This window comes from Lathyrus oleraceus, chromosome 5, assembly GCF_024323335.1.
Source record: "Lathyrus oleraceus cultivar Zhongwan6 chromosome 5, CAAS_Psat_ZW6_1.0, whole genome shotgun sequence".
Lineage (NCBI taxonomy): Eukaryota > Viridiplantae > Streptophyta > Magnoliopsida > Fabales > Fabaceae > Lathyrus > Lathyrus oleraceus.
Window position 1 is genome coordinate 482,191,308 of NC_066583.1, and position 72,089 is coordinate 482,263,396.

General features: G+C 37.1%; 4 protein-coding genes across 7 annotated transcripts; all 4 read right to left on the reverse strand.

Annotated features, from left to right (window-relative positions):
- Window positions 1–7,013: 7,013 nt before the first annotated feature.
- LOC127081455 (uncharacterized) lies at window positions 7,014–10,312 on the reverse strand. Its single transcript, XM_051021706.1, has 7 exons — window positions 9,624–10,312; window positions 9,348–9,474; window positions 8,967–9,245; window positions 8,826–8,860; window positions 8,647–8,709; window positions 8,503–8,554; window positions 7,014–7,505 (listed from the first exon to the last, which is right to left on the reverse strand). Exons 1-7 carry the CDS (start codon window positions 10,310–10,312, stop codon window positions 7,014–7,016), a joined length of 1,737 nt encoding a protein of 578 aa, XP_050877663.1.
- Window positions 10,313–12,160: 1,848 nt separating this feature from the next.
- Window positions 12,161–14,461, reverse strand: LOC127081457 (uncharacterized). Its single transcript, XM_051021708.1, has one exon. It carries the CDS (start codon window positions 14,459–14,461, stop codon window positions 12,161–12,163), a length of 2,301 nt encoding a protein of 766 aa, XP_050877665.1.
- Window positions 14,462–32,449: 17,988 nt separating this feature from the next.
- On the reverse strand, window positions 32,450–43,267 carry LOC127085582 (poly(ADP-ribose) glycohydrolase 1). 4 transcript variants are annotated; one of them, XM_051026088.1, is made up of 12 exons: window positions 43,118–43,267; window positions 38,747–39,017; window positions 38,404–38,601; window positions 35,775–35,878; window positions 35,042–35,246; window positions 34,834–34,938; window positions 34,191–34,309; window positions 33,829–33,972; window positions 33,517–33,592; window positions 33,201–33,398; window positions 32,890–32,952; window positions 32,450–32,760 (listed from the first exon to the last, which is right to left on the reverse strand). In XM_051026088.1, exons 2-12 carry the CDS (start codon window positions 38,981–38,983, stop codon window positions 32,605–32,607), a joined length of 1,605 nt encoding a protein of 534 aa, XP_050882045.1. In that variant the 5' UTR covers window positions 38,984–39,017; window positions 43,118–43,267; the 3' UTR covers window positions 32,450–32,604. The 4 variants fall into 4 exon arrangements, with proteins under 4 accessions (XP_050882045.1, XP_050882046.1, XP_050882048.1 ...); XM_051026089.1 differs by having other exon boundaries at window positions 38,747–39,021; window positions 43,118–43,262; XM_051026091.1 differs by having other exon boundaries at window positions 38,747–39,102; window positions 43,118–43,257.
- Window positions 39,371–43,266, reverse strand: LOC127085581 (pentatricopeptide repeat-containing protein At3g24000, mitochondrial). The gene is made up of 2 exons (XM_051026087.1): window positions 43,118–43,266; window positions 39,371–42,622 (listed from the first exon to the last, which is right to left on the reverse strand). The coding sequence occupies exon 2, from the start codon at window positions 42,418–42,420 to the stop codon at window positions 39,457–39,459; it is 2,964 nt and encodes a 987-aa protein (XP_050882044.1). The 5' UTR covers window positions 42,421–42,622; window positions 43,118–43,266; the 3' UTR covers window positions 39,371–39,456.
- Window positions 43,268–72,089: the final 28,822 nt, after the last annotated feature.

Genomic DNA, 72,089 nt, shown 5'->3' on the forward strand with positions numbered 1-72,089 from the left:
GGTCGTAGTAGATCGTTATGGTGGAGACCTCTTCTTTTCCTTTACCATCCTTCTTCTCCATAATAATATCCCCATTGTCCATCAAACCCTGGACAGTCTTTCTCAATACTGAGCACCCATTGACAGAATTAATGCACTCAGCACATTCATGGCCACAGCCCGGATAGACCCCATTTTTCAACAACAGCCCCTTGACCTCAGCCAAAGGCGTCCTCAACTGATCCACCGTAGACAGCCCCACTCGATTTTCCACCGAAATAGCATTCACCCCCCTCTGACCATGCGTGGGCATGGGATTAGCATTAACATTAGGAGATGGTGCGAAGTTGATTGCCTTTGAATCCACTAAGTCTTAAACTGTGTGCTTAAAAGCTTTACAGTTCTCAATATTATGCCCAGGCGCACCTGAGTGGAATTCACATTTCGCATTTTCGTCATAACTGGCCGGCCTTTGATCAGGTCTCAAAGGTGCCAGGGTTCTGGTTTGCACAAGCCCCAAATCCTGTAACTTCTTAAACAGAAAGGAATAGGTCACCGGAGGTCGGTCAAATTGTCTGTCCACTGCTCTACCCCTGACCTGATATCCAGCCCTCTGCGGCCTCTGCTGAAAGGGTTGTCTCTGTTGCTGTTGCTGTTGTTGTGATGCAGGTTGAGGCTCAGCAGGAATAGTTACCGCAGCATTGTGCTGGAAGTAACGGTCCCTACTGGGTCCTCGTTGTGAGTACACAGCACTAGTATCACCCTCTTTCTTTCTCTGCCCCCCATTACCGAATGGTTTCTTAGACCCTGAAGAAGACGCAGAAGCAGTACCCTGGATTTTTCCGAGCTTCAGCCAGCTCTCTATCCTCTCCCCTGCTACCACAATATCAGAAAAGTTGGTGACAGGACATCCAACCATTCTCTCAGCAAACGGCCCCTGCAGGGTCCCCATGAACAGGTCCGACATCTCACAATCAACCAGTGGAGGTTGCACTCTTGCAGCTAATTCCCTCCACCGCTGAGCATACTCCTTAAATCCTTCATTGTTCTTTTGAGACATACCCTGCAGCTGGGTACGGCTCGGAGCCATGTCAGCGTTGAACTGATATTGCTTGAAGAACGCATCCCCAAGATCCTGCCAGTTTTTAATGTCAGAAGATTTGAGCTTAGTATACCATTCCAGGGAACCTCCGGACAGGCTGTCCTGGAAAAAGTACATCCACAGTTTCTGATCCATTGTATATGCAGAAATTTTGCGGACGAAGGCCTGAAGATGCGTCTCCGGGCAAGAACTCCCATTATATCTGTCGAATGTGGGCGCCTTAAACTTCTGTGGGATCACAATCCCTTCAACCAGCCCCATATTGGACATATTGACCACCCCGGGAGTGGCATAACTCTCAAGCACTTTGATCTTCTCAGCCAACAACTGGATCTCCTTATTCTGAGGCGGAGCACTGTAGGGAACAAACGGCTCGTTCTGCATCGAAAACTGATCGGCCTCCCTGTCTTCCTCCCTGTCCTCATCGAAGCCATAGAACGGAGGCACAAAATTGTCCTTCTGATTCTGCCCCGGTTGGCCACCAGCACCAGCATTATTAACAACCCCAATGGTCGTCCTTTTTCCGCCGTCTCTGGAACATCCGCCCTGGTTGGAGACACCATCCAGGTTAACGCCGCTGTTTGCGGCTGAAGCCCGCTCGAGCTTCTCAACTTTATCTGCCAGAGCTTTCTGACCAACTGCAAAGCCCTACATGATGTTGATCAGTTCGCTCATCTTGTCCTTTAGCTCGAGTATATCTGCGTTGGGGAGCTCCATGAGTCTGGGAGTATTGCGTCTGGTATAATATCTGTGAGGGCGTGTTGAGTGCAAAGGTACCGTTCTTCGAGCACGAGCAATGATTCCTGAAACAATCAAGCACGTTAGCAACAGATACCTGCAAAATAAAACACAGGTTATTATGATCAATGCATGAATGCAGTGTCTATCCATATGAAGGACACTTTGTCTCTTGATCCTGGCATCATTGAGACAAATAATAATCCGGCATCCATATTCTAACATTCAACATTGGATTTCATCGCGCAGATCGGAGATATGTGATTTAGCATGATACCCCCAACCATGTGTGTGCTTGTGTGAGTGCATACGGTAAAGCAAATAAAGCTTGAAGATCAACAATTGACTGAAAGTAACCATCACATAACCAAAAGTGCACAAACAGTGCCATAGTCATACATCAAATCGGACATAGTCAAATACAATCCCCCAGAATAGGAAAGAAATACAAGCAAGCGAATTCCGTCAACAGGCCTGACGGTAATCCACACAAATGAAAGATCTAGCTAGATGAGGGTCCCACAGATGGCCCTATCTCGTCTTCCATCCTCGCGAACTCTGCGGCGAACCTGAGCTCGGTGTTCTCCTGCTGTAATCTCCCAACTTCTTTCTGATGAATCTTCATCTGCCTGAAGTAGTGATCTCTCTCAGCCCTGTAATGATCCCTCTCCGCGATGATCTTCAGCTTCTCTGATTCCTTGACCTGCAGCTTTGCCTCCCATTCAGCAATGAGGACTCGGACTCGGTCATCCCTCTGATCTTTCACCAAGATTTGCCTTCTCTTCTCATCTTCAATGACCTTTGAAGCTCTAGCCAATCTCTCTTTGGTGATGTCATGCTCCCTGTTGGAGGATGCTAAGGCCTGACTAATCTTCCCATAGTAGGCAGTATCCATCTCAAAGCGCTTCGCTTCCAAGGCATGTCGCTTGTCTTGATCTTCCATCTTCACTTTGATCTCCTGGTTAGCTGTCTGAAACCGAGCAACACTCCTCTCCAATTCAGCTTTCTCTGCAAGTAACCGCTCTCTGGCCCTCTTCGTCTCGAGGAATTCTTCCATACTGACAGAAGAACTTGGTCCCTCGATCCTAGGACACACGGGATCACCCCCAGGAAATGGTAAATGTGTAACCTCAATCCTCTTCCGCAACCAGTCATCAAATAGAGGAAAATACCGGCAGTTGACTTTGCCAAATGGAACCTTACCCTTCCTCTGAATGTTGCGCCATGCCCCAGACACCTGTATCAGCTTGGCCTGATTACCCTCCACAGGAAAATAAAAGGACTCCTGAGTCTCACACTCAAGAGGAGGAACCTCCATAGCGAACCCCATCTGTCTCCTAAGAAGCGTCGGGTTGTAATTAATGCAACCCTGGACTCCTATAAGAGGTACATTGGGAAAAGCCCCACAACTGTATATAAAATCTCGTCCAGCCAAACCATGATGAGTCCAAGCTATGTCATCAGCCCTCAACCCCATCAACCTGAAGGACCACTTGACAGTGGGATCAATATGAGCAAAAGCACCTCGAGTAGGCAAATACCCCATAAACCACTTGAAGAGCAACTGAGCACAGCACCTGATCAACCCCCCATGCAGCTTCTCGTTCCGATTATGAACAGAGTAATAAACATCTCCGATCAAAGTAGGAATAGGGTTTCTCTGCATGAATACCCTGATAGCATTATGGTCCACAAAGTTCTTCTGGTTAGGGAACAAAATAACTCCATAGATGCTCACGGCAATCAAGGCACAAACCGTCTTCCAGTCACCCACAGCAGCATGTTCTTTGGTTTTAGCTTCCAAGAAACTCAGATGAAATCCAGGTAATTTTCCTTTCTCTTTCAAACCTTCCTTGACCATTTCCGGACTCAAATAAAGAGCACGGGAAATCCCAAGGACGTCAGGCTCTCCCCTAATAGCGCAAAAAGGAATCTGATCTCGAATCGTGATACCCAGAATGCTAGCATAGTCCTCCATCAGAGGCCCCAACAAATAATCTGGAAACACGAAGCATCTCAGGCCCGGGTCATAAAACTGGAGAAGAGTATGAATGGCACTTCTGTCACTATCACTGAGTCTGAAAACCATCTTCAGGATACTACCGTATGCCTCTCTGAACATCCCCACATGGTCGGGTGTAATCAATGCTATCATATCTCTCAACTCGTCAATCTCAGGGTTGAAGAAACTGTAAGCAACATCACGCTTCAAACCGGGTCTCATATCTGAGCAGAAAGTCTCTCAACCAGGATCTCGATCAAAAGTGTCCCTGCATATGGGTAAACATGTGTTAGATGTAGATAAATGCATTATGTAATGATGCTGATGAATGAATGCAATGCATTGCCATCCTCCAAGCCATCTGATCATCTGTTGCTCTGAACCACAGCTCGGACCACTGAACTGATCACAACCATCTGAGGGAATATGTAACCACCAATCTGACCCACGGGTTCCGAAATAAACGGAAGACAGATACATCATCATCATCATCATCATCAGAGATTCACTGAACAGACACCCATAACCATCTGAATCGGCCCGGGGAATCCTGAAATAAACGGATCCCCACTGATAACATCGGCCCAGGGAATCCTGAAATAAACGGATCCCCACTGATAAATATCACGGACAGCACTCCGGCGTCACCGCAATAAATGACCATAAATCCGACTTATAAATAGGACTCTGATCAACTGAACCATTAGTCACCATCTGAGTCACCATCTGAACATGCATCTGAAAGAAACACCCTCCCCTCACAGGTAAATTCTAATCAGGTCATCCTAAGGCGGATAATAGTCTCGACAATCGGGCAAAGATACTCAATGGGTTTGCCCTTTCGGGTGTGCCATTGTAGCTCTCCTGAGATCGTCTAAACCAAAGATCCGGGAAATGATCGGTCACCAGAGTCAACAGCTCAAATGAAGTAACTCAACCAAAGTGGAATATTCCACAATGGAAAGCACTATCAGATGAACCTCGTCCGGCTTGTGGCATGTCACGTTGCAACAATATGCTGATTTAGCAATTGAGGAACGTGAGACCACACTAATCCTAGGTGTATACTCGGGCCTGGGTTTTAGCCCCACTCAGAACACCCACCCCAAACAGAGGAACCACCTGCACAGAGGACGGCAACAACATGATAGTATGATGCATGCAAATATTTATGCAAATATATACACTGGTTAGAATAATAAATGCAATAAATAACAAAACAAGCAACCTAAACTATCCTAAAACGCTAGGAAGGACTCGCTTAGGGAAGATGGACCAGCACAGGTCAACATCGTCAGAAGTCCCCAGCAGAGTCGCCAGCTGTCGCATCCGCGAAAAAACAACCGGCGGGCTGAAATAAAAACACAACACAGAGCCGCCACTGCGCGTTATTTATCCCAAGATAGGGAAAGGAAACGCTCAGAGAAACCTGGAAAGGAAATGGTCTTGCGACCAAAGAGAAAGGGTAAGGGAGTCGGTTACGCGAGGGGAAGGTATTAGCACCCCTCACGTCCGTCGTACTCGACGGGATCCACGTTCTAAAATAAAGAAAAAGGTTGCTAAACATCACACACACACACATGGAACGCAGGTGGGGTTAAGATAAGGGAGCTCGATAGGACGTCGCATCCTATGCCTACATATCTCGTCTGGAACGAGAATCAGAGCCATTGTAGTTCGGCTTACGCACGCCAAACAACACAAAACGCACAAACAGATGGCAAACATGGAGCCCGACAACCACTCGATGGAATTACGTCAGCATCCGAACCAAAACACGCACAAAACGGCAAACGTGGAGCCCGACCGCCAATCACTGGGCTTACGTCGGCATCCGAATTAAAACACACAATCAGATAACAGGTAAACACACACAAAAAAGAAAAAAAGTGCCCGGAGTGGTCTCGCACGACCACCTGCCTACATACCTCGTCTGGAACGAGGATCAGGGCGATGTAGTTCCCCCTAAAGGGAAAGAAAACCTAGCCAGAAACCGAGGGAAGACACACTACCAGGGAGCTGGACTCGAGCCTAGTGTTGTCATGCATCGTTACCCTACGTTGAGGTTTCTACCTACTTGCACAACTGCAAACTAATCCTATCCAGGAAGAAAGCAAGCATACAAGCATATAATCAATTCAAGCATTTCAAGCAAACATGTCAAGCTAATATTCACATAGCACACACTATAACCAGTCAAGTGGGCTCAAACAATGGGTTTGACTGCCGAAGCAAGTCATCTGTACATGGGTATTATTCGCTCTTAACCTTGCCATTACGAGGCTAAGGTGAAGCAGATGAAAAGGTGAAGTGAGGATGAGACCTCACAGCTCTTATCCCTGACCAGGGAGAGCTTCAGACAAAGGAGCGTGGGTCCAGAATGGAGGGACCCTTCTACGCTCAAAGACTCTGACTCGATTGTGCAACAGCACAAGATCTTGGGTTTGTGTCCCAATGCATCAACACACAGCCGTGTGAGCAGAGGGACGACTCACAGAATAGTGGGGGATAGATTGCATATCCCTTGGCTTCCACCAATTGCCTCATAGAGGACTTCACCTGCTTAGGCACAATATTAAACAATCACAAACATCGCCTCTTAACACTACTAGAAAAACTGTTTTTAGCGTCGGCCATTTACAGACGCTAACGGTGAAAAAATAGACACTAATATGTGGTTAGCGTCGGTTTAGCGTCGGTGTCGGGCCTTGAATAAAAGTTGCGAAGCTACTGTGTAACGTCGGCTAAAGATACACCGACGCTACGTAGCCTCGGGGAGACGGAGGCTAAAGCGGACACTAATGGAACCGACGCTATGTTGTTTCAAAATCATGAAAAGTCAATATTATGTTTAGCGTCCGTGTCACCGACACTAAAGTTAACAAAAAAAGTCAACAGATAGCGTCCGTGTCACCGACACTAAAGTCAACATAGAAAAGTCTATACTAATATTTAGCCTTGCATACACCGACTCTAAAGTCAACAAAAAAGGACAATAACGGGTTGCAACATGACAACCTCACTCGAACAAATTTTTTCAATCCACAATATCATATTTATGGTAAAACATTTGGAAACAATTTTAAACATTCGTGAAAGTAACTACAAAAGTTCTACCCACATTAACTTTCAAAAAACATACACAAAAAGTAATCACATCCGAGATTAATTCATTCTACTAAAAGTACAAGATCAATCTTCATCTAATGATTGATCATCCAAATCGTCATCATAATGATGAGAATGTGATACAAAAGTTGAAGTGTCAAATTTCTTCATCATAAATTCCTTCCAAGCATTCATCTCCCTCTCCATCCTTTGTGCAGTCTCGGTAGCAGCTTTTGCAGCCTCGGTAGCAGCTCGCATTGCTTCGTTAGCCTCTTGTAATTGGGTCGTTGCAGCCTCGGCAATTTGTTCAGCTCTAATTCTAGCTGCTCTTTCAGCTTCTAATGACATCCCAAACATAGAGTGTTGAGGAGTTTGAGATTGTTGGGTAAAACTTTTTGATCCACGTTTTAGATTAATAGCTAAATCTGCAGCGCCATAAACCCGACCACGGTTACGGCCCCCAGCATCCTCTGTCCATAGCTGATTTACACGCTCTCCATCTAACACCTGAACAACCTCTCCATTCCCTTCTTCAGTTGGCTGAAGTTCTGCATCAAACTTCTCTTTAAAAGTCTTCTGCATAACAAAACATTATAATGCTAAGTTAGTGCTCTGTTAAGAATTTAGAGATGATATGTTGGTTAGAAGTTAGTGCTCTGTTAAGAATTTAGAGATGATATGTTGGTTATAACAGTTCATATTAGCTTCTATCCAAGTATTTCATATTAGCTTCTATCCAAGTATTTCACCATTTCATATTAGCTTCTATCCAAGTATTTCACCATTTCTATAACAGTTCAATAATCAAAATTTAACAGGTTCCATTTAACATTCAATTCGTAACCAATTTACACTTCATAGTCATAAACTAACATACTAACTTCCTAATAGTTTTTTGATGTCAATAACCAAACAAGCCAAACTAATTTCATTTATTTCCAACAATTCAAACCATGGTAGCCAAATTCTTTCCCTAATTGAAAGCCAATACTTTACTTCATTTTCTAATAACAACTGAAATAATAATTCAAACCACTCAAATGGTGAAGCATTTGGTTAATCAATTAACATTCAGTTCGGCTTCAAATTGCATTTGGTTCAGCCCAACATTGCAACTAAGGTTCAACATTAAACGAATTCACTGCAGCACCAGTCTGAAACACTTCCAAATCACATAACAATTGATTCAAAACATGAGCTAATGCAACAACATATAGTAGTATCCCATTGACTAACTGATTAAAACAAGACTAACTTCTTCACTTAACAAATTCTAACTGTTCTAAACATCAACCGAACTAACTATAGCTACCCATTAGTTTCTTGAATTTTGAACGTAAAATATAACTACCAAATATATATCTGCAGTAGGTGAAGGCCTTGAAGTAACATAATGTGTATATGGAATCGTATGATGTACTATTCATTTTCATTCAGATAAATAGTTGGATATATTAAAAGGTGTTCTAATGAGTAATCACACTTCTGTTTTTGACTTGAATCAATGATATCTATACTTGTTGCAACAAATATTTGTTAGTGTTAGGACTGCAAGTAAAACTGATATCTATACTTGTTGCAGCAAATATTTGTTAGTGTTAGGACTGTTAGTGTTAGGACTGCAACTAAAACAAATATCAAACAGCACAGCAAACTGATTGCAGGAATTTCAAACTGATAGTTAAACATAGGACTTGTGCTATTATATCTAACTTACATTAGACTATAAAAATGGATAACTAGATCCTTTTTGGAGAGTTTAATTTGAATAAGTCTGCTTCTGAAAGCATGGATGCAAATATTGATGCAGTAAAATTTACGAGAACTTACATAAGTAGATGCAGCACGACTGTCAACCCATTCACCATTTTTCCTCTTGTGTGTTTTTAAAATAACTCATCGGGACGCAGATCCCTTTGAAGTTCACGTGACTACAAAAATCAAATAATCCAATAATCAATACAGAATACGAGTAAAACTGTCAAGATATAAAGAATCTTCATAATAATAATAATTTGTTAGGATTTTATTACTTACAAGTTGAAGTGCAACATCAATATGAGCCTTACGGCCTGTGGTGTGGACTGCTCCGCCTCTTGCGGAAGCTCGATTGGTCTTGTTTTGAGAAGACACTGCCAAAAACTCGGTCTTTTTCCAATAAGTTTGAAGTTCAACCCAAGCATCATCACCAATCCATGAAGGTCGAGTCCCTTTTCTCCTCGCCTTCCCCAACATGTCGTTTAATCGTTTTCTTCCTTTTTTTTCAAATGCACTATAGACAAATGCATGATCGAAAGGATCCCACGAAACCTTCTCCTAAAAATAATTAAAATCACATAATTAATATTAATAACCAATTAGTTACTTTTTTAAATATAATTTGATCAACTTAAGTGACAAAAGTCAATAAATACTTACTCCAAACAACTTAAACCAATCAGCTTTCGTATCAGGATCGAGTGCAGACCAATGATGTATAGGTTTATAAAATTGTTTGCGTATCGCATAATTAATGGCACCAGCAACTTCTTTGGCAGGAACTAGCCTACAAAATACAATAATAAAACTACTAAATTATTAAGAATCATATGGATAGTAATATTCTCAACTTTCTTAACAGGTTATATATATTATAGACAAAATACAATAATAAAACTACTAAATTATTAAATTATGAGAATATATATGACTTACCCAGTACCAGATGGTTTTATAATAACTTTCCCATTCTCATCTATTGTTGGCACAAGAGGGGTAATAGTTTCTTGACCCACCGCCTCATCCTCATCAGCATCCACATCTTCCTCCTCTGCCAAATTTGAAGGGCTAGCCATTGTTTGAAGGTTTATACTTTGAGGGCCAGCCATTGTTTGATGGCTTAAAGTTGGAGTAGGCATAAAACTGAATTTCTCAGAGGTAGTGGCATGAACAGGTACTACAGTTGGAGCTGGTGTTGGCATCGACGATGCAGCCTGCACAGACGATGCTGCCTGAGCTGGTGTTGGCATCGACGATGCAGCCTGCACGGACGATGCTGCCTGAGCTGGTGTTGGCATCAACGATGCAGCCTGCACACACGATTTTTTAGAAGCTGATGTTGGCATTGATGATGCAACCTGCACGGACGATGCTTCCTGAGCTGGTGTTGGCATCGACGATGCAGCCTGCACAGATGATTTTTTCGAAGCTGATGTCGGCATCGACGATGCAACCTGCACGGACGGTGCTGCCTGAGCTGGTGTTGGTGCCGATGATGCATCCTGCATAGACAATGTTGTTTGAGCAGGTTTCCTAACGATATGCTTCTTGTTAATTATGCGATTTCGTTCTTCTTGAAGTTTTCCTGGTGCTAATACCTTAGCTTTTCCACCTCTTTTAGTCATCTGTTGTCATAAAAATAAAAGGATTAGTTAGTGTCACACTCTTAACAGTATCATAACATTATCAAATGCAGTTTCTGATAAAATTAAAAGTAAAAGAAAAGATGTGGCGAGTATAATATTAAATTAATTTTAGTTCAACAAATGCATAGTAAAGTCACTGCAAATTATTTCATCAATTGTGAAAGCATCACTTCTGAAAACAACAAAAAGCACACATTCTGCAAAATATCTTGGGTATGGAAACTATCATGTTGGAAAGAATGCATAAGATACATTTACACAACAGTGGATATGATAATATAAAATAATTCCTCGCAAATGTAATTTAACAGTCTATACTTGGCAGCATCAAGTTACAATGATATATCAAAATGAAAAGTTTAGTACGATATCCTACCTGCATTTGATTGAAGGAAAAGGTTGCAAAGTGGGAAACAGAAATGCAACCGAAAAAGGACAAAATAGAAAGTACTCAGAAGTCATCAGAAAATCCATTAATCAAGGAAATCTACAGTGTTCAAATATTCCATTATAGAAACCCTGTAATCAAATACAAAGGAATGTTGCTAACAAAGGATGGGTAAACAAAGAAAAAGTTCTCTACAGGGAAAAGATAAATGCACAGCGACTTAATTTATCTTCATCAATGCCCTCTATATGCTTCACTAGTAGAGCAATCAAAAATCTCTTCAAACACATCTAATTGTGACATGTCACGCAAACAAGATATTGCTTCAATTTCTACATTGGGTAGCGCCGGTAACATCCCATCAGATTGATAAGGTACTTCATCCTCTATGTTGTCAATCTCTACGCGACCCCTTGGTTTTGTGGTGATTGCCGCACACCATCCACGCATATCTCTACACATTTCTGGATATGGGACATAATACACTTGTCTTGCATTTTGCACAAGGATGAAAGGATCATAAGGACGATAACGTTTATCCATCTTAATATCCACAGTTTTATATTGTGGGTGAACCTTTGTGCCCGTATTCCTTGTTGGATCAAACCATTCACAATAAAAAACTGGAATCTTATGCTTCAGACCAAAGTAATCTAGCTCAAAGATATGTTTGATTATTCCATAAAAATCAGTATTTCCTCCTTCTGCAAGACCTTTCACGTGCACACCACAATTGCTAGTTTTTCTACCTTTGCTCCATTCTTCAGTATGAAACTTGTACCCATTGATAAAATACATGTTCCATGATATGGCCATTGATGCAGGACTGCGAGACAAGGCAATTATATCTTGGTTAGTAACTCCATTTGTCTCCTCATTTACATATTTCTTCAGCCATATGGGAAACTCTATATGTATGCGCCCAGATGAATCTTCTATATCTAGAGAGTGGTTCTCTAAGAATATGCTGAAATAAATCACACGATTCATAAGTAAATATCTATTATGATATGCATCAATAATTTGATTGAATATATTATGATGCACACTTACTCAAGATATGGTTTAACCTCATCACAATTTATCAAGACATGCATATGTGAAGACTTCCATTCCTTATCAGATAGAAAATATTTTCGTGACTTCCCACTTGGTCGACCGCCACTTTGTAGAATGGACATTGTAGGTAGAATGTCATCATTGTCTAAATGAGGTTTGTTACTAAGATTTATGGTTGGCAACAAACGGAAAGAGTTGAAATAATGAGAGCAAAAGTAATTTGTCTCGCGATGTATATAATCACTGCATATGGAACCTTCAACTCTAGCCTTATTTGTCACTGCCCTCTTTGAGACTCCCATAAATCGGCACATTCAATCATTCCACGTTTATTAATTTATGATAAACATGCAATAACTTAATAAAATCAACCACAACAATTACCTTTCGAATGGATACATCCATCGGTACTGTACTGGACCACCTAGAATTGCTTCTTTGGCAAGATGGATTGGAAGATGCTCCATTGAGTCAAAGAAACCTGGTGGAAAAATCCTTTCCAACTTGCATATGATAATTGGAATATTCTCATCCAACTTAATTAAGTCGTCCATCCTCAATGTATTGCAACAAAGATCTTTAAAGAATCGACTTAGCTCAGTTAATGGTTTCCAAACCAAATCTGGCAATGAATAGAATGCAATTGGGAGTAAACATTCCATGAAAACATGACAATCATGGCTCTTCATCCCATGCACCGTACCCTTTTCTACATTCGCACACCTACTGAGGTTTGAAGCATAGCCATCTGGCATTCTCAATTCCTTAAGCCATTTACAAACCAACTTGGCTTCAGATTTGGTTAGAGTGTAACTAGCCTTTGGTTTACCATTCTTTCCGTTTTCTAAGGGTTGGAGCTCCAAGTCCCCGCGAAAGCATAATTTAGCCAAGTCTTCTCTTGCCTTTTCATTATCCTTTGTTTTATCCTTAACATTCATGACAGTATTAAATATATTATCGAAGACGTTTTTTTCTATGTGCATCACATCGAGGTTATGCCTTAACAAATTATCCTTCCAATATGGGAGATCCCAAAAAATACTTCGCTTTTTCCAATTGTGATCCACTCCATACCCTTCGAATTCTTTCCATTTCGCCTCCCATCCAATTTCAGTAACTTTTGGAAAATTACTTATTACCGCCCATATATCTTTCCCTGTGGAAATGGGAGGTGGCTCATTGGTCACAACCCTATTTTTTAGGAAACTTCTTTTACTCCTTCTGAAGGAGTGATTAGATGGCAAGAAACGACGATGACAGTCAAACCAGGAATTCTTATGGCCACTTTTCAAGGTGAAAGCATCAGTGTGTTCCATACAATGAGGGCATGCCAATTTACCTTGTGTTCCCCATCCAGATAACATACCATAGGCTGGAAAATCATTAATTGTCCACATCAAGCAGGCTTTCATGATGAAGTTTTGTTTTGTAGATATATCATAGGTCAATATTCCATTGGACCACAATCGATGTAGATCATCAATCAATGGTTGCAAGTAGACATCTATCTTTAATTTAGGGTTTTTAGGTCCGGGTATGAGGCATGCCAAAAACAAGTATGGTTTGGTCATGCACATTTCAGGGGGGAGATTATACGGAGTAACTATTATTGGCCAACATGAGTATGGAGAAGCAGACGCTTGAATGTAAGGAGTAAAACCATCTGAACACAGACCCAACCTTACATTTCTGGGTTCCCTAGAAAAGTCAGGATATACACTATCAAAATGTTTCCATGCTTTTCCATCTGACGGGTGGCGAAGGATGTTGGAACTATTTTTGTTCATGTGATGCCATCTCATTTCACTTGCCGACTCAGTTGATGCATACAATATTTGTAATCTGGGAATGATTGGGAAGTAGAACATTCTCTTCACTGGGATATCTTTGTACTTTCCCATGCCAGTCTTGCGAGGAATGAACCTAGGAGCATTACAAAATTTGCACTCTGATAGATTGCTATCATCCTTGTAATATAACATACAACCATTCTTACAACAATCAATCTTCTCAACCTTTAGCCCTAACTTAGATACCAACTGTGTTGCTTGGTAATAGTTATCGGGCAAGCATTTTTGAACTGGACATACACTTTTAAGCATTTGTGCAACAAAATCTAAACCTTTTTGTGGTACATGCCAATTAGACCTAATTTCAAGAAGTTGAGTAGATATTGATAATATTGATTGGGTAGCTCCCTCATAAATGGGCTTGTTGAAAGATGTCAACTTGTCATAAAATCGTTTGGCATCTTCGTTGGGAAACTCATCCTCCGTATATTCCTCAACTTCTATGTTATCATTCACGTGAGAGAATACTCCATAAGGCCTAAAAGCATCATACACCATCTGATTCATTGCCTCAATTTGGTCATCATGATGCACATGCTCACTACTATTTGAATCATTCCTTGTATTAACATTGAGCTCTACTTCTCCATGTTGAGTCCAAATCCAATAGTCTGGTTGAAATCCATCTCGATACAAGTGAAGTCTAACATTAGTTGGTGTTCTTATCTTGAGACACTTGCAATTTATACACGGACACCTTATCCCTCCCTCAGATTTACAAATAGGTTGTTTCAAAGCCCTCTTTACGAAGTCTTTAACCCCGCGAACATACTCTTCTTTCAATCCGTGTCTATTGGAATATACTCTATCGTACATCCAAGTACGATCCATTTTCTATAAGGCAAACAATTAACTCGTCAACCACTGAAAATTAAAACATATATTAGACAAAAATGAATGGCTGATAAGTTCCTAATGGGTATTAGGAGAAAATCAGATAACTTCCTAATGGGTATTAGGAGAGAATAGAATACATGCATTCCAAGGGATTAGATATTACAATAATTTGTCAAGATAAAAGGTTACATATATATCTATGTGATGGCATGTATTTGAGGTTTATGTATTTATGTGTAAATATGAATGTAAAATGTTTTCGGTACAGTTCTCCTTGTTTGTTGAGGAAAGTAGAAATGCAACTAAATGAAACATCAAGAAAGGTTCTTAACCAAGAGCAGTAACAAATTCAGAAAGTTGTGTTTTCTAACATTAAATTAGAATATTCATATGACCTGTAAGCTATTTTTTATAAGAACCACCTCATATAAGCAAATTTCTCTACCTCATTCATATAAAATTAGATTATGATCAGAAATGATTAAGTAGAAAAAAAACATTTTTTAGGCAAATAGATTAATGATGTTCCCCATCTTCTACTTCATAATAACTAATATGAGAAGTAGCCACCTGTCCCTATGCCGGGAACAGATTACGATCCATTCGAGCCAGGCTGTTTCATAGAGCTCGACCAGTAAAGATGTCATGCAAGAGTAAAATAGATGCATAAAATTCCACCATGTATATCATTAGAAGGTAACTTCCTAATAATCGAAACATGTGTTTGGCTCCTACACCAATACACTTTCCCTTTCCTATACCAAAACATCATCTATGTCCATGTCAACAATATCAGAAAAACAACATTTGCCTAATTATTATGTACAGTGAGCAAATATGAATTGACCGTTTTATTTCAGGCTAGTGCAAGTGTGACAGTTACACTGATAAATTCATTTTAAAAATTGTAATAATAAGAAGAAGAAACAGTTCAGTACAAAAGCATAAATCCTATAAAATGTTTGTATTCCAAAGACAACACTAGACCTTTTCTATGAAGTCTGCATTTAAATTTTTTGTTACTAAAATTCAAACCTGTTAATCAATGGAGGCCAAACTCAAAAAGTGGTTCTCACCGACTAATTGTAAGATGTACTTATTTGGAAGATTAACTGGACTGGCCATAAGCCACAAAGTTATGAGAGAGTGAGGTTATAGTCATTTTTCAATTCTGTTTTCCTAACTAATTAACTCTCACAATTTTCACTTAACCGAAATTTAACAAACATTAACAGTCATAACAGAATTCAAAACAACCTACTAACTGATAGCAGACTTAACTCAAGTAAGAAATCTAACAGAAACTTAACTCCATCCTAACAGAAATTCAGTAATCACCAAACAGTTCGCTAATAGCAGTCCACAATAAAAGCATATCATGGTTTCATTTAAGTCATAACAACTCAACATTAACATTAACAGAAGCAAACTATTAGACTTTCAACAATAGTTCACAGCTGACATTACTAATAAGTAATAACACATTCAACTAATTAATTTCCTAACACTTAATTAGCTAAGAAGTTCATAACAGAAACTGTGCAGCAATTTTGTTTCTGTTAGAGGTTATTAGTTAGTTAGGATCTGTTATGAGAAGTTATAAAATCTGTTAGAGGTGGATTTGGTGAGTGAAATGTTTAACTCAAATTCTGTTTTGAAATTAAATTCCATTGTAAATTCAGTTAGTTTAGAAATTCAAAAGTTAGTTGAATCGAAATTGAGATTTAAGTGGAATGTAACTGAAATGAAAATTGTAAAATTTTCCCTCCTTGTTTTATGTGAATGTAGTTATGCAGGTTAATTTCAGTTAGTAAAAAAAGACTGTGAGGATGTAAATATCTCATCAAGCATGTTTATACTCTAAATTCTAAGCCGTAATGATCTAATGACTGAAAAATGGCATATCAAATAAAATGTCTAAAAGGCACTGAGCACAGGCCATAGGGCACTAAAAATGACATGACTCAACAAAATGAAAGCTAAAACCAATGCAGAGAATCAACTCCAACAAGGGATGCGTATTGTTCCTGACAAACTCAAAGATCGCAATTCTTAAACAAAATATATGACCAAAACCAAAGCATAATACATAATTTAAATAAACAATCACTTGGAATATATATGATAACAGCTTTAAATTGTTTGTAATCATACCTCTGTCCTATAGCGTGTATCAGCTGGTGGAATCTTTAGTCTTGCCTTCCAATCTTGTGAACTAACATACAAAATCAATTGAGAATAAAATTAAAAGACATTCTTTTCTTAGGGAAAAACAATCACATTAACTTTATCTGGCAGTAGAATAATTGAATTTTACAAGCTATTTTCAAACCTTTCATAAACACATGATAGAGCAAACATCAACCAATATCATATTAGATTTGCAATAGCAAGGCATTAGAAATCATTGTAAACATCATCAAATCAACTTTACATTAGAGCACTATACAGAAATTAATGCAATTCTGGTTATGTTGGACAGAGATAAAACACTCAGAACCTAGAACTTCATAAAACACTATCAAACATTCAGGTTCCCTGCTCAAATTTGAGTTTCAGCGATCATTTACAGACCATGATAATAACTTTCAAAATCATATAAAGCTCTTGATTAAATGAAAAAAAAATCTAATTTGATTCTTCACTAGATAGAAAAAGAAAATAAAACCAATTTACTACATAAGACAGGAAAATTAAGCAAACCACAGTGGAAGGAGACAGATTGCTATCAACAGTTAAGAAAAGAGTTGGCGAGCTAAAATAATCAAGCTATCAAAGTTACACAAACCATATCAACGAACAAACATTAACAGCAAATACCCTTTATAAGAGGAGAGGATTCCCTCCTACAGCAAGATATCACCGAATAGACAACCTGGGCAAACAACCACGCACACAAATGTATAAACATCGAAAAGGGTTCACGGATTAGGGATTCACCGAATATGCATTACCTTTGATGATTCAGAAACCCTTTAACGAGGGATTTTGAATTTGGGATTCTTCAATGGATTCACGGATTAGGGATTCACGAATCGGTTCACGAAATTGGGAAAAAACGGATTCACGATTTAGCATGGAATTAGGGTTTTCGTGTTGTGAAATGAAATGGAGGGAGAGTGAAAAATGACGAGGGAAAAGGAAAGAGGGAAATAAGCTGTCGCGCAATTTTTGGTCAGAAATAGAAAATTCCTTAGCGTCCGCCAAGCGGACTCTACTTAATAAATAAAATACTTAAACCTTAAATATATATACATATTATAGATAAATAAATGGAAAAATTATATGTTATAATAATAGCGTCGGCTACGCGGACTCTAAGTAAATAAATACTAATTAAAAAATAATGCTACTAGATAGAGTCGGTCACACCGACTCTAAATAAATTAATCAAACATTCTTCAAAGGTAACATAACAAGTAGTGTCGGTTTTGCCGACACTGATAAAAAAAATAACTTGTCTTAAATGATGTACGTAGATAGAGTCCGTTAGTGTAGGCTTAGCCGACACTAATAGTGTCTGTGTCGGTGGCCGACTCTAAACTAGGAGGCTAAAATGACTTATTCTAGTAGTGTAAGGAGGACTTCAGACAGTTTGCCCGGCCAAATAACAGGCCGGGTCTCCAGACTACATGAAGAATAGAAGTCCTACCTCAAGTGGTTTAAAAACCAAGCAGCAGCAAGCAAGTTCTTAAAGAACTGTAAGCGACTAAATGCACCTGAAATCAATCAAGTATCATCAGCACTCAGACAGACAACAATAAACAGCAAATGTTAATCAGTCAGACTATACAGATTAAGCAACACAGGTTAATGCACATAAGTGCAAGCTATAAGCTCAAGCTCAAGCTTCACAACCTACAAAACAAAGTCATGTTAGTTCTCAACAACGAACAATCTCAATTTAATTGACTTGAAGCATTCTCCTTAAGCATCATGCATTTCATCCTGAAAAGTCAATCCAAATGTGAGAAACTGGACCACTAGGCCAAGCCTAGGGTCCAAAAGGGAGAAAAAATTCTAAACAGCAAGTAATTCTCAACCAAAATCAAGTTAAAGCAAATAGAAAGCAAATGCCATTGATCCCATACTCATACCATTCTCCATATTCATTTCATGACCAAAACATCACAAACTAGGTTAAATGCAACATCAAAAGTCCAAACAGAATGACTTCCATCAAAAGCATACCAAAACAAATTCCAAAAATCCTCAAATAATTCACACCTAAACAGGACATATTCAAGGTATATCATGTCAATTTTCAGCTCAATTGGGCAAAAGGAACTATGTCAATGAAAATCAAGAAAAACAGACACAATTATTCAAGCCAAACCATAACATCAACACATGCATTCACTTCAAAAATTCATAAGTCAATGAAATCAATTAAGAAATGAATGGGACCAAAACAGGGATGTCCTACAATGTGTCTACAACCAGCATACCAAATTTCATGTTCATCTAAAACCATATGAGCATTTCACATTAAATTTACAAACATGTGTCACATGAACTTGCATAATTGACCAACAGAGATGAAAAATATCAATCAAATTGAAAATGCCATAGAAAAATCCAGAAAACTTCACATAGCATCTCAACATATCCATAAACATCCATGCAAAATTTCAAGTCATTCTAACAATCATAGGCCAGGCAAAAATATTCATGAAGATGACCTAGTTAGGTGTGACACAAATTGTCACACCTAAGTTCAAAAAATCATATCTCACTCCACAGGTATCCAAAAACCACAAACTTTATATGTAAATCACCAGCAACATGTCTAGAATCACCACAAAAAATCTCAAGAATTTCTTTTAAAGCATGAGTATTTCACATTGAAAATGGTAGAACATGTCAAAAATGCATACAAAAATGACCTAAGTCAAACATCCCTAAGCAAAGTCAACAATCCATCCTGCACAATTTTGGAAATTATGTCCATAAAATTCTAGAGACAAAATGGGAGCTATAGAAAAAATCCTCATATTTTTCTGACTTTCCAATATTTTTCTATGATTTTTCTAATATTTATGTGATTTATTAAATATTTATTCAATGTTTTATTAAATTAAATGGAAGCAGTGGCAGTTTGGTAATTAAGCGCGCAGGAGGCCAAAACGCGCAGCTTCACTAATTGAGCTGTCAGCGTGTGAGTGGCCAGAAACGGAGGGAAACACCAATTCGAATTGGTGTGGCGCGCGCATGGATCAAACGAAGCTTTTGCCCAGAAATCTCATCATCTTCAACAACACTTTTCCAGATTTGCCAAGAACATGAAGAACAACAAACTTCAATGAAAATTAACATGCCTATAACCGTTGGAAAGGTCTGAGTGAGTAGAGTCCAAATATCATCACGATTTTGCCTAATTGTTCCTAAATCTCACGAATCGAACGACTTAGGGTTTGGCATCCTAACTTCTAATCAAGATAACTTCCTCTATGTTCATCCATTTCTAAAACTAATTACATCATGATAATCTATGTTAAACACTCTTCACAACGCATATAATCATTAAGGCAATGGTGAATTTCGAATTCCAACCTTGATTTGAAGACAGCGATGAATTTGATGTTCTTTGTGCTTGAAAGTCCAAAACAGATGGAGAATAATCTTCAAGAAGTTGAATGCAGTGCTCAGGTTCGATTGATGTTGCTTCTAATGCGCGAAGATCCAATTCACCATTGATGCACCTTGCTTGGACAGTCACGATTTGGTGCTTCTTTCAGTCCAATTTACCAAAACAGTTTTGGAGGAAGGTGAATGAAGATCGAATCAAAAAGAATCACACAAATTGATCAAGAATTGGAAGAGTTCTTTGGATTTTGGCTTTTGTGTTCTTGAGAGGTTTTTGGTGAATTTGGAGGGAAAAGAGATTGTGATTTGTGATTTGTGAATTCTGTTAGAAGTTTGTTATGATTAGGAATATATATCTCCAATTAATCAAGCCTTAATCACCTTAATTAGCAAAATGAAATATGATTAGCAAAATGTCACTTTCAAAGGCAAGGGCAAAATGGTATTTTCCTATGGGCTCTGTGACAGCTCATTGCCAGCTCACACATGCTCTAAATATCTGTCATGAGCTGTTGCAACTTGTCCCATCTTCATTGGCCATGTAATTTTGATTTTCACCATGCTATGGCAAGCTTATGCATTTTCAAGTTCATTTCAAAAGTGAATTGTCAAACCATGAGGCCTTGACATGTTATGACCATTCCAACAATTTTCAAATTGCATTTGTGAGGTGTTGCGAAAATCCCCATTCAAAAATTCCCATTATTTCTCAAGTTGGACAATTTTGCCCCTGGATTTTTAACTGTACACTTGAAATTTGACTTTTTGCATTGACCATTTTTGATGAAATCCAATTATGCACCATGAAAGTACATGTCAAATGGAGTTTGTGCATAAAAAAGATCACTCAATTTGGACACTCCATGTGGAAGTTATGCCCCTCTGATTATGGGTCATTTTTGAAATTGAATGGACCATAACTTGCCAACCATACATGGGATTTTCAAGTTCTTGGACTTTTTGGAAAGGTGAGAACAAGATCTACAACTTTCCTGTTGAACAAATTTTCATTTGAAGCTTCCTTGGACATGTAATTTTGAGGTCAAAAACTTTCCATTTTTGGAAACTTCCATTACAAGTCACTTTCTATTTTTGGCAATTTTTGTTCTGACTTTATTTTCTCCATTCTTGAACTTTGAAATGTCAAATAACACTTGTTTCAATCATGAATGAAGTGTATCCAACTCATTTCCACCTCCCAATCTATCAGATCATGCACAGTTGACCACAGTTGACTTTTTCAACTGATAGATGAATTTGGCCATGCATAGATCAATCTGAGCTCCAATTCTCTGATGAAATGGCTCAAGGGTGAAACCCTAGCCTCAATTAGCTCCATACAATCACATGTTGATCCCCCTATACATCATAGACCCCATCTCCTGATCATGCCTTGATTGGCCCAATGCACCTGATTAGGGTTGACCAGTGGTCAAAACCCTAATCTCAAGGGATGTGCTTCAACACTTGATGAAATCAAACCATGATGATGATGATGTATCATTTCAAACAAGATGAAGACCAATATCCTTTGAGAATCATGAAACCCTAATTTGAACTTCCACATCCTCAGATGATTAATGACCAGTCCAATGAAACCCTAGCTTGCACATTGACTTCCTCATCTTCTGACCAAGACTTGAGAGAATGGCTTGCACAATGTAACCACATGATATGCAATATGCAATTCCTAAAGACCTACAAATGATATGCAATATGTTAAGCTAGTCCCAAGAGAGGAGGGCAAATTTTGAGGTGTTACAACATGTCAGTCTTTTTTTTGAAGACCCACTTGCATCCTATAGGGTTAACTCCTACGGAAGGCTCTACCAAGGTCCAAACTTGGTTTGTGTACATAGAATCCATTTTAGATTCCATGGCTTCTAGCCACTTCTTAGACTCGAGACCAGTTATGACCTCTTGGTAGGTCACAGGCTCATCTTGATCCATGAGTAATACATCACCTTGATCAGTTATGAGATATCCATATCTCTCAGGTAAGTGACGTATCCTGCATGACCTACGATGGTCTTGTTCTACTTGAGCAGGTTGCTCTTCCACAACTACTTGTGTTTCCTGCTCTAATTCCTCCATAGGTGTATCAATGCTTTGTGATTCTTTAATTTCTTCAAACTCTACTTTCCTCCCACTGATTCCTTTGGAAATAAAATCCTTTTCAAGGAAAACTCCAGTTCGAGCGGCAAATCTTTTGCCCTTAGAAGGATTGTAGAAGTAATACCCTCTTGTTTCTTTAGGATACCCCACAAATAAGCATTTGTCAGATTTGGGCTCAAGCTTAGTTGAAATTTGTCGTTTCACATAAACTTCGCAACCCCAAATCTTCATGTAAGACATATGTGATTTCTTACCACTCCATATCTCATATGGTGTCTTCTCAACCTTTTTGGATGGAACACGATTAAGTGTGTAAGTTGTTCTTAATAGTGCATGTCCCCAAAAGGAGTTTGGAAGATCGGCGTGACTCATCATGGATCGGACCATGTCTAACAAAGTTCGATTTCTTCTCTCAGATACACCGTTTCATTGAGGTGTTCCAGGAGGAGTAAGTTGGGATGGGATCCCACACTCTTTTAGATGGTCATCAAACTCTAGGCTTAAATACTCACCACCTTGATCTGATTGAAGAGTTTTAATATTCTTACGTAGTTGGTTTTGTACTTCATTCTTGAATTCCTTGAATTTTTCAAAGGACTCCGATATGTGTTTCATTAAATACACATAACCATATTTACTGAAATCATCAGTAAATGTGATGAAGTACTGAAAACCTCCTCTGGCTGGTATGTTCAGTGGTCCACATACATCAGTATGTATGAGGGCCAAAAGATCATTAGCTCTTTCACCTTTTCCTATGAATGGAGACTTTGTCATCTTTCCAATTAAACAAGATTTGCATGTCTCATATGATTCATAATCAAAAGAGTCCAAGAGTCCATCTTTATGGAGTTTGGAAATGTGTTTCTCATTTATGTCGCCTAATCAACAATGCCAAAGGTAAGTTGGATTTAACTCATTAGGTTTCATCCTTTTAGTATTAATTTTATAAATAGGCATTTCAAGATCAATGACATATAATCCATTGTTCATTTGTGCAGTAGCATAGAATATATCATTCAAATAAATTAAGCAACGATTGTTCTTTATTATAAATGAAAACCAAACTTGTCCAAACAAGAAACGGAAATAATATTCCTGCTAATTGCAGGTACATAATAACAGTTCTCTAACTGAATTATTAAACCACTAGGTAAAGTCAATACATAAGTTCCTACGGCTAAAGAAGCAACCTTTGCTCCATTGCCAACTCGTAGGTCAACTTCACCTTTTGCCAAATCTCTACTCCTTTTTAGCCCCTGCACATTGGTACAAATGTGAGAACCATATCCAGTATCTAATACCCATGATGCAGAAGTAGATAAATTAATTTCAATAACAAAAATACCTGAAGTTGAAGTCTCTACTCCATTATTCTTATCTTCCAGGTACTTTGGGCAGTTTCTCTTCCAGTGTCCGGTCTTACCGCAATGGAAGCAGGTACCTTCCTTTGTTATGCCTCCACTAGTCTTCAAAGCAGCAACAGTGGGTTTGGCTTTGGCAACTTCCTTTCCTTTCCCTTTATCACCCTGCTTGGTGGGTCTTTTGTTCTGTCTCTTTCCATTTCCGATCATCAGAATGGACTTCCCTTTTGACTTCAGATTCTGCTCAGCAGTTCTTAACATGGCTAGCAGTTCAAGAAGATATTTGTCCATATCATTCATATTGAAATTAAGGACAAATTGACTGAATCAATCTGACAATGACTGCAAGATCAAATTAGTTGCAAGTTCCTTTCCGAGGGGAAAACACAATCTCTCAAGGTTCTCCACATACCCAATCATCTTGAGCACATGGGGACCTACAGGGGCTCCCTCAGCTAACTTGCCTTGAAAAAGGGCTTTTGAAACTTCAAATCTTTCATGCCTTGCTTGCTCTTGATAGAGCATCTTCAGGTGTTCAATCATATCGAATGTTGCCATATTCTCATGTTGCTTTTGCAACTCTGAGTTCATGGTAGCTAGCATGAGGCAAGCAGTTTCATTGGCATCATCGACATGCTTCTTATAAGCATCTCTTTCTGCCTTAGGTGCAGAACTAGGAGGTTCCTCTTCAGGAACAGGTTTCTCCAAGACATACATCTTTCTATCATGTTTGAGGACAATCCTCAAATTTCGGTGCCAATCCAGAAAATGTGTCCCAAACAATTTTTCCTTGTCAAGGATTGATCGTAAAATGTTGTTAGAGGTGTTTGTTGTCATGGTAATCTACATGAAAATAATGAAAATATAAGTATCAATAACATATTTAATTAGGCCTTTAATTAAATATGCTCCCACTATTTTACTCAAAACAAATGACCTTCACCATTTGATTCGGAAAATCCCGTTGGAAGATTTTCTAATGGGTCGAGATCCACATTTCACTTTGTTTTAAGTCCGCGTAGGCGGATTACACAAAACTAGGTTATTTAGGTATGAACTCCTTCCAATTGTATCTAATACAACTCTCGAATATTTTAGTTGGATGAATAACTCCTTATTCCAATCCATCACATGGATCATTTCCAACTCTTGCTTCTAAACATATATAATCTTATTATAATTTGTTTAGTTAAGTTTGACCCATTGTTTTAGCAATTGGATATTACAATTATCCCATCGCACCTTACTAATATAGAACATGCACCTCACGTAGGCGAAACCTACATTATCCGATACTAGTCTTGATGAGTGCTAAAACTTGGAAAGCATTAACGTAATATTTAATTTGAGGGAATTTGCAATTATTATGATCTCACCGGCTTATTTATCATATAAATCGTCTCTCACATGCATCAGCATACATTCACATGCATCAACATACATAATGAAACAGTTATGGCCCCTAGCGCAATTGTTCTCCCAAGCCAATGAGAGAACCTAAGCTAACCTAATAACGATCTAAGCTTCTCCAAGCAAGATCTTCAAGGTTGTCCTCCTTTGATATTGTATTCTTCTCTTTCTTCATAACATTACATTACATAAAAGAAACTCGTTTTACATACGAGGGAGTGAGATGAGAAAAGAAGTTACATTAAGAGATTAAAAGAGAGGCACGACACGCAGGTCGTATTTTAAAATCCCAAAACAAAATCAAGGAAAACTAAGACCATAACCGATCACCACAAGACAATAATAATAAACAGATTATTATTATTAATTTAAATTCTATTAATTAATTAAAACCAAATTAAATTTCAGCGACCGATCACACTTTTGAAATTGACGTCGTTTTTCGCATCAACACTTGATACTTTAAAGCACAACTCTTGCGCAGTCACAACCCTAATCGCATAACTCTTTGACGGCACAACCTTTGTGCCGTCATTCACCTTAATGCACCAATTTCAGAGCGTCAAACACACCTCGATTTTTAATTTAGTATGATTGATCAACACGTCATTGCTTCACCATACTAATGTCGGATCAAGAAGCAAATGACCATTGATCGCTCAAAGGAAAACAACAATTAAGTGTTTGAATGAACGAAACAGAAACAGTATATCATATATACCGTATTTTGCATTAGTATTACTTATATCATATATATAACTTGATCGATCTCAATTGCGTAACCTATGGACGATCGATGTATCGTTGCTTCACCATACTAACGTCGGATTCCGAAGCATAGTCAACATCAATCATCCAAATCATACACACATGATACCAAATTTAATTACTCGTTTATTCTTTGATTCATTATGTCTTTTAATCGTATTAATACATAAAATACAGAAAATAAACAACTATCAGATGCATGGTTTCGTAAGTGGCTCTGATACCACCGAAGGAGAAGAGCGATCCAAAATGCAGTGGAATTTAAAAATTTCTCCTTTAGTGATCCTTATGAATGGGCATGATAAGTGATAGAATCGTTACCTCTTGTGGCGATTGTAACCTCTGATGCAGATCTACGGAGCGATCACGAACGTTGAACGATGGCAACGCCTCTACTCAGTCCACACGAACGGATTCCTTCAATCTCAGTGCCAGCTGCTACGAATGAAGGCTTTGAGTGTGTGTGTGTGTGTGTGTGTGTGAGAGAGAGAGAGAGAGAGAGAGACGTAATTGCAACTACACAAATGCTTCTACACAAGGATTCTATTTATAGAACCACTTGTCTGGGATGCAAGCTAAAAAGTCCACTTAAGTGTATATGGCACATATCTTATAATATGCCAAAATCACTTAAGCGCGTGGTACCTTACCATATTTCGTATTCTACTTAAGTACACCGTACCTTACGATGTTCTACGATTCACTTAAGTGCACCGTACCTTACGGTGTTCCTTAGTTACTCTATCTCTCATCAATCCGTCCTTTTGTGTGTGACCCTGTAGGTTTTCGCGGCATTGGCAATTATATTAAATCATGTATTTAACATGATAAACAGTGAGCGGTATCTGGCAACACATCACTGCTACCCAAGACACAAAAATGTCATGTGATCTGACAAATCCTTTTATGATAATACTTATGTGTATAATTACCCTTTTGCCCTTATGTTTATATTGAACACAAGGCATAGACCGTGTCATCCTTGTCCAGTTTAATATTAGGCCCATAGACATTTATCCTGTTACGCAGGATGGGCAAATTCCATCTAGGTAACTCATGTCCCTCAGTATGCTTCGTGGAGTACCCATCAACTGTCTTTATAGTCATCCAGTTACGGACAATGTTTGATCATCAATAAGGCACTCGACTCTACATCTAGGGTCCATAGTGGTTTCAGGCTGAATGGTGGTATACACCATTATCACCATGAGAATAACTTATGATACTTTGCATAATATTCTATATAGTATTCTCATAGTGGGTCAATCCAGTATAAATATTACTCTTAATATTCATACCTATGTTTAAGACTTGATAACTCCTTATCCATAATCCATGAGATGTGATCATCAGTTTATATATATAATAGTCTTAATGCTTTAATGTTATCCCACTTCACAATAAAGCTCGACTACGGATACTTTAAGAATAGTGTCCTTATGTTTAACGTGATCTCATGATTAAGTCACACTTGATACATTAAACGAACTAACTATTCTAGGGACTTTATTAAACAAACATAATAAAGAAAAGCCTTTTATTAATAATAAATAATTCGATACAAGTACCAAAAGTATTGGCCTTTAGGGCTTACACCAACAATAAATTCCTTAACTAAGAACCTAAACATTGATTAATGTTTTCTACTAACAACTACTTCGAAGAATAGTTTGTTAAATCATTTGCAAGGATCTGATGAAGTTTCAAAGATCAGAATATAAGTTGCTAGTTTCTGATGAAATGATCTTCTATCTGAGTTTGTACAACCTTCATGTTGCTTCTTGAGAATTAATATACATGTTCTGAACCTAGAACATTAGGTACTTGGCATCAAGTTGTTCTGAAAGTTCTTTTTGGAAAACTTTGGCATTGGCATCTAGCTATGAGGAAGAGCTTCCTCCATAGTAATCAGACTGAGAAATCAAGTTCTTGAGAAGAATTATCTATTATGAAAATTCTTCCTCTCAACAAGGTTCTGAAAGTTCTGCTCTTCAAAGGCAATCTAGCTCTGAGAGAATTTCAAAAGATCCAGATTTCAAGTTCTGACTAAAGACAACTAGCTCTTAAGTTTCTTTAAAATAACTCAACCAAGCTTCTGAAGTGAAGCTCATCATAATGTTGATGTTAAACAAACCAGTGCTCTGGATAACATCACTCAACTTCTGAAGATAAAACCAGATTCTGATTGAAAATTTATTTTGTTACTTCAAAAAGGTTAATCAGGAAAGTGTTCTTTCATTCTGATTTTATCTTTTAGGATTATACATCTCATGGGGAGCTTTCTGCTTCTGTAAGATGTATTCTTCTGTGATTATCCTGTACAAAACTATTCATCAAAATACATGTTTTATCATCATCAAAAACGGGGAGATTGTTAAAACAAGGTTTGATTTTGCATTTATACATTGAGTTTTGATAATAACAATGTTGTCTTTGTGTGAGAATAATTTTGGTACACTAATGTTTATTATTGTGTAGCTTTAACAGCCATTTCTGATTTGGAGTATATAACGTGCAACCTCATCAGTATCTGAATAATGAGTTACAAATCCGCTTATGTGCCAGTTATTAGAAGTCCTGAAAGATGTTCAATATTGTTGTTGCAATGATATTTCTACTTCTGTGCTGATTCACTCTTTAGAAGCTTTTGAGGAGACATTATATTGTTGTTGCAATATTCTGTCAGTTCGTGCTTCTGGACCTGACTCTGATCACCCAACTTCTGAAGAATGGCAAGCTTCTGAAGTTATGTTATGTAGCTGAAGATTCTAAAGATCTCAAGCCAGATGATTAAGGTTATCAAGGTTCTGACTAAATATTCTGAAGACTCTGAAGATTCTGAAGAAAATGAAGATCTCAAGACAGACTACTGACACTATCAAGGTTCTGATCAAAGATCCTGAAGTTTCTGAATCCAGCTCTTTGTTTCTTCATTTCATGCTTCATCAACTTTCATCAGAAGCCAATGAACTTGAAGATAAGATAAAATGGGAACATGATCAAATAGTACATAGTACAAACCAACTATCCTCTCCACTACCTGATATCATGGGCAAGGATAGTACTATACATCACACTTGTCACTAATTTTGTAGGCAAAGGATAGTATGCAGTATTACCCGTTTCACCATCTAACAGTGGACATCCGCTCTATGAGCTTTCTCCGTTTTGCACTCCAACGGTCTTCTTCTTATGTTATATAAGTGAGACTTAGAGACTTGAATAAAATGTAGGTGACACAATATTTTAACAAGTCTATTTTTTTGTGAAAAGCTATCATTTGTTTGTACACTATTTTTCTTTAAGTGTTTGTTTATCATTTGTGTAAAATTTGCTTGTATATAAGCAACTTGTAATACACAAAATATTATTCAAACTATTTGTTTGATTCCTTAAGGAGGTTATCCTTGAGAAGACAAAGAAGGTTATTCTTTGTGAGTCCTTAAGGAGACTGGGATATAGTTGGATCCTTGAGAAGACAAAGAAGGTTATTCTTTGTGATTATTGAAATATGTTGATTATAGTGGATTAAGTCATTGAATGTAAGGCAAAATCATCTTGGCAGGTGAACTGGAGTAGCTTTGGGTTTCAAGCGAACCAGGATAAAAATACTTGTGTTTTTATCTCTTTGTTACTAACTTGTTAGTGGTGTTCTTGTTTTGGGAAAAGATTTTGCTTGTAAAACTCAATTCAAACCCCAATTTCATGTGTTTTTCACGCCTTTATAACTTGCTTGGGAAGATATGGATGCATAAGAGATGGCTCACATGCCCTTCACCCAGAGTATAAGGAAATGACGTCAAACTGACGTGTGTGATAGTGACCCTCGTATGGGCAGAAGCAAACGTCTCCTGGTAACATACTGTCAATATAGATTATGAATGGTTCGACCACTCTACTCTCCCTGTACGAAACAAAAGTTGTTGCACGTGGTCAGTCCTCATTGTAGGCAGGTGCAGCTTCTCACCCGATTATGTTAGGAAAGTGAGAGATTATTCATCCCTGAAAATGGTTCAGATACAATATTAATAACAAGTGTAACAAATGAATTATGAAAATATTAATAATAAGAAATTATTGTAAGGAGCGTGAAGCTCCCTATCATCTATTTTGTCTTCCAAATACAACTCTCACACATCTTCGAGTACAGGTAGACCAAACAGGAGGCCTCCCAATTGTACTCGTGAATCGCAGTCAGGTCGCTGAAATACTTAAGGTAGTGCACATCGACATAGGTTTCACTTTTGTTCACAAATATGGACGTGTCAACCAGGAACAAGAAGTAACACCTCAGTGTGCAATATCGGTTGTACTCAACCTGCATATCATCGCCTACAACATCCAAGACCCACTGTAAATATTTTTTATAAAGTTTTTCCAAAAATATAAACCTAACATGAGCACCTCTATTGACATGTTCCTCTTGTGTGGCCTTAGATGGTTGACCATCATTTCGACCCCATCCTCTCACATGATCCTCCCATGGTCCAGTAATCTCCCCTTATGGAAAGATGCAGAAGGTATGAGACGTCATCCAAGGTGATGGTTATCTCTCATATAGGTAGGTGGAAATATGACGTCTTTGAATGCCACCTCTCAGAAAAACCCACATGCATTCCCTGGTTTATGGTCATGTAAGCCGAAGAACATAAACTGACAAGCCTATAATAGTGGATAACATCAATGAACCAAGCAACACTGGGTTGTGCCAGCTCCAAAATCATCTTGTCGTGGTTAATAGATTTCAAACAATCACGCTCCTCTAAAAAGAAAGTATAACCATCAATATGGATTTAATTAGCCTACAACATATGTATTACGAAAAAAAGAAATACAACTCTTCATATCAGACATGCCTAGCAGCATGGACTGCATAAAGATGAAGTAAGAAGGTGTCAAATGGGCCTCCTGGGTAACTCTCTAATGGGGCATCGAGATCGGCATTGGCTTCCTTTTGGGCTTTAAGAGCTTCAGGAATTCCAGGTTCTACTGCCTATGAGGCTTGGGAGAGTCGTCTACAAGAATCAGACGGGTGGGAACCTTAAGGTTGCGAAGTAGATGCACCATCAAACGAGTTATCAATAACTCGTAGTCTCGTGGTCCTCGTTGCGGCCCTCTCACGTCGTACCGACGCAGTTTGGAACACACACTCAATCCTAATCCGACCGGTGTTCTTTTAAGCTATTGCACCTGCATTAGAAACAGAGACAGAAATAAACAGTATGGAAAATTGATGAGAAGGAGAAGCTTGAATGTCACGAGAGTCTGGAAAGAATGAGAAAGAGCTCCAATGATATAAACTTAAATGAATAGATGAGAAGTAAAATCGTTGCAGAGCTCAAATGAATTTTTTCACAACTTTTTAGAAAATGAAGGGGGTGGAAGAAAGGATATGGTGCATGATATGAAAGTAAAGCGTCTGAAGATGCATTTGGACCACTCACAACTGTTTGAATAAATGGTGTTTATAGATATGCGTTTTCTGATGATTTTTTACGCATATGAAGATGCATATTCGGATTAAATCTTGACATAATAAGGGTGTCTTCAATTTGGACTGAAAAACAGCTAAAATAGTTGTGTTCGAAGATGCATCTTTGAACACTTGAGACATTATGATTTTTTCATAGTGGTGTGATCACACGGAGACATTATAATTTTTTCATAGTGGTGTGAAATAACACTTAATGGTGGGTGGTGGAAAGAGCATTGCTAGCATTTTTTGGATTCCTATTTATTTAGAATACTCTAAAAATGTGTTTGGATGAAGCATTTTAACGAGAGAAAGTAATCTTTTGAGGGAATTTAAAATGATTTGACCAATTGTTTGGATAAAAAATATGGAGAATTATTAAAATGATGTAAATTCATGAAGTATTTTATTCAAGTTAAATTTAAGGAATTTCAAATGACACCAATAAATAAAGAATTCGAAATTATTCTCTTACTCTATATAATGCAAATGTTAAATTATTTATTATTAATCTTTTAAATTTTGCTAGATGATCCTCATACTTTATGTAAACTTCAAATTCACTCCTAAAAAAAATTTAAAAATTGCAAATAAGTTTAATAATTCTCAAATTTTACAAATTAATTCCTTTAAATTTTCAACAATTACAAATTAATCCCTAATTTTTATATTTTAAATTTGGTTCAAAAATTTAAAATTTATGAAAATGACCCTAAAAATTTAACAATGAATCATATTAATACTTCATCCAAACAAAAGAATTTAAAAATGAATGAATTTCAATTGAATTATTTAAAATATTTAGAATTTTAAATTTCTTAAAAATTCTCAATTACCTCGTCCAAACACACTCATCTAATAAAAATGGCTAGTATAGTGTATGCGTATTTTAAGAAACAATTACAAAACTAACATAAATGATAATATGGTGAACTTTATTGGTGAAATTTATTGGTGAACTTTATTATAATTTATTTTAATAAAAATTGAAAGTATTTTGACTATGATTTCTGAGTTCAAGTTACAAAGAACACCTAACTTATTTGTACGACAATTTTGAATTTTAAGGAAAGGAATAGTACCAAAATAATATAAATATTATGAGTTTTAAAACAAATGTTTTAGTAATAAGGAGGTTGAAATCTTCAATTTAAAGACAAAACTCACCTTATTAGAGAAAATAATACTATGTTTTATATAGTATGATCCAGCTTCAAAGTCAAAAATTCAATCATGCAAAAGAATAATATACTAACTTCTATCTCCTAAATCAAACTATATATGGTATATACAGGTTCAAGACAATATTAACAGATTCTCAACTGTTTTTTTACTTGTAATAGCCAAACATTTTTTCAAGAGAAACAAACATTGACAAAAGTAATAGATAAACAACAGCAGAACAAAGCATATTTGGCAAATTAATCCATCCTAGAACCATGAGCATATATTGATGGCAGGAGCCATCGGAGAAAGCCGACGTTAGTTTCTCCTTTTGATCTACTTGTTGAGTACTCAGCTAGCATGTTCCATAGGTCTCCAACAGTCCATCTCTGCGACAAAATCCAGCATGTAACCTGCCACGACACAAACCAATGTCTAGTGAGAAATCAACCCCGCAAGAAAAAACCACTTTTACTTTTAATCTGAATGCAAAATTGCAAATAGATCGTACAGGTACAGCTACTTAATATATGCCAAATTACCTTGTCTAGGTTCTGCAATGCCCCCAATCTAAACGTGTAGTATGCTATGTAAGGTCTTCGAGCCTGCAAGATATGACGAGCCAAGAGAAAGTTTAAGGTTCTCCTTCGAGCATGAAAGATCAAACTGTCAAAGGTAAATTCTAGAAATACAGTTGTTTCTGTCAACAGACCTCAAAGACTCCTTTTTGAGAAATAAAGAATGCATTTACAAGTAATGACGAAAAAAAAAAAGTGGGATTTTTCGTGATGTATGTGTAAACATAAGCGTTAAATTCAAATTCATATATTGATGACTGAAAATATAAAATTACTTGAGAAGCTGCAAGCCACTGAATTATGGTCTTTACTTCAGGATCTCCTCCAAAGGCACCACATCCCCAATTCCCGGTTGCAACTCCAATATCATTGCTTTTCTCTATCATATCGTAATCATTTAGAAAAATTCTGATTTCTTGATATGAATTTTTTCCTTCATTTGTTTCCATAGATGTTGACGTTGCAGCATCAAACTGTGAGAAACGAAGAGTGTTGTAAACATATAGCTGAACAACGAATAACAGCAAATAATAACAGCAAGTAAAAACCACATTGATTCTAGAAAGTCATAGTAAAGATGAATGAACTTACGTTCTCTTGTGGTATTTTCTGATACTGTTGATATTTAGATTGCTGCAGAAAACCACAGAATGCCTTGTTGATTTCACTGCAGGAATGAACAAGCTCTTAAATTCATGCTATGTTACAACTTCTTTTCTAAAAAAATTGAATAAAAAGTAAAAACAAAAATACTATCATCAAATAATATCATGTCCTATGATCAAATATATTATGGATTGCTTTTCTTCACATTCAGAAAAAAATTGAAAAATAAAGAGATAAAATAAGTACTGAATCTGAACCCTAAAGAACAGAAGCCACATAAAAAGAAGGTTAACAAACCGGAGGAGAAATTTTTCCCTGTATTGCCTCATCCCCGGACCACATAATGCATCAATTGCAACTATCCTGGTTTTACGTCTTCCAAGGGCATCTATATCTTTGTCATCCACATAATCCCCGGAAAATCGAAACGATGATGCATATCTAAAGAAATCAAGAGATATTATCATTGTTAGGTTAGGAAGGAAGCACAAAATAACACAATGAGACATCGCATCAGAAATGTATCTCCCGATTATAGAAGAGGAAACGCACCACATCAGGCATAACAATCAGGAAACATGTTTTTCTTCCAATTTAAAAAACAGGCGCTAAAAAAATTCATTTCTAACTGAAATTTAGATCCATTGTGTAAGACTTACCCTTTATAACTCGAGAACCTTTCCACGCCAACAATATCTACAGCCTCATTATCAGCCATGGCCGGCAAGAAAACCATGCCAGCAATCAATTCTGGGCTGATCATGAAGCGAATTTCCTCCTATACGAGACAATTGTGAGCGAATTTATTAAAGATCAGTAGGCTGACGCTGAAAGCTCAAGTGAGAAAAATATATCAATTTGCAGAATCTACACAGTGACGTAAGTTGCTAATACAAACTGCATACATATGCCTTTAAAATATATTAGGAACTAAGGCTCTGTTTAGATAAACAACTTAATTAAGGACTTATAGCATAAGTGCTAATATCATATAAGTGTGTATGTATAATCTATTTCTATACAAAAGGTAAGATAAAGTCAAATTGTTTTCATATAAACTACAACCTGTTTTCATAAGCTATTATGGAGAGCTTATGGAAATAAGTTGGAAACAGCTTATGGACATGTCAGAAGCTGTTTACATGAGCTCTTCCAAACAGTCTCACAAATACTAATGTCAATACATAAATTTAAATAAGTCAACCTAAACAGAATCTATGTCCTAAAGAAGCTACATTCGCCCAACATTTAATTGTAAGAGGCTAAGGATGAAAATATAATTATAAACATCTTGCATTGCACCTGTACACAACCCCTACGAAGAGCGCCACCACCAAGATATTCATTTGCAAAATCTACTTCGATAGCTTCACTTGAATGATCTTCTATGAGTCCTGAACTGTGAACCTATAGAAATGTAAAAGTATCACCTATTACAATTTACAAATCAAGTAGATCATTAAAAGAGATTAGTTTTGTTGACAGTTGAAAATAAATCTCCTTCAAGTACCTCGAATCTACATAGAGGTGTAACAGAAGTGCTCCAAAAGTTAGAATTTGGGTAAGAAATGTGAACAGAATCATCATCCCAGGGAAGTACTTTTCGCTCAAATGAGACAACACCCTTAGGCATATCAGAGCTTATCCTTCGAAAATAATGAAGGATGCACCAAATCTTACTTTCCTGTTTTTGACTGTAATCATCATAGAGACTCCTATAACATGTGAAACAAGGCACTCAAGTCAAGGCCCGTTTGTTACGGATTATAAAAACAAAAGGGATTTCGATATTCAATAATTTAGAGGTTAATTTTTAGACATTTAAAAAAAAAACAGAATCTATTGTGTATTTTTACAAAAAATAAAAATCACTTTGTTTAAAAAAAATCAATTATTGAAAAAATGATTTTCAAAAGCTGATCAAATTTTTAGATTTTAAGGTTTTTTCTTTTCAGATTCTCTTTTTTTTTTAACTGAAACAAATGGATTTCAATTCCTAAAGTGAGTGTTTAAAAAACAAAAAAAAATGATTTTTTCACAAAACAAAACTGTAACAAATAGGTTCTCAATATGATCAATTCTTTTTATACTTCTCATTCACTGTCGTTAAGTCACTCTCAAACACAAATGTGAAAATACCATTGACAGTTTGACACCACTAGGAGAAATAAAATTATCAAAATGAAGGCTAAAACAAGCAATTGAACAGGTGAATAAAAATGAAATCGATTCAGATTTCTTACGCAAACAACTGATCAAAGTTAACTGGTTGAAGTTGTTTCTCATATCTGTCATGGACTGGGAATAGACATAAAAATGAGCATGCAAGAAGAGCAGCAATCAACTCCTGTAAAGAAAGAAAATGCAATAGTAAACTATAGCTATCATAAGCATGTAAGTCATGATCTTGTACCATACAACGGCAGCAGAAGCAGCCTCAGTCATGCAAGAGTTTTGAAGGTGGTGCTGGTGACAGTAGTAGCCAAGTTGTATTATTCTAAGTACTTAAAAAGCTGGTATATTTTATAGGCAACAAAATCACACCAAAAATCATTGTGTTTTTTTGGTTCAACGGAGGAGAGGTGACGGATTTCAACGGAGGAGAGGAGAGGCATTTTAATCGAACATGTGTTTGGTTCAAAAGAGGGGAGGAGAGGAGAGAGGAGGAATTTTAATTAAATATATGTTTGGTTCAAAGGGGAGAGGAGAGATTTTAAAACTAATTTACTTTTTTATCGTTAAAATCATACAAAACTCATGTTAATAAAAATAGTTATGCTTAACAATGGTTTTGAATATATTTTACCAAAGAGAAACGTGTTCATTCATAAGCAACACATAAACCAACACAATAGTAAAGGCTTCATATAAATTAATAAAAACAAAACAAAACCCATGAAAAGAGGAAAAAAAACATGAAAAAAATAATTCATTGTAAAACATTCGAGAGACAAAACAATAATAAAAAGAACAAAATAAAACACTTGAAAACAAAAGAAAATGTAGTAACAATAATGAAAATAATGAAGTTGCCTTCGAAAAAATAAAATAAAAACGAAACAACAAACATCAAAACGGCAACGGCAAGAGTTAACGTAAAAAAAAGTCAAAATGACATCAGATGTGAAAAAAAGGAAAATGGCAGCAACAATGGTCGTAGCATATGAGATTGACTTGAGAACAGAGTTATTAATTCCGGATAGCGGAGCGGAGCAGCCAACCCCAAAAATGGGATAGCGGGATAGCGGATAGTGGATAGCGGGATAACTTTTTGGACTAATTATATGAATAATCTACATATATATTTAATGTAGATTAAATAACTTTTTGGACTAATTATAGGAATAATCTACGTATATTAACTCCAGAATCACTATATTTTAGAAGAAAGGAAAAAAAAACAATGATATGAAAGAAAAAACAACCTGAAAACGAATAGAAAAACAATGAATAGAGAAGAACAAGATAGAGAACAAAATAGAAAAGCAGAAAATAGAAGAAACACGATGGAGAAAGGTGAAAAAACACGAATGAGAGTGGAGAAAACACGAACGACTACAATAAATTTTCCAATTTTAAACTTTTTAAGGGTTAAAAGGTTTTTTCGCACTCCAGAAAAGCCCTAAAAGCAGAATAACGCTCCGGGCCGGGAAGTGCTCCGTTCCCGCAACCCGCTATTCCAGCTTTCCCAGCCGCTATCCAAAACTGGGATGAGCTCCGCTCCTCCGTAGCAGAGGGTTGCCGCACCGGGAGAGAATCCCAGGATAGTGCTTGGAGCGGCCGCTATTAGTAACTGTGCTTGAGAAATAAATAAAATTAATGTGTACCAAAGCAAATAAGGCAAGAGCAAACTTGTAGAGAAAATTTCCTCAAGGATAAATTAGGATTTTGTACAAAAAAATTAGAGTAATTTTGTCAATGTAATAAGTTTTATTTTAACAACCCCCCTCTCCCCCTCCAAATCCCCCCAATTCGGGGGAATGAAAAATCACTCTCCGAGTGATTCTAATCGCTTCCTCTCCCTTCTCCTCTTAAAAAATTGAACCAGACACTTTTCATTTAAAATACTCTCTCCCCTCGCCTCCAAAAACTCTCAACCAACCCGACCCTTAACTTAATTTAAAGTTTCAAAACTTTCTCAAACTTTGTTTTCAAGTCAAGTTAGTCTTTTATGTTTAACTAAGGTGGTGATGTGGCATGGAAAAATATAGTAGAGGAAAGAAAGGGAATGCTGATGTGGCATGGAAAAATATAGTAGAGGAAAGAAAGGGAATGCTGATGTGGCATGGGGTGAAGAGAGCGTGGTATCCAACTAAGCGTAATCAGTTATATATGAACTGAAAAGAGATATAAAGGGTTATCTTTTGGGAGAACCATTTGTGTTAGTTATGGTTAGAGAAAATTGTTCTCTGTAGGTGCTTTGCTCTGAGGGCATTAGGATGTTCATTCTTTTGCATTTATCTTACACACTCAGAAATAATGCACTCATCTATTTCCACTATTCATCTATTTTTCTTCAATTCACTGTCTATATCTTGGGTTCGCTTCAGAAGAGAACTAAGAATGAAAGTTGGTTCAACCGTGTAAACATTTTCAAAGATAAGGGTATAATTTGACAGGGAAAAAAATATAAATGACCTGTTTGAAACTTCGAACTAAATTAAATTAAACAATCTCTAGTGTAGTTTTGTCCATTTTATATTGTTGCAGTGAAAACACAAAACAAAGTGGTTTAAGAATTTTAATGTCAATTAGCCTTGTAGGTGGAATTTGGTTTTTAAACAATCTTCAACCATTAAACGTGGGTGAATAAAAAAGAATGTATATTCAACCAAAAAGAAGAAAGCGCGTAAATTTTGGTAACAAGCAAACCTGGGTAAGGAACACTATCCCGGCTTCCTGTGAATCCAGCATGCGAAGACCAGTTCTGATAGTGGCTCCCTCTCCATCAATAACCATATCCACGTTTTTATAGTGTGCTTCCAGCAAAGAAGGCAGCCTCAAAAGCAAACCTCCCAATGCTGGAAGCACCTCCTCAAACCACTTCCTACATTCCTCTCTAGACATCAGCTGAAACAAACAATATAAGTGTTTGTTTTATTCATCAGCTATAAACAGCAAAACCCATCCATGTCCCCAAAATGCAAGGGAAATCCGATTAAAAAATAAAAATTTGAGGTTTTAAAAAGGTGAAGTTACCTGTGTGGTATTTTACCTCGTCGAAGAAGAGGGCATATCCATGTGCAGCGGAAGGGGCTAAAGGTTCGTGAGAGAGAGAAAGAGAGTTCCTGAGTTCAGTCATGAAGATGAATAAGAGCCGGCCCGAGTCAACTCGGCCGCATTCAAGCTCTCTGAGAGACTCCACCACTTGGGATGGCCAAAATAGAGAGGGAAAACGCATCACCACTGGTAAATATGGTAGAATTGATCTCCAATCCTCTCTCTTCTCCATTCTCTTAAGCTCTTTACAAAGGAGTGAGAATAAACTGCCTACAACTTACCAATATCAATATGTGCAGCAAAAAGAATATTGCAAAAATGAGATATGAATTTGTATTGCAGTTGTCATTCCTGCACAGTGAGCATAACAATATTGATATAGAAAACCCTCGATGCATTCATATTTTTTAATCAGTTCAAGTAATGTCATTTGGCTATATGGAGACAGTAAATAAAAACCATAAAAGGTTCAATATACTCATCATGCAAGTTGTAACACGGCCATATTTTCACAGAGATAGTTTTGTATTTTCAAGATTAATGCAGGAGACTGTATTCTCTGGATTTTATTGTACATTTGGGTCAATGGTGGCATGTATGATTTCGAAACAATTTAAAAAATCTAATGCAGTGTATCGAAATCAAACTCAATAACCTGCCAAATTTAACATTTTTTAACTACTAGATCCAACAAAATTCAATCCACTACCAGTAGTCTGAACAAGAACACTTGCCACCATAGAAATGATGAAACCGGTATGAATCCCTTACTGTGATTTTCCTACCAACAATTTTACTAACTAGCTTGAAAACAGAGTGGCAATCACCACAAACACGAAGATTCTTATAAATTCTAATAGTAGAGCCTTCGGGACAATTGATCAACCCAAATGCAAGGGCAACTCTCTCACTATGGTTCCAAAGATTATGCTCCTTTTGTTCTTCATCTGTATCTTGCAATGCATAGCTTGTGTCTGGCACGTAGCCTTCCTCCCTGGTCATCTTTCTGAGCTCTTCCAACTTTGCATAGATTTGTGCTGTTTGTGTATGAAACTGGTCTCCCATCCCAAAAGTTGTAACCTTGTTTTTCAACTTGATCCAACTGCAGGCAGGTTTCTTCTTTAAACTGTGTGATTCCATTTGCTTTCTCACATTCTCTACATCTCCCCATCTTTGGGTAGACGCACAGACATTTGAATATAGAACATAGGCTGAATCATCAGATGAGTCCAGCTCCAAAAGATGATCAGCAGCTTTCCTCCCCAGCTCCAAATTTCCGTGTATTTTGCAAGCAGCCAACAAGCTACGCCAAACGAGGTCATTTGGTGGGACTGGCATCTTATCAATGAAAGCTTCGGCCTCAGCAAGCCTTCCTGATCTCCCAAGAAGATCAATTATGCATACACAATGCTCTATTCCAGTAGGGACACCAAATTCAGTAGTCATCGAAGAGAAGTACGCAAGACCCTCGTCCACCAAACCCCCATGGCTGCAGGCAGACAGAAGCGAAACAAACGTGATGTGATCAGGTATCAGACCAATATCAAGCATCTCTTGAAAGGCCTTTGTAGCCTGGCGGAAAAACCCATGTCTGGCCAATGCAGATATTAAAATGTTCCAAGACCTCTGTGACCTACTTTTTGGTAGGGGAAGGATTCTAAATACATCATCTATTTCTCCACATTTTCCATACATATCCATTGTAGCATTTAAAACGTATTCATTTGACTCAAACCCGAGTTTAATAATCCAGCTGTGAAGCTGCTGACCCTCATCCAGTACTGTCAAGTTACCAATAGTAGCAAGAGCTACAGAGAAGCTAAATTGATCTAAATCAACCCCGTCATTTCTCATCCTTGCAATAAATTTTAGTGCTTCCTCACCAGGCCCATAATGAGCATTTGCAGAAAGAATGGCATTCCAAGTACTAGAATTTTTATTAGCTAATACATCAAAAATAAAGTTACTTGCATTAAGATCACCGCACTCAGCATACATTGTAATTAGGGAGCTTTGGACATACGTATTCAATTCAAATCCTGCCACAACAATGTGTGCATGGATTGGCATTCCATGTTTCAAAAGATAGTCAGGAGACAAACAAGCGCCAAGAAGATTGACAATAGTAATGTAGTTCGAAAGTAAACCTTCTCTTCTCAATAAGTTGAATGATTCGAGTGCGGCATTTGGATCTGTGTTATCGGCATGGCCACCAATCAGTGCATTCCATGTTACCACATCTCTCTCCGGCATAATTTTACACACTTTTTGTGCTTCATCCATCAGCCCAAACTTCCCATACATGGTGACCAATGTATTACCTATGATTAAATTGTGATGTAGGCCATAATGGACCACAAAGGCATGAGCAATCCTCAGTTTTTCTAAATTATAACACGCCGATAATGCAGTTGTAAAAGTTACATAGTTCGTTGTCTTTCTTGTTTTGAGCATCTCAATCAAAAGTCGTATGGCATGCGAATACTTTCCATCTTCAACATGGCTTGCCATCATGGAATTCCACGAAATTAAATCTCTCTCTGGCATTGTATGAAAAACAAACTCAGCATCCTGAGGCGATCCAGCCTGAGAATACATACTTAAAAGACTATTGCATACACAAACATTTGATTCAAGTCCAGATTTTATCATTAGACCATGAAGTCCTTTTCCCCACTTCAAATGTTGTGCAGAACCACATGCCGGTAGCAAGGCAGATAGAGTAATATAATTTGTTTTTGTGTGAGAACGACGCATCCAAAAGAAGTGTCCTAGAGATTCTTCAAAACGACCATTATGTGCACTTGCGCTAATAATTGAATTCCATGAAATAGTGTCCCGTTCCTTCATGTTATTAAACACTCGAGATGCCTCGTCTACACTATCATAATTACCAAACATGGATATAAGGGAGTTTGCTACAGAGACGCTACAAGTGTCTAATCCAGATTTGACAACATCTCCAAGGATCTGATATCCCAAGGTTGTATCCCCAAACATTCCACAAGTTCTAATAACTGTAGCCATTGTATTTTCATTACAAATTAACGTGGTTTGTCTTAAATGACGATAAATATTTAGAACTTCTGTTGTATGCCCATTATCTGCATAGCAAACCATCAAAGAAGTCCAAGAGACTATATTTGGTTCCTCAATCTCTTCAAAGAGTTTATTAGCCTCAGAAACCGAACCATGTGTGCCATAAAAGTGCAGCAAACTAGTACCAACAAATACATTAGACATGAAACCACATTTGACGACATAACCATGAATCTGAAGTGCCCCTTCAGTCATGCACCCTGACCTATCACACGCAGTCACCAAACTAGCAACTACATAACTGCTTGGCCTGGCACCATTTTCAAACATATAGCAAAAGAATTTCATAGCTTCGTGGTACCAACCGACTCGAACGAACCCCGACATCATGTTATTCCAAGAAGCATCATTCCTGTCCAACATCTTATCAAAAACATGTTGAGCATATTTTATGCTACCAAACTTGGAGTACATGTTAATCAACGTATTTGTATAGAATGTGCTGAGTTGAAAAACACCTTTCACGCAAAGTGCATGCAATGCTTTCCCAACAATTCCTTCAGTAATTTCCGAGAAGCCCTTTTGAAGAAAGCGTGAAACTGGAGGGTTAGGGTGGTCCTGGAGAGGCATATGGATACCAATACCATAGCTCAAGAATTCTTTTTCTTTTACGCATGTTCTAAGCTCGGCTTGGCAGTTCAAAAGTGGCGAATACGTAACAGGTGGGGCATGCAAAACACTAAAAGTACACAGCTTTCTACAATTCCTAGCCAGCTCTAATAATTGAAGAACACCATAACCAGCTTGTGAAGAAGAACTGCAAAAGGTCTTACTGCAAAAAAAAATCGTGACGTCCCATATTCGCAAATTAGTGTTCTTCAATCCACATTCTGATTCATCTAACATTATCAGAAAATTTACTCATTACCAAAACCAAAAAAAAATGCACACTACCAAACTCTCTAGCACCATCACCTCTGAAAAAAGGTGTGTCCGAGTCGGACTCAGACATTGACAATTGGGATTACATTCAATTTTTTCAAATTATTACCGGTGTCGACGTATCAGTGTTGGTGTCTCGTGCTTCATAGCAACCAAACAAAAGATAAACAATTTCAAATTGAAAGATAGCCCTCATTACAATTAACCCTAATAAAGGGAATTGAGAAAATAACAACTAAATATAACAATATTTGCATTCAAGACCCTAATTTTCTTCATACGTTTTACTAATCAGTCCATGTAACACAATTAAGCTATATGGAGAAACAAACAAAAAAAAACTGTAAAATGTTAACAGTATTGAAGCATGAAAGCTTAAACTCACGTGGAGGATTCTTGTGCGTTAAACGACAGCGATTCGTTCTTTCTGATGTGCGTTTTGACGCTTTCTTTCTCTGCTTCAGCCTCCACTTCAATTCACTTCCAAGTTCTTGCCCTACGGTTAGTCAAAGTTTAAGAGAGAATTCATCTCCGCTTCCTTCTTTTCTCTCGGTCGTTAGTCAAATTATTTGCTAAATGGTCCTTCAATAAATGTTAATTTAAGGATCAATTCCATTTTTACCCTAATTTAACCATTCATCCATGAAATAATGATTGCCCATTTCCATTAAAAAAAAAACTATATCAAAATAATTTTCAGATTTTAATTTCCAATTAAGTTATGTGGTGGAACAAGAAATGTTTGGTGGAGGAAGAAGTAGTATTTGTAGCGCTGGAGTTGAGTTTCTAATACGGTGGAGAGTTTCTTCAACTTCTAAATCAGTGAGAGAACGAAAAATAATGTGAGAGTGATAATGGATTTTGTACTTGTCAAAAAAGTACAGGTGTTCCTGTTTCCACATGGACAAGAAGATTCATATGTCTTAGTATGTTTATAATACGATATGTTGGTTAGGGATTGTTCACGACAGTGAGAAACCCTATGTGGTAGTGTTTTGAGGTAGTTTAGAAGATTTGTTCATGTGAGGTGAGAGGCTCTATTGATGATCGATGATGTTTGGTAGCAAACTTATAATTATAAGCAAATGTGTTAATACTAAAATGATTGTTGTGCATTATAGGGTGTGGAGAATATGTATCACTTAAGGTTTGTCATTTCTCCCCTTTATGGGAGGTGTATTTATAGAGGTCCCTATGACCTAGGGTATAAGTCACCCTTAGTGACATCAACCTCTCCCTCCTTTTCGGGAGAAATTATTGACCAACTATATATATGAGTTAGTGGAGACTCCTTCTTTCTTGACTCACACGTTAGGGTTACTTCTGGGCGGGTCTTCGGGTCATCATTCGGGCGACACAACTCCTAGGCGAGGGCACCTTGGTTTAGGGCTTCTGCAAATATAACAATACATAGTCCCTAAAACACGAGGGTTTTTCTAAGGGCAAAGTGTTTTTAAGCTCTTGGAGCGCGCCCTTCGCCCTGTATGTAATTCCTCCAGACGAGGGCGAGTCCCTCAACTGGGAGGAGTCCCTTAGCTAAAGATATCTCTATATATAAATGGTGAGTCCCTCAGTTGGAAGTGAGTCTCTCAGTTATGGCGAGTCCTTAATTGAAGGCATTTATAAAAATGGTGAGTGGTCAAAGAAAGAGCACACTTATTTTTAGGTAATATTCCAAGATATTAAAACGTTAATCAATTTTGAAAGCTTGGGTGTCTGAGTAGGAAAAAGGCATGGGTGGCATTTAATGCACCTCGTGATGACGCTTCTTGGAAAAATCAATTCTTTTCACATCACGTGTCTTTTAGGTGTGTAGACTCTCCTACTTCTCGTGGCAGTTCTCTTGTTGGGTTAACGTGTAACTGTGTGTCTTTGGGGCTTCCCTATATTACTTTTGTAAAACCATTTTAATTTCTCCTTTTTCATTTCTCTTTCTCATAGAAGCATTTTTGGGTTAGACACTTTCTCTTTTAAGTCTCTATTTTTATTGATCATGGGGAAGAAAATTAAACATGTTCATGTCCTGCATATTACGTCCCTGTATTCCACAAAGGAAGTGATTGGCAAATTTCGCCATGGCATCAGATTTTCCAGCACTGGTCAAGAGAGGGATGTGATCATGGAGTCCTATTTGAAAGATGATATGGTGAATATGGATACCTCTGGTGAGCCGTCTGCCCCCTTTTTTTATATTCATCTTCTTGTCATTTATGAGTTGAGGGTTTTGATTCCCTTTACCTATTTTGAAACATAGTTTTTGACTACTGCTAATTCTGCCTCCTCTCAAGTTACTCTGGATGTATTGGGGAATACTTAGAGTTTTTCATATAGTTTGTTGTAGTTTGGGTGTATCCCCCTTTGTTATAGTGTTTCTCCATTTCTTTAGGACGAAACTCCTTATCTCCAATGGTTGGATGATGTTGCGCCCTTTTCTTAATAGATGTCAGCTAAAACCATTCGCCAACCATTATGAGGATTGGAAGAACAGGTTTGCGCATATAAGAGGGCATGATAGTGTTTCTCCCATTATAGTGAGGGCGAATAACAAACCATTTTCCCCTCTATCCTAGTCTTCAGATCTGTGATTTACAACGAGGGTGGATCCACATATCCTTTCTCCCCTCGATCGAAAAGTGATTTCGGTTATGGAGTGCTTCCGCTCTAAAGAGTATTGAAGGTGTGAAAAACACAAGAAAATGAGATTTGAATTGGGTTTTAAAAATAAAACCCTTTTACCAACTCAAAAACTCCACACAATCAAAAGAACAATGAGAGAAAGACACAAGGATTTTTATTCTGGTTCGCTTAAAATCAAAGCTACTCCAGTCCATCCGCCAAGGTGATTTCGCCTTATACACAAGGAATTAATCCATTATAACCAAACAGATTACAGAAATCACAAAGAACAACTTTCTTTGTCTTCTAAAGGATCCGACTACAACTTAGTCTCCTTAAGAAAATCACAAAGAATAACTTTCTTTGTGTTCTCAAGGATCCGACTACAACTTAGTCTCCTTAAGGAAATCAAACAAACAAGTTTGAATACAACTTTTTGTGTTACAAGTTGCTTCTACCCAAGCAGATTTTACAGAAATGAAATACAATTACTTAAAGAAAAATATGCACAACTTTAAGAATTTTTCACGTAGAAATAGTCTTTTAAATTATTGTAGTAGCATTAGCTTTCTTCAAGTCTCTAAGTCCTACTTATATAGCATAAGAAAGTGATCGTTGGAGGGCAAATTCGGGATGCCAAAAGTAGTTATCCACTAACAGATTAGTGATAGGTGTGATGAATAGTATTGTCCTTCGCCCACGTTTACAGGAGTGGAAGGAATATTTGATTTGTACTATGTACTATTTGATCACGTATCCACTTTAATTTTATCTTCAAATTCATTGACTTCTAATGAAAAGTTGATAAAGCATGAAAAGAAGAAACATAAAGCTGAAAATAGAATCTTCATAATATTTGATTTTTTTTTGTAGTCATTACCTTTTTCTTTTCTTTTTCATTTTTGTAACTTGCTCTTAGAGCATTTTTAGTTTCTCTTTTGTGCATAGTCTTCTTTTTGTTCAGATTCTGAGATTTAATGTTTAAGATATTATTCTTAATTTTGGTTTGTATGACTTGTAAAGCATCTTCAATCAATGAATGTATATTGTAACATTATGTCAAAACAATTACTTTGTAATTTCTTTTTGCTTAAGACATGTATGTTTAAATTCTTAGTTTTATTTGAGGACTCTTGTCGCAGTAAATTCATGACCATCAAGCTATGGATAAACTTGACGTCAATAAAACTAGAGTCGTCACCGCACTTTTATTGTTTTCAAAGGAAAAGGGAAAAGTACGAACAAAACTCAAAGATAAGAAGTTTTCAAATCAAAACTAATAAAAGACCAAAGATTACATGTAATGGGGTTCGTTATACAGAGGGAATGTGTTAGCACCCAAAGTGTCTTAGGTACTTCTAGGGAGCCCTTTTTATGTGTGTATGTGTTTTTGGTATAAATGATGTTTGGTAAAAATAGAGTACGGGGATGAGAAAAGAATTAATTGATTATATTTTTGTGTTTGAGAAGACTTTTGGTCTTGTGCCTACGTACCAACATAAAAATGAGGGATCAAAACCTCGTAGTTCGTGGTAAAAGTTTCAAAGTTGGTGAATTGCTTTTAACAAAAGGTTAATAAGAAAAGGCATAAAGGGCCAAAAGTTTGAATGAAGTTATTAGTTCTTTTTGTATTTTTGAAATTTAAAGTCAATATGATTAAGTTTATTTACAAATTTGATTTAAAAAAGAGTTTGAAAATTCATTGGCATAAGGCCAAAGTTTCTAATCATTAAAGTAAAGTCTAAGTTTAAAATCACAAGCAGAGAAGTTTTTGAAAAGAGGGAGAGATTTTGAAATTTAAGAAGTGGGAGGAGATGAAGAGGCTATCCTAAGCACACTACGCCAAAAACTGGAATAGACAGCGCACCTTAGAGGGCGCTTTCTTAAAGAAGCGCACTCTAAAGTGAAGAAAAAAATAAGGAGCGAACAACTGGAATAGACAGCGCACTTTAGAGGGCGCTTTTGTAACAAAGCGCCCTCTAAAGTGAAGCGAAAAAATAATGAGGAAATGGAGGGACACCAATAGAGGGCGCGTTTATGAAAGCGCCCTCTAAGGGTACCCTTAGAGGGCGCTTTTAAAAAAGCGCTCTCTAAGTCCATGTACATTTCCAGTTTATAAGGCGCTTTTGGAAAGCCTTAGAGAGCGCTTTTAGAAGCGCCCTCTTAGGCCCCCTTTAGAGGGCGCTTTTTTTACACAAGCGCCCTCTAAGGTCCCCTTTATTAAACATTAAAATTATAACATATATACTGCATGTCTCTTTATTTTCCCTCTCTATATGCTATTTCGTTTACGTAACTGGGTTTTCTCTCTACTGCGATTACTCTCTACTGCGATTACTCTCGTCCTCCGTTCGTTCTCCCTCCCTCACCGTCGTCGTCGCCGTCGCCTTTTTCTGCTGCTGCGTTCACGTTCACTAAGTTATCTGCGTCCACCGTCGCTGTTCACTTTCTTCTCCATCGTTACCGTCACCTTGAAGGTATTTCTCTTAATAGTTTATATTTTCAGGTGTTTGATTAGGGCATTTTCTTAACTGAGTTTTACATTTTGTGCATTATGTTGATTAATGTTGTTTAGGGCAAACGAGCACTATATGGTGTTCATGAGCACCTTGTTGTAAGGTTTTTTATTTCTGATTGAAAACTGATGTCATTTGGAGTGTGTTTGAGCTTGTGCTTGGAAGTTTGATGATTATGGATGCAAGTTTGTTCATGTTCCCAACACCATAAGTTTGCATTGGTCTTTTGTATGCAGTAGGTGTGTGTGAGTTTGTATTCAATAATGATGAAAAAAAGAGAGAGTTTAGATTGTTGTAACATGAGAGAAATGGAAGGTATATGAATGTGTTTTTTGTGTAGCTTCACGAATATGGTCATTGTCTTACTTGGGTCTTATTGAATCATTTCTATATTACAGATAAAATGGCTAACCAAGACGATACTCATGACGCGAGTGGATCACGTAACAATGTTGAAAAAGAAATCAAACGAGGATTGACTGTTATGAAGTCAATCATTCGTGCAAGAGACAAGGGTGAAAAATTCGAAGTACATTGGAGTGCTGAAGACCAACTAATTGAGCCTAACGGTTCAATGTTGGCAAGTTACATTGGTTCCCTTGTTCAACAACATATTCCGATTACATGTGATAATTGGAGAAGTCCGGAATTGAAGGTTGGCAAAGAAAAAATATGGTCCGAGATACAGGTACTTACCATATATTGTTATATGTTTTTTTTGTTGATTATTTGTTGACCATATATTATTATAATATTACTTATAATAACACACTCCATTTGTATGTTTTTTAGAGATCCTTTCACATCGATGAAAGCCGGCAAAAATATTGTATTCAATTGGCCGGAAAAAGACTCTGAGGATTTCGATCCTTTTTGTCCAACAAATTTCTCAAGGATGAGGAAGGAAACTTTGTTGAAGCAGAACGACCAATGAAGTATGCGGAGATTATTTCAGCCGAAGAATGGGATAACTTTGTCGCCAAACGAAGAAACGAAAAATTCCATGTAATGTCTATTAATTATGGTATTATACAATTGTTAAGTTACTTGGTTCTAATATGCCTTAAACTTTTTTATCCAGGAAGTAAGCGACAAAAATCGGAAAAGGGCATCAAAACCCGCGTATCCGTACAAAAAAGGGCGTACGGGATATGCACTGTTACAACAAAGAATTGTGAGTATATTCAAATTCTATGAGCTTATACATTGTCACAATATGTTATAATTGATGATCTTATAATCTGATTCAATTTGTAGCTAGCCGAGGAGAAAAGTGACGCAACATCTCTTCCGGAGCACGTATTGTGGAAGGCTGCTCGGGTTGGGAAGGATGGGGTTGTCGTTGAAGCGGTTCAAAATGTTTATGACGAATGTGTAAGTATATGTAACATTATTTCTTTAATTATATCGAAAATTTTGTTAGACATATAATTCATTTTTAATCTCCTCTAATAATATTTCAGGAGACTTTATCCCAAACCTTACCTTCAACCGAGGTCCAGGATTGCAGGAGCGTACTTAGTCGAGTACTAAATGTTCCTGAGTATTCCGGTCGTGTGAGGCGTAAGGGTTTTGGTGTGACTCCATCGTCATTTTATAAAAAACCAAAAACAAAAAATCCTACTAACAAAGAGGTGATGGAGACCTTGGCGGAGTTAAGGGCACAAGTACTCGAACTACAAAAGGAGAATGCAAGGTATAGAGAGGAAAGGTGTGGTTCCGAGGCAAAAGATACTAATGACCGAGCTAGTATCAATTGTCAACCGAAATTTCCCGAGGTAATTATATATGTTATTATGAAATTAAAATAGCACTTTTTTACTTGACACATATACACGTTAACAATAACATTTATTATTGGTTTAGGGCATTACACCTTGTCAGCTGTATCTATCGTCACCAACTTATCGCATAGTTGGCAAGGGAAAAGTGCACAACACTTCGGGTGAATTACTTCACCATAATCCCCTCCCGGTGGGATATATGAAAGTTTCGGTTGACCTTGTATTAGATACCGACGCGCTTCTACCATTACCTGACGTTGTTTCAGAGACAACGTTGATGCGAGATGCAGTCGGATCCTTTGTTGGATGGCCGTCAGATCTAATTTTCCTAGATGCCGAGGTATATATGTTCTAAATGATTATGAATATTTAGTATTCACATTTCAATTCAGTTACAATTATGATATTTAATCAATCCTTATTACATGATAATGTTAGACTCCTACAAGACTCACACATAAAGCTGGTAAAGGGATTTCAAGACGCATCGAGTCGGTTGCATCTTAAAAAGAGGTACAAATATATATACCCATTGAATTATATACGCAACGATTCTGTTGCATCACAAAAAGTCATGATTTAATTTATATGAATTTTTAGGTTCCCGATCGAAAGTTGAAAAAAGCTGGTAAGGATATTCCAACGACGTCCGGGACAAAATCTCAAATTATGATGCGTCTTGAGAAAATGGTGGAAGAGTCCGATATTATGCACGGCGCCATCCGTAGTGTAGATTTTGATGAAGGTGTTTTCGGAATTGCTCATTCCGAAATAATTGCAAAGGAGGACATGCAACAACTTTTTGAACACGAAGAATTGGGCATCGCTGTCATTCATACATACATATGGTACTCCGATCAATCTATTATTTACTTAGTTGAACAATTTATTTACACATTTCAATGAGTAGTCTAATGTTTATTATGTTTCTATTTAAGGTATATGTATGTAACATTGATGCGGGGAACTGAATTGTGTAACCGATTCAATTTTATTGCTGCTTCCCGTATCAACACAACGTTTATAATGAAAAATCCAACATCCGTAAAGAATGAACTAGTCGATAGATTCATGGCGGCCGGCGATAATACTACACCCAGTTTGTATTTTTTACCGTTTAATTCTGGCAACGGGTTAGATTTTCTTTCTAATAATTTCATTTTAATCTATGTATATCTTTTACGTAGAAAATTTTCATGCATCTAAATTTTTGTTTTATTTTACAGTGGTCACTGGGTGTTGGTTGCTATGGATCTTTCGAGACTAATGGTGTATTATCTCGATTCGTTATCGGGTGATTGGAGTAAATATCCGAGTATGAAGAAGACGGTTGACGCGTAAGTGAAATTCCCCTAAATATTCGTGTGTATTTGTATATTTAATTATGTCTGTCAGATTGATCTCAATATACGTTTTTATTTTGTTAGGGCAATACTAAAATTTAGATCGAAAAAGAATTATCGTAATAGGAAGCACATTACCTGGGTCAGAGTTCAGGTATATATTAAGTATCTTATTTTTGCTTATAATAGTGTTTGTTTTTTGCTTATAATAGTGTTTGTAAGAAATTAACTATATATATATTGTTTGTTTTTCTGTGTAGTGTCCTCAGCAAAACAATTCGGTCGATTGCGGATTTTTTGTATTGAGATTTATGAGAGATATCATTGCGTTGAATCGTATAGACATCCCAAAAATGGTATGGAATAATAACTTAGGGTTTATTTTAATATTATCGGATATTTCATCTAATTTGTTACTAAATCATGAATATGTTTTATTCTCTTAATTGTAGTACTTTGAGGAATACAAATCTTACTCAAGAGCTCATTTGGATGAAATGAAGGATGAATTGTGTCAATTCATTGTTGATCAAAGAATCATATAGCTAGGTTGTATATTATTGTACATATATGTATGGAATGTTGTTGTTGTATATATGTTGTATATTGTTGTTGTACTTTTACTAAATCATGAATATGTTGTTGTATATTGTTGATCAAAGAATCATATATTAATGTTGTATATATGGAGGATTAATGTTGTATATAAATGGATTCATGTTGTATATATCAATGGATTAATGGTGTATAACATTGGATTAAAGGATGAAATCAATATGAATTTTACACTTTTGCAGCATGCGAACAGGTTCCCAATTAAATATCCACTGTTTTTCAAACAAATTTTTTTAAAATAACTAACACTTTAGAGGGCGCTTTCTGTAGGAAGCGCCCTCTAAACACTTTACATTGACAACTTTAGAGGGCGCTTTGTCCAGAAAGCGCCCTCTAAACACTTTACATTGACAACTTTAGAGGGGCCTTTGTCCAGAAAGCGCCCTCTAAGGTGGCCCTTTATGGACCACTCCAGAGGGCGCTTTTTTCTGAAAGCGCACTATAATGTGGCCCTTAAAGGGCCACTTTAGACAGCGCTTTCTCCAGGAAAACAAAGCGCTGTCTTTACCTATGTCAACGCCACTTTAGAGGGCGCTTAAAAGCGCTGTTATAGGCCAAAATAAGCGCCCTCTTTTCCCTTATTTGGCGTAGTGGCACAAATTTAAAAGTTAAGAGTTGAAAAGATCTGACCAATGGGATGCAATCCAATAGACAAGAATGTCATATAGAAACTCATTTTCCCTTGGACTTTAATCAAGCAATGAATAATATCTAAACATCATAAAGATCAAGGCATCAAATAAAGATGACCATATCCAAACAAGCATTCCAATAGCTAGTAGTCTTCATTGTCTTCCAATGTACCAGATGAAATATTCCTTTATCAACTTAGAACAAAACATCAGACACAAGATCAAAATAACAATTAAGCACAAAGACAGAGTAGCATATGAATCCAAGAAATTCTCAAGTCTTGCATCAGATGAAGGCACAGTTCAAAGGTAGCTTAGTCTCAGATGTTGGCATTGGTCAAGTCCTTTTTACACAGGGAATGTTGCCTAATCCTAAGTCCAAAAGTTCAGATCAAGTTCAGCAGTCTACCAGATGTTTTTTAGGGTTTTTGTTATTATTAGGTATTTTAAGGTCCTAAGACCACAAACAAAACCAAAACACACAAACAATATATATAGTCATAAGATATGGCTCAAATGAGCAAAGTAAAAATGACATAAACATAAATAAGTTATATGAAATGTAAACGACAATGAATGATAAATGACTGACATTTAAATTGTATAAAATAAATGACTTGAAAGTAAAGTAATATTAACAAGAATTAGTCAAATGTTAGTCAAAAGTTAGTCAAGTGTTAATGGTGATTTTTAATTGATTAAGTCATTCTTTGGAAACACTCAACCATTCATTCACAAGTATGAATCCTTAAACCAAGACATCTTCCATGAGAAGGGCTCCAACTTGGATAATTCAACAAGTATGCCACTAGCTCTCATGAAAGGAAAAAAGGTCAAGTCTCCACACAATGCCATGAAGAATGGGAGACTTACAATCTCACTTACTAGAATGATATGTCTTAAGGGTCAAATTTTGCTCTATGTTAAGCAATCGTAATTGGACTTATGTAGAAGTCACAACTATCTGAGGTCGGGCAATAAAAATTTAGGTGTTAATGCATGTTAGAGATTTGGTATGAAGAATCAAACTCCTAAAACATACCACACACTAAAATAAAATATCAAGAGGAAGGGACATATCTCAGTCATACTTGTATTGATTCATCTGACACAAGGTCATTGATGAATCCATTAGCCTTTAGATATTTGAGATTTCATTGGTCAAAGGAAGGAAAGGGAAAGAATAGGGATGAAGATAAAGAGGGAGGGGAAGATAGAAACACAAATTGGTCATGGGAGGAATTTCATCAAATAAAAACCATCCATTCATTTTGGGAGATGAAATGTACATTTCATCAATCCCCTAAATCCAATGGTTTTGATGCAACAAAAGTCAAATCAACCTTGACCAAGACCCAAACAGAAAGTCAAACATCACAAGACCATAAAAGTGGCTCAATAATATTTTTAAACATTTAATCAATTAAAACCCAATTTAAAAATGAGTTAAAATACATTTTAATTAGGTCAAAACCTAAAACCTCTTCAAAACACCAAATAAATGGCCAAGGAATTTATCCTAGGTCAAACAAGGTCAAAGGACCTTAGACAAAAAATTTCATGTTTTCTAAAAAGTCAGAAGTATTTTTAAACAATTAAAAATATGCACAAAAACATTTTATTCATGAAAAATATCAAAATTAATTCAAAAAATAATTTTAATTCTAAATATGGAAGAGAAAAATATTTAAAGATTTTTGTTGAAAGTCCCATATTTTTTGGATAAAAAATGAATTTTCTATGAATTAAACAAAATAAATGGATTAAATGAAAAATCAGAAATAAAAAAGAAAATAGAAAAAACACGGGCCATCAGATATCCCTCATTAATTAAGGTGGCATATCTGAAGGCCAAGCTCGCGCGTTCCATAAACACCTCAGTCAACTGCGCCACACACTTGGTAATCAAAAGGAAAGACTGAGATTAAAACATGAGATGATGATCAAATGGTTCTAGACACGCCAACACACCACCAGAGTTAGGGCTCTGATCATCTTCTCCGGTGGACCTCACCGGATTGGTCCACCTTCAACTTAATGAAAAATGAAAAACAAGGACACTATTTCAAAGAGAAAATGCTCAGGAGCTCGAATCTGGCCTTAAATTTCTCCAATTCCAAGTATATTAAAAGATACATGGATTTGAATTTTGAGGATCATGAACTGAGTTGTTTCGATTTGACCTCAAAGCAACTCAATATCGTTGCATACATTGGTAGGACTTGAGCCAACAAAAAATCAAAGAGAATGGTGAAGAATTGAGAGAGAATCAAAGAGAGAAAGTTTCTGAAAAATCACCTTTGAGGAGCTTGAATCTTTCTTGATCTTGCTTCCAATTGGCCTTGGCTTGACTTCAGAAGCTTGCAGGAAGTGAATTGGATCAAAGAATGACTTGGATTCTTGGAGTTTCAACTTCAAAACAGAAGTGAAATTGAAACTCGATTTTCAATTGAAAACCTTCAAGTTTATCCTCTAATGGTGAAGGGTAGGGTTGCAGGATCAAAGCTTGGGCAAGGTGTCCATAATTCTGAGCATGAGGCAATGTATTTATAGGCTAGGCAATTCATTTCCACACACTTCCATCAAAATGCCAAAAATAGCAATTCTCACTTGCATGGATACATGGGGCGTGTGATAGGCCCATGAAGTGATGTTAAAATGTCCAAAATTGATCATGAGCAATGCTGAAAGTGTGTCATGAAGTCATGCAATTGGATTGGGAAATGGTAATGAGATTCATCCAAATGGAACTTTGAATAAAAGCCATATGCAGGTCATTTAATCTTTGGCCAAATAAAGTGATTTTGGAATTTTTGGAAAGGTGAGATCAAGGGAAACAATTTTCATGTTAAACACTTTTCCATTTAAAGCTTGGATCATGATGAATTTTGAGGTGGAAGTTTGGAAAATCAAACATATTTGAAAATTTTCTAAGTACCAAGTCAAATGTTCACTTTTTCCACCTTGAATAATTTTTGCTATGGGATTCAAATTGAAAAAGTTCATGCATTAAATTTGTATATCTTTAAAAACTATTCAATTTGGTATCAAATTTTACCTCATTTGGATTTGTCATGAAGGAGTTATGCATTTTAGAAGTTGAGGAAAATTGCTTGTTCAATGGTAATGGCCCAAAATGACCTATAATGTTTCCCCTTGGCACATGCCCTTTCAAGTATAATTTGAAGTTTCTAAAAGAATATAAGTTGTATAAGACATCTTTAATTTGATTATGAAACTTGGATGACCTTCATCTCATAAAAATTAAGCAAGTTATGGTCCTTGGAAGTTGACCTCCTAACTAGGGTTCAGACAAAATGACCTATAATCTTTCACCATAAAAAATGATTTTCCAAGCAAAACTAGATCTTGAACTCAACATGAAAGTTGTTTTTAATGTCATAAGGAGTAACTTTTATCTTGGAATCATTTTCATATAACAAAAATTGTAGGAGATAGGGTCTAGGAAACCCCAGTTTTGACTAGTTAACTTTCTCTGGTCAACCATCATGAACCAACTTGCAAACTTGAAGTTCTCTTGATCTCTTGGACTCATGGGGGGTCATATATGTATAAGATGATGCATAATTAAGTATCCCTTGAAATATTTTATCAAATCCTGAGGAAACTTGTTGAGGAAGTCACACAAGATACCCAAATGAATTAGGGCTTCCAATGCAAACAAGTTTCAAATTCGTGATGAATTCTTGATCAAAATGATAAATGAAGAACATGGCAACCCATATATTATGTCTAGAATCAATGTGAACCATATCTTGATTGATCTCCTTGCATTGAGGGTCTCAAACCCTAGATATGAGCTTGATGAGGCATTGGTGGATGCACACACTACCTACAAGAGAAACAAAACTATACATAGACATATTTTGGTATTTTGGTTAGTAAACAAAGAAAAACAAAGTATGATACAATCAAATGTGCTTGGTGATCTCTCCCAATGCAAACCCAATGAATGAGGGGTGAGGAGGATGCCAAGGTGTGATCCCCAAAGCCAGTGCATATGATGATATAACATGAGGGATCTTAAGGTCAAAATTGGGGTCTTATAGCTTCCCATATTTAAGGACATTCTAACTGAGGATGTGAAGGTTAAAAATCTTCATATCAACTCAGTAGAATGGACTTAAATAGAAACATCTATAAATTAATTTTGGTCCCTAAGAGACCTCATGATACATATGATATGAATGTTAAAATAATCTTTGTGGGGAATATATTGCCACAAAGGAAAAGAATTCGGAGAGACTGAAAGTCCACGGGAGCATAATGTATTCCATAAGGAAAACTCATTGGGGAGACAGAGACTCTGGGGGGGAATAAAAAGTTATGCGTAGGCCAGACTACGACTTAAAAACTGCTGGAGACACGAGGGGATTTCCATGAAAATAAATCAATGGAAGGACTCGGTTCGGGGATAAGGGAAATCTGCAGGGGATAAGAATATATCAGAATAAAACTGAAGTATTCAAACCAAACAGAGGGTTGGGGATTTCACTAAGGAAATATGCACTCAAACTCAACTAGGGAAGAATGAACTTCAACACAGGAGTACCAGAGATATACTATCTACTAATGGTTACTGGGTAGGAAGATAATACACTTTGATAGAGGGACATCTGTTACCGGTTAGAGTAAACATGTCAAGGATGACTCGCTAAGGAGAAAGAGGCGTGTTCTTTACCTGTTACTGGGTAAGAATAACCTACTAGGGAGAGAATTCAAATAGGGTTTATAACTGTCGGTCACTAGGTAGAAGACCAAAGAGAGAGTATCTGTCACCTAATTAAAGTGAACATATCAAGGATAAACTCAAAGGAAGAATATTCGTCATCGGTTAGGATAAACATATCAAGGATAGACCGCCTGGGGAATGGGGAAGAATATCCATTACCGGTTAGGGTAAGCATATCAAGGATAAACTCTCAGGGAGAAATAGGAATTATATCTATCAGTTACTGGATAGAATACCAAAGAAAGAATATTTGTCACCAATTAGGATGAACATATTAAGGATAGACTCATAGGGGAAAGATAAAATAGGAATTATAACTACTGGCTACTGGGTAGAATACCAAAAAGAGAATATATGTCACCGGTTAGGATGAACATATCAAGGATAAACTCAGCAGGGGAAAGTAGGAATTATAACTACCGGTTACTGGGTAGAATACCAAAAAGGGAGAGAAAATTTGTCACCGGTTAAAGTGATCATATCAAGGATAAACTCTCTAGGGAATAAAATAGAGATTACAACTACCTTTTTACTGGATAGAAACCCACAAAAGGAAGAATATTCATCACCGGTTAAAGTGAACATATCAAGGATAGACTACCTAGGGAAATGTGAAAACGAATCCACTAGGGAAAGCAAAGGAAGTAGATTACATTTTACCGGGTATTGGGCAAAAGTAAAGTACTTAAGAATCGAGAAGAATATTACTAGCTATTGAGTAATAGACTCTCAGGGAATCCAGATATCTATCTAGATAATAGCTAGAAAGAAATGGTCAAACAAAGACTCAACCTAATAAGGATATAACTCAAGGGGAGCGGTTCCATCTAGATAATTAGTTGGGAGGAAGCTGAAATAATAATCATCCACGAGGAAATAACTCAGTGGGGAAATGAGAAAAATTAAACTTTTTCTGCTTAAGGGGCTGACACTCTACAATTGAAGGAGGACAAACACACCAAATCTGCATAGGTAAATGATATCACCGAAGTAGTGGATCAGAATAAAGAAATCAAATGCGATAAAATGCATAATGAGAAATCTGATGTTGTGTTTTATGCATGAATATGCATGTATATGATTTATGATTATGCTGACAAACAACGCAAAGGATACAAATAACAAAGATTTGAATCACTGCTGCAACACTCGGCTAATCTCATCAAGATGGAAACACCAACTGGAGAAAATGCTAGGGATGAAAATAAATTATCCGACTATGAACAAATCAACTCTGGCTGAGAAAGTCATGGCGAAACTGCTTTCAATCAATCACAGCAAACTCTAAGGAGAGAGAGAGCACTTGCTGAAGGATAATCAACCAAACTTGTCGATGATAGAGAAAATATCTACTGAGGATCAAAATTGTCAATATTGCGGGGACTTTTAGGTCAACACCAAGGGAGACAATCCTGCATGGGACAAAAACAAATACTACTCAGAATCCGATACTGCCAGGAACAAGGGATCTTCATGTCAGAAGATGAACTCCGTCGGGGGACACAAGAGATAAAACTTTGTATGAGGATCTAAAAAAATTGTTGGGGATGCTATGACCAAGATCATCACATTACTCAATAACCAACAAATTCTTCTTGGAAATTACGAAATAAAATAATTCCAAGGCAAAGATAACCGGATCTAATTCACACAAAGGAGAAACTGCCAAAGTTACACAACACAATTATGCAAATGGAAACCAAATAAAGGTTCTGGATCTCCAGGGTCTAATCATAAGACTGGGGGATACCAAACATGAACACCTCAGTTGAGGAACATGAATTTGCAAAATGGGTCAATCATCAGCTCAACTGGAGATGGGACGCACTGGCTTTACTGGGGATGATGAAATATTCGGGGAGAAACTCATCGACCAAGCCGGGGATAAATGACGAATTGTTAGGGAGGAAAATAGTTACCAAACCAACTGCTTGGGGAAGACCAACAATGCTTCACACTTCAAGACTTACCTGTTCTCAGATTGTTGTTGACATTCCTTGCCGAAATCGATTATTCTTAAAGTGATTGTTTTTATTATTTTAAGAAAAACAATTATCATTCATTAATTTATTTCAAAATTATCATTATAAAATTCAATTTTATTTAGCAGAAGCAAATAAGAATATAACCAATTGGATAAAATCTCAACTTTATTTAATAGAATGGTAGTCCGTAAATGACGAAACTCCATAGATCTTTACAAAGTTTGAAAAATAGTAATTTACATGGAAAATGGCTACATTGAATACAATGATCACTACTCTCCCTACCAACTTCAATATCCATTGTGCTTGTCTTCAGTTAAGAATGATGAACCATAACTAAATGACTTGCTCAAAACCGGTGTCATACCCCAAAATTTGCCTGTTAATTTTTATGATAAATTGATTCATGCATGACATTCATTTCACATTTGCATTCATTCATTAACATACATTCTCATATAAATTATAAATTTTAATTTATTTATTATGTGATACAGATATAAAAAATAATAATAATTTTGGTTATCTGTATGATATAAATAAATTTTATATATATAAATAAAATAGTTTTAATTTAATGATAAATAAAAGTAGATTTGAATTTTAATTGTATAATTAAAATTTTAAATTAATTTTATTTGTTAAAGCTCATTAAATTATAATAACTATTTTTTAAAAGCCCATAAATTATAAAATAATTTTGGTTGATATAAGTAAGAATAATTTTGATTTTTTTTAAATGATGAAAGTAAAAATAGAAATAGGTTTAAATTTTAATTCAATTATGTAACTAAAATTTAAATTAATTTTTATTTGTTCAAAGTCATTTAAATTATTCATTATTTATAATAATATTTGTATTTAATAAATATTTATTTATAATAATAGATAGCAAGGTTAAACCCTAATCCACACCATTATAGTTAACTCTCCTAAATTATAGGAAGGGATCCAAATATTTAGCAAGGTTAAACCCTAATCCACACCATTATAGCTAACTCTCCTAAATTATAGGAGGGGATCCAAATATTTAGCAAGGTTAAACCCTAATCCAAACCATTATAAATACTTCATATGGCTGCAGCAAGAGAGGAAGAGGAAAAAGAGGAGAGATACAGGAGAAGAAGATACACAAGGCAAGGCAGAAGCAAGAAGATTCCCGGGCAGGGAAAATAAAAGCAACCATAAAGCACTCATAGCATGAATAAGAACAACACACATACAGTGAGCAAGCTAGAAGAATCAAATCCCCAGTAAGTGTTCATTATGGAATTTGCATCCAGCATGATTACCTTGCAATACTCCTTAATTCATGCATGGATAATATTGGTTTAATATATATATTGAGATGATGCATTCATGGTTTGGTGGATGTTGATATTGTTTTATTCAAGTATGCATCTGTTCTTGATATGTCATAGCATGTTGGAGAAATTCTGTTTGCATGATTAAAGAATTATATCTGCCATTTAATTATTATTATATGAGTGTTGTTTCTAGCATGATTATGTTTATTTCACATGTTGTTATTACATAATAATGATGATGATATAATGGTGATAATATAAATCCTTGGTTGTCTTTAACATGTATGTGTAAGGTTTGTTTTATCATTATCACTTGCACTAAAGAGAACTAATACATGAGTAAAATAATATAAGCTTCTTGATTTGTGCATGGCTATTTTTATTATTGCATGATGATTACATATGATCTTATTTTATGTGGTGTGGTTTGATATAAGATGAAGTTACAAGTTTGTTGTATTCACATGAAAGAAACAGCATGAGAAAAAATAAAGTAGCTTGCCGTAAGAGAGAAAGCTGTAACATGTATGGTGGTGTTGCGTCAAAATGGAAAAATCCATGTAGAATTAATATATATTTTAATGAAGGCGAATAAATAACGCATGGACCAACATGACTCGTTGGTAGCTCCCCCTCACTGCAACGTAGAGGTCCTGGGTGGGAGGGATATAATTTAATCTAGTTTATTAATTAAATTTTCATATATCACTTAATTAATTAAAATGGGCTATTTTGAATAATAAAAATCTAATTATATTTTTTTCCTCTTTTCTTTTAAAATTTCTATCAATTTAGTCTAAGTTTTTCCATAAATTCATAAAAAAAAGTTTCTATTATTATAGACTAAAAATATTCTTAATTCATTCTTAAAGTTAATTTATTTATTTCATTTGTCATGAAATTTCTATGTAATAGATTTAATTAGGATTTTTTTTTCTTTTTTTTTAGTTTAATTAGGTTTTATTATTTTGTATGCCCTTTTAATTTTGTACTCGTTAATTAAGATTTAGATATTTTTTATCCCGTTTTAAATTATGTACCCCCATCCCGAAGCCATGTAATAGCGTAGTCTTATTTTCCGCACTTTAATTTTTCCATACTGTGAATATAACTGTCTAGATGTATGCTAATAGGATTGCATGGAAAGATAAATAATCGAACTTAGATAAATTAATTCAAGATAATATATCATTTCCACACTTGCACCTCTAGGATAACCCTCTCTTTGTTGCCTTACGATATTACGGTCATGTCCCGCGAATGTGGGGATACCCTTAGCAAAGACCCTTTCGATTAAATCATCATCATCCCTAAACAGATAAGTCATAGTCCCTTCGATCAAAAGGTCAATGTCCCTACAAGATAAATCATAGTCCCTCGAACGTTGCCTTCGAATATATGACCTTGTCCCTCGAACGTTGCCTTCGAATATATGACTTTGTCCCTCGATGACCCTTCGTTGTAGCCTACGATTAAATGATGATCGTCCCTTCGAATGCTAAGGTATCCTTACAAATGTTGCCTTCAATGGCCAATCGACGACCCCACGATGTCCCTTTACATCCAAAGGATAAGACTACTTACTTCTCAATAGTAAGGACAGTTTTACCCTCCTAAGGATAGGAAATACCTATAAAGACCTTGGTTAGGTATAACTCTTAAATGCTTGCTCACAGCTTAAAATAATTTTCACACCTCACACTTTTCAAAACATCTTTTAGAAAATCACCACTTGGTATACATTCGCACCAGAATCATTGCCGAGTTATATTTTTCTAAACATCTTTCAAAATCAAACGAGATAAACACTTTGTATACATTCGTACAAGAATCATTACAAAGTTAAACTCTCCTTTCAAAATATTTTCTAAACACACCACATTTCTCAAACACTTTCTCAAACAAGGAAAACATAAGTGAGTTAAGCAATTAAGAGCCCATGGATAACCATGGATACAAAGGGCGCTAACACCTTTCCTTTGTATAATGTACCTCCCGAACTCAAAATCTAATCAAGGTTTTTCCTGTTCTTTTCCGCCTTTCCTTATTGGATAAAAGAAAAGTCGGTGGCGACTCTTGCTATCCGCAACATTGCTTTTCAAAGCAAAAACACAAAGTCAGTTCACCGTATCACAGAACTGGCGACTCTGCTGGGGAATCTTAAAAAGAGAGGTTACCTTAAAGATAAGATCACTTATGTTTTTGAATTGTTTCTTTGTCTGATTTACTTTTAAGGGATTGTTTGGGTATTCTATGCTTGAGTGAAAGATCCTACACCCGGATCTAGTGTACCTTAGGTAAGTAGCAAGAGATCATCCCGACTGTCCGGCGTATACTGGAATGGTTAAAATGATGGCTACGGTTAATGTGACACTTTGGATGTCCTGATGTTCCTCATATTTACTTGAGGAAAATTTTGGCGTCTGCGTGGTGTCATCAAAGCATTAACCAGACCTTTAGAACCCTAATTGACTCATCCTAGCCATTAGAAAGTAGTGAGATAACTGACTTCGGTTCCGACTGGGGTTGGTTGATACTCGATACTACACTCTTTGAGATTGGACTTTAGGGAAATTTTGGTCTACTGCTTGATGTTGCACTGAAGTGGACTTAAGGAAAGGTCAATGATTTGAGATCCTTCTAGAACCCGGTTACTATTCTAGGACAGGTTGGACCAACCAACTTCAGTGGGGAGGGTACTTACCTATGGAACTCATGCAAGCCTTAAAACCTAGGAATGATTGTGGTGTGACTTGTTTGTGCTTGTTACTTACTTGACATCATAACATCATAACATCATGACATCATGGCATTGTACTAACCATTTCGAGGACTTAGGGATTTAACTTTGCTCTGTTTTGTAGGGCTATGGCTTCCAGGAAGACCATCCGGATCAATTTTGTAGTGACCTCTCCTCAACTCAAGGATTTAGTGTCGGAACTTCCCGATCATGCTCAGTTCATCAAGAAACATGGTTATCTCCTCAATTTAGTTACCACCGGTTTCAAGGAAGATATGATGAAAGTTCTATTCCAGTTCTTCAATCCTAAACATCATTGCTTCACCTTCCCAGATTATCAGTTGGTACCCACATTAGAAGAATTTTCCAGGTTGCTTGGGATACCTATCCTTGATCAAACACCTTTCAATGGTTTAGAAAAGATTCTGAGGTCTGAAGAGGTTGCCACGGCTTTACACATGACAAAGTCCGACATTGAAACTAATTGGGTAACAAGAAGTGAAGTTAAGGGTTTACTTGCCAAATTTCTGATAAATAAGGCCCGAGAATTCCTAAAAGCTATTAGTGTCCATGCTTTCGAAGATGTTCTAGCATTACTAATCTATGGTTTGGTGCTATTTCCTAATCCGAATCAATTCATATACATGAATGCTGTTAAGATATTTCTCACTCATAACCCTGTGCCCACCTTGCTTGGAGACATTTTGCATTCCCTTCACACTCGTACTATGAAAAGGCAAGGGACTCTCATGTGCTGTGTACCTTTATTATCTAGGTGGTTTATTTCGCACCTTCCTCAATCAGTCTTGAAGAATGAGCAAAATTTGAAATGGTCTCAAAGGATAATGTCGCTCTCCTATTCAGACATCCATTGGTGTCCCCAACCCAAAGAAAATGTTATCATCATTGACCGTTGTGGAGAATTCTCTAACGTACCACTCCTGGGGATAAGAGGAGGTATTACTTATAATCCTGCTTTAGCCCTACGTTAGTTTGGTTATGCTCGAAGAGATGGTCCACATGAAATAATTATCCAAGGCACTGTGTTTGACTATGACAACGATTCTCAAGGTCTCCGTCAAAGGTTTGTACGAGCTTGGGGCATGGTGAAAAGAAGTACTTTAGGACAGAAAAACTCTATTCCTATGGAACCTTATCTCAGATGGGTACGCGCCAAAGCTCGTGAGCTTATCATGCCATATCTTGCAATCGGACCTCTGATTGTTGAACCAAAAGTTGAATGAGGTACCCCTAAGATAATTCCTTATCCAGATATGCCTACCAATGTTGAAGAATTGAAGAAATCTTGGTTCCAGTTGAGAGAGGAAAGGGATACTTTTGAAGCTCAATTCTGTCCTGAAAGGAAGAGAGTATTAGAGCTCACCAGCCAGCTTAATGAGGAACGAAGTCTCAATGCATATCTCCGCTCAAAAAGAAGCCGTCCCTGGGAGACTTGAGCTTTCATTTTTTCTTGTAATGAACATTGATTAAAGAAATTATTAATAAAAGTTCCCCTTTTTGGTGGTTTACGCAAAGTTAAATTCCAAAAGTCCTTGAAAACATTTCATACATTGCATAGCATAACATAACATTGCATAACAGGTACTCTAAAGGATCAATGTTCTCACAGTCTTCCTCTCAAACAGAAAAATGGCCCTCGAACAAACTGTCAAGGATCTCCAGGCTCAGAATGCTCAATTCCAAGAGATGATCTTGAACTTATCCAAGGGGCAGGAGGAACTGAAGACTCTATTGCTCGAGAAGAAGAAAGACAAGAAATCTGTGAGTTACATTAACCCGGGAAAAAGGCTTAAAGAACAGGCTCCAGGAGTCAAGATTGGAATTCCGAAGGATAAAGAAGATGAGACAAAAAATGATTCGGAAGATGAGAATGCTGATCCCTTCAACCCTGAGGACGACTATGAAAATTATGAAAATGAACAGTACTCTCCGAAGGATGATAAGTATAAGTTGCTGGAAGAACGTATGCTAGCTATGGAGGGTCAGAAGGCGCCCGGTCTGGATTTCGAAAGCTTAGGTCTGGTCTCTGATGTGGTCATTCCTCGCAAATTCAAGGTCCCCGCTTTCACTAAGTATGATGGTGCGTCTTGTCCTCAGATGCATCTGAGAGCTTATGTGAGAAAGATCCAGCTGTATACTGTAACACCCCGAATAAAATAAGAGAATTATTTAAATTAAGTTAATAATATATTTATTAATTTAATTAAATAAATTGAATTATTGGATTATTATTCTTATTATTATTTGGAATAATAATTAGTGGAAAATATATAAGTTGGAATAAGAGAAAAAGGGTTTTCAATTTTTGGTAAAGAGTTTTCACGTGAAACAGAAAGCGGCAGAAAAGTGGAAAGTGGAGAAAGGGCAAAGAGGAAGAGCTAGAGAGCAAAGGTTGAAGAACGGAAAAGCTTGAAGCTTAGAGATTGCCGGATTATCTCAGGTAAGGGGGCGTTTATCGTCGTTTAATGGGTATTATAGATTAACATGTCATGGGTAGTGATAAACCGTGAATTGACCCTAATTGGGATTGTAGAATGCTGAAAAATTGTGATGAGTAAACTGTGTTTAAGCTGTAATTGAATCGGTAATTGTGTGAGTCGTATTCCCCCGAACGTATAGCTTTTTACGGAAATTGAATCGGAGGTCCGGAAGTCCTCCAACGGCGGAAAATGCGGAGAACTCTGCATTCTGCCTTGTGTTAGCGCAGGAACTGTTGTTTTGTCTGCGTTAACCGGTTAACCCAGGGCGTTAACCGGTTAACACTGTTATATTTTGTGGAAATGTGCTGTTTTGCCTGCGTTAACCGGTTAACCCAGGGCGTTAACCGGTTAACACTGTTGCGTTTTGCCAGAAAGTGTGTTTTGTCCTGCGTTAACCGGTTAACCCAGGGCGTTAACCGGTTAACACTGTTGGAAATTGAAAAAATTGATATCTTAATGTTGTGAACATAATTGGTGATTGACCTATTATCGTTAATTTTGATGAGTAATTTTGTTGAGTTTATGTTATGAAGTGTTGGTACAAATATGTTGATAAGTTGTGTTAAAGTTGTTGAAAATACTGAGTTGTAGGCTTGGTGAGCCAAAGTTGATTATAAGTTGATTTTGTTGAAAACATTGTTGTATTGCTATTATTATTATGTTGTTGACAGTTTAAAGTCGTGTATGCCATGTACATTCATATGCATTAAGCCGGAGCTTTGCTCACACCACGTTGGCCTGGATTGGCAAATTTTAAGTTGAAAGTTGAAGGCTTATGCCTTGATGCCCAATAAAATGGCAATGATTTTAAGTTGGGAGTTTTACTCCGAATGGTACCACATGCATGACGAGTCGAGTCTCATTAGAGTTGCATTTTGTTGGTTGTTGTATGAATATTTAGTTTAATTGAGAAGTGGTGTTTGTGTTGATATTGAGTATGATGTTTGAGTTGATGTGTCGTTACTGAATGTGTTAAATTACTTAACATGACATGATATTTTATAATGCTTATTATATCGATTGAGGAACTCACCCTTACAACTATTTTCAGGTAACGAGCAGTGATTGAGTAGGAGCTAGTGCCTGGAGTCTAGTGTCGTCTACTTAGTGGGTCGTGCTCTGATAGATGTAACATCGGGACAGGATGTTTTAATTAGTTTATTGTTGGTTGTTGAACCTTTTTACCTGTAACATGTTATATGTTTTGAATGGTTGGTTTGATTTCTATATCCGCTGCGAATTATACAAAAACTGTTATTTTGATTAAATAAAGAGCATGACAGTTATTATGGTGTGAAGAATTGTGTGACACCCTTAAATGCATATTTACTCTGATCTATATATGTTGTTTTAATTAAATATTTGGGGTATTTTAGAAGGGTGTTACATTAGTGGTATCAGAGCAGGTCGGTCTGTCCGGCCAGTTGTCGTGTCGTTACTGTCTAACAATTGTGTATTGTTACTAATCTAACTTTTAAGTTGTGTTGTATTGATAAGTTGAAATGGCTGGAAGGAATGATGCTGCAATGGCTGCCGCAATGCAAGCGATGGCCCAAGCTGTGCAGAACTTGCCAAATGCTGGTGGTGATGCTGGATCACGTAGCTTGGCGACTTTTCAGAGAGAGAATCCGCCGGTGTTTAAAGGGAAGCATGATCCAGATGCAGCCTTGGGATGGTTGAAAAAGATCGAGAGAATCTTCCGTGTTATGGATTGCACTCCAGCTCAGAAGGTTCGGTATGGTACTCACATGCTAGCAGTCGAAGCTGATGACTGGTGGCTAGAGACTCACGAGAGGTTGACCGTGGCAGGTGAAGTCATTACTTGGGATGTATTCCGTAGGGAATTCATGAGAAAGTATTATCCGGAAGATGTCCGTGGTAAGAAAGAAATTGAGTTCCTTGAGCTGAAGCAAGGAAACGTGTCTGTCACTGATTATGCGGCAAAATTTGTGGAACTGTCCAAATTTTATCCTCATTACACTGGTGCTGGTGCTGAATTTTCAAAGTGCATCAAGTTTGAAAATGGACTGCGCTCTGAAATTAAGAAGGCTGTTGGGTATCAGAAGATACGCATTTTTACTGAATTGGTTGATAGCTGCAGGATATTTGAAGAAGACAATAATGCTCATTACAAGATTGTCAGTGACCGCAGGGGCAAGCAACATCAAAACCGTGGCAAGCCGTATGATGCCCCAGTGGGAAAAGGGAAACAAGGAGCTGCTCCGGCTCAGAGGACTAGTAGGGGAGGTGATCCTGCTGGTATAGTTTGCTTCAAATGTGGTCAGGCTGGTCATAAGAGTAATGTATGCACTGCTGAAGTAAAGAGATGTTTTCGTTGTGGTAAGACTGGTCATGCAATAGCTGATTGCAAGCACAAGAAAATGATTTGTTTTAACTGTGGCAAAGAAGGGCATATTGGAAGTCAGTGTCAGAAGCCAAAGAAATCTCAAACTGGGAAGGTGTTCGCATTGACCGGAACTCAAACCTCCAGTGAGGACAGACTTATCCGAGGTACGTGTTATATTAATGGCTTTCCTCTTGTAGCTATTATTGACACAGGTGCGACTCATTCCTTTATATCTTTGGATTGTGCTGTGAAACTTAAGTTAGAGATATCTGAGATGTTTGGTAGTATGGTAATTGATACTCCTGCGAAGGGTTCAGTGACTACTACTTCGGTTTGTTTAAATTGTCCTTTGAGTATTTTTGGTAGAGACTTTGGGATGGACCTAGTGTGTCTTCCACTAGTGCAGATTGATGTTATTCTGGGTATGAACTGGTTGGTGTTTAACCGAGTTTCTATCAATTGTTTTGATAAGACGGTGGTCTTTCCTGAGATTGAGGAGGGAAAGAGTTTGTTTCTATCAGCAAGGCAAGTGAATGAGGAAGTAGCTGATGGGGCAGAGTTGTTTATGCTGTTAGCGACTTTGGAGGCTAAAGATAAAATGGTGATTGGCGATCTAGCCGTGGTGTGTGATTTTCCTGATGTGTTTCCGGAAGAGGTGAATGAATTGCCGCCAGAGCGCGAAGTGGAGTTCTCAATTGATTTGGTGCCTGGTACTAGGCCGATATCGATGGCTCCGTACCGTATGTCTGCTGTTGAGTTAACTGAATTGAAGAGTCAGTTGGAAGATCTGTTGGATAAGAAATTTATTCGTCCGAGTGTGTCACCGTGGGGTGCACCAGTGCTATTGGTTAAGAAGAAGGAAGGTACTATGAGGTTGTGTGTGGACTACAGGCAACTGAATAAAGTGACGATCAAGAATCGGTATCCTTTGCCGAGGATTGATGATTTGATGGATCAGTTGGTTGGTGCAAGTGTGTTCAGCAAAATAGATTTGAGATCTGGGTATCATCAGATACGTGTGAAAACTGAGGATATTCAGAAGACTGCTTTCAGAACAAGGTATGGACATTATGAGTATTCTGTAATGCCTTTTGGTGTGACTAATGCACCTGGAGTATTTATGGAGTATATGAATAGGATTTTCCATCCGTACCTAGACAAGTTTGTTGTGGTGTTTATTGATGATATTTTGGTGTATTCGAAATCTGAAGAAGAGCATGCTGAGCATTTGAGAGTGGTTTTAGAAGTTCTCCGAGAAAAGAAGTTATTTGCTAAATTGTCCAAGTGTGAATTTTGGTTAGAAGAGGTTAGTTTTCTTGGTCATGTGATTTCAAGAGGTGGCGTTGCTGTTGATCCTTCTAAGATAGAAGCGGTATCTAAGTGGGAAGCTCCGAAGTCTGTTGCTGAGATTCGAAGTTTCCTTGGTTTGGCTGGTTATTATAGGAAGTTCATTGAGGGATTTTCTAAGTTGGCGTTACCGTTGACGATGTTGACTAGAAAGGGGCAAGCATTTGTTTGGGACTCAAAATGTGAAGAAGGTTTCCAAGAGTTAAAGAGAAGATTAACTACTGCTCCTATTCTGATATTACCGAGTTCGTCGGAACCATTTGAAGTTTACTGTGATGCTTCATTGTTGGGTTTGGGTGGCGTGTTGATGCAGAATAAGCAGGTTATAGCTTATGCTTCAAGACAGCTGAGGGTTCATGAGAGGAACTACCCGACACACGATTTAGAGTTGGCGGCTGTGGTGTTTGTTCTGAAGTTATGGAGGCATTACTTGTACGGGTCAAGATTTGAGGTTTTCAGTGACCATAAAAGTTTAAAGTATTTGTTTGATCAGAAAGAGCTGAATATGAGACAGAGAAGATGGTTAGAGTTTCTGAAGGATTATGACTTTGGTTTGAATTACCATCCGGGTAAAGCAAACGTAGTGGCTGATGCATTGAGTCGGAAATCATTACATATGTCTATGCTAATGGTTAAGGAATTGGATTTAATTGAGCAGTTTAGAGACTTGAGTTTGGTGTGTGAGAGTACTCACAATAGTGTTAAATTGGGAATGTTGAAGTTAACGAGTGGTATTCTGGATGAGATCAGAGAGGGTCAGAAATCCGATATGCTTTTGGTTGATAAGTTGACTCTAGTGAATCAAGGTCAAGGTGGTGAATTCAGAGTTGATGAGAATGATGTTTTGAAATTTGGTAATCGGGTGTGTATTCCGGATGTTACCGAACTTAAGAAGAGTATTCTTGAAGAAGGGCATCGTAGTGGGTTGAGTATTCATCCTGGAGCTACGAAGATGTATCATGATTTGAAAAAGTTATTTTGGTGGCCGGGAATGAAAAGAGAAATTGCGAGTTTTGTTTATTCTTGTTTGACTTGTCAGAAGTCAAAGATTGAGCATCAGAAGCCGTCTGGGCTAATGCAACCGTTGGCTATTCCAAAGTGGAAGTGGGATAGTATCAGTATGGATTTTGTTTCTGGTTTACCGAGGACAATTAAGAATTTTGAAGCTATTTGGGTGATTGTTGACAGATTGACCAAGTCGGCTCATTTCATTCCGATCAGAATGGACTATCCGTTAGAGAAATTAGCTGAGTTGTATATTGAGAAAATTGTAAGTTTGCATGGTATTCCATCGAGTATTGTTTCAGACAGAGATCCTAGATTTACATCGAAATTCTGGGAAGGTTTGCAGAAGGCTTTGGGAACTAAACTGAGATTGAGCTCTACATATCACCCGCAGACTGATGGTCAGACTGAGAGGACGATTTAGTCATTAGAGGATCTTTTGAGAGCTTGCGTTTTGGAAAAGGGAGGTGCTTGGGATTGTTATTTACCTTTGATTGAGTTTACCTACAACAATAGTTTTCATTCGAGCATTGGTATGGCGCCGTTTGAAGCTTTGTATGGTAGGAGATGTCAGACACCTTTATGTTGGTATGAGTCCGGTGAGAGTGATGTGGTTGGACCGGAGATTGTTCAACAGACTACAGAAAAGATTAAGATGATTCAGGAGAAGATGAGAATTGCTCAGAGTCGTCAGAAGAGTTATCATGACAAGAGGAGGAAATCACTTGAGTTCCGAGAGGGAGATCACGTGTTTCTTCGTGTTACTCCGATAACTGGGGTTGGTCGAGCTTTGAAGTCAAAGAAGTTGACACCTCGATTTATTGGTCCTTATCAGATTTTGGAGAGGATAGGAGAGGTAGCCTATCGTATCGCTTTACCGCCGTCACTTGCGAATTTGCATGAGGTTTTTCATATGTCTCAGTTGAGGAGGTACATTCATGATCCGTCGCATGTGATCCAAGTAGATGATGTACAGGTGAGAGATAACCTGACTGTTGAAATATCGCCTATGAGGATTGAGGATCGAGAGTTGAAGCAGTTGCGGGGTAAAGAGATTGCCTTAGTGAAGGTAGATTGGGGAGGACCAGCAGGTGGCAATGTGACTTGGGAACTGGAGAGTCAGATGAAAGAGTCTTATCCAGAGTTATTTGCTTGAGGTATGTTTTCGAGGACGAAAACTCTTTTAGTGGGGGAGAGTTGTAACACCCCGAATAAAATAAGAGAATTATTTAAATTAAGTTAATAATATATTTATTAATTTAATTAAATAAATTGAATTATTGGATTATTATTCTTATTATTATTTGGAATAATAATTAGTGGAAAATATATAAGTTGGAATAAGAGAAAAAGGGTTTTCAATTTTTGGTAAAGAGTTTTCACGTGAAACAGAAAGCGGCTGAAAAGTGGAAAGTGGAGAAAGGGCAAAGAGGAAGAGCTAGAGAGCAAAGGTTGAAGAACGGAAAAGCTTGAAGCTTAGAGATTGCCGGATTATCTCAGGTAAGGGGGGGTTTATCGTCGTTTAATGGGTATTATAGATTAACATGTCATGGGTAGTGATAAACCGTGAATTGACCCTAATTGGGATTGTAGAATGCTGAAAAATTGTGATGAGTAAACTGTGTTTAAGCTGTAATTGAATCGGTAATTGTGTGAGTCGTGTTCCCCCGAACGTATAGCTTTTTACGGAAATTGAATCGGAGGTTCGGAAGTCCTCCAACGGCGGAAAATGCGGAGAACTCTGCATTCTGCCTTGTGTTAGCGCAGGAACTGTTGTTTTGTCTGCGTTAACCGGTTAATCCAGGGCGTTAACCGGTTAACACTGTTATATTTTGTGGAAATGTGCTGTTTTGCCTGCGTTAACCG

Excerpts from the sequence above, each read along its gene's own strand:
- LOC127081455 (XM_051021706.1), bottom strand. The coding sequence starts at position 10,312 with ATGACTAAAAGAGGTGGAAAAGCTAAGGTATTAGCACCAGGAAAACTT. Across the intron at positions 8,861-8,966 it reads TTGATGTTGCACTTCAACTT|TCACGTGAACTTCAAAGGGA; the intron begins GTAAGTAATAAA and ends TGATTTTTGTAG. Across the intron at positions 8,555-8,646 it reads ATCCATTTTTATAGTCTAAT|TTGCAGTCCTAACACTAACA; the intron begins GTAAGTTAGATA and ends TATTTGTTTTAG.
- LOC127081457 (XM_051021708.1), bottom strand. The coding sequence starts at position 14,461 with ATGGATCGTACTTGGATGTACGATAGAGTATATTCCAATAGACACGGA.
- LOC127085582 (XM_051026088.1), bottom strand. The coding sequence starts at position 38,983 with ATGGAGAAGAGAGAGGATTGGAGATCAATTCTACCATATTTACCAGTG. Across the intron at positions 34,310-34,833 it reads TTCGTAGGGGTTGTGTACAG|GAGGAAATTCGCTTCATGAT; the intron begins GTGCAATGCAAG and ends TGTCTCGTATAG. Across the intron at positions 33,973-34,190 it reads AGGTTCTCGAGTTATAAAGG|ATATGCATCATCGTTTCGAT; the intron begins GTAAGTCTTACA and ends TGATTTCTTTAG.
- LOC127085581 (XM_051026087.1), bottom strand. The coding sequence starts at position 42,420 with ATGCCTCTCCAGGACCACCCTAACCCTCCAGTTTCACGCTTTCTTCAA.